Source organism: Spermophilus citellus (genome assembly GCF_964194105.1).
Source record: "Spermophilus citellus genome assembly, chromosome: 14".
Classification (NCBI taxonomy): domain Eukaryota; kingdom Metazoa; phylum Chordata; class Mammalia; order Rodentia; family Sciuridae; genus Spermophilus; species Spermophilus citellus.
In genome coordinates this window covers 29,634,573-29,706,661 of record NC_138194.1, presented here as the reverse complement: position 1 = coordinate 29,706,661, position 72,089 = coordinate 29,634,573, and the positions used below count along the sequence as shown (strand labels likewise).

Sequence of the window (72,089 nt, the reverse complement as noted above, 5' to 3'; positions counted from 1 at the left end):
CATTGGCTCATTTGGGCCTGCTAAGGGCGGGTGGGCAGGAGCTTATGACTCACTGGGGGAGGCAGTACAGCAGTATACCACCAGATGGCAGCATGGAGCCACTGCCATATTCACCCTTGGGCAGCACTGCAGCCCTATCAGGTTGAAATCAGCTCTATCAAGCTGAAATCAGCTCCCCAAGAATTGGTTCACAGCAATGGCAATAGGAATTATCCCAGCCAGAGTCACTCTATTGTACCATCTACCGAGCACTGATGTTCCTGACACTCTATTTCCAGCCACTTTCTCTCACTCCACTTTGCTGCTCGGGGAATGTAGATTGGCCAATAAATTCAACTTTCTCTTTAAAAAAATCATTTTAAATGCAAAGGAAAGAATTGCAGGGTCCACTCTGCAGCAAGGATTTGGACCACTATTTATAAACCCATAGTGGCTACTGCTAAGAATGTTATCCTGTGTCATGCTTAGAGGCAAGTCACATTTTAACAAGATTAGTCCAAAAGCAAAGATGCCTCAGAAATCCAATGGCTTTTTCTGCAAGAAAATCAAGCATTAGTCCATCAATATTTTCAAAACCAATTTCAGATACTGAACAGCCTATAAAGGGAATCATACAAATAAAGTTTATTTCAACTCCAAAACCCAAAGTCTTTGCGAAATTTCATCATTGATCTAAAGGATCATTTTCCTTTATAGCTATAGATAGGAATGACATTAAGGTGATCTACCACAGATTAAGATCCAACAGGACCTGGGCACGGTGGCGCACACCTGTAATCCCAGTGGCTTGGGAGGATGAGGCAGGAGGCTCACAAATTCAAAGCCAACCTCAACAACTCAGTGAGACCTTGTTCCTAAATAAAATACAAAAAAGAGCTAGGGATGTGGCTCAGTGGTTAAGTGCCCCTGGGTTCAATCTTCAGTACAAAAAAAAAAAAAAAAAATTCTATAGGCTCTTTCTGAATTCATTCATTTATAATTGGAGGCTAAATTATTCCAAGGAGGTTGAAAATATACATGATGTCCCCAAATGCTACAGTTTCTTTTTGGCTCATATCTTTTAGCCAATAGATAAGAAAGACACATGTATCCAAATAACTCCCTAGAAAATATGCATATGCAGAAGCTGGAAACAACAAGATATTCTGGCTTGTGTCAGCATTGACTTCTATTTGAATTTCTCCCAGATCTGCATTGTTATTGTAATATAACCTGGCCTGGTATTGCAGTAATGTATACACCCCTTTTCTTTGGCGGTATGCCTGACTTCGACATGGATTGAATGTGAGGTCATGTTAATGTAAATAAGCATTTTGAAAAAAAAAATTTAACAGTGATACTACTTTGAGCTGAAGAAAACAAAAGTATGTATCACTTAAAATGAGTCTCACCTTAAAATTAATAGCACTAACAATTAATTTTATCAGCAATATTAACAAACCACATCATGTGCCTCCAGATACCAATGCACCAAGAAGGTTGGAACAGCATTCAAATGGTCCATCTATCAAAAACATGTAATTCAATTCTAACGATGAAGAAGCCACAGATAAACACAAATTGAGGGAAATTCTACAAACAAATATCCCACTCCTTTCAAAAATGTCAATCACGAAAAGTTTAAAAAGGATGAGAAATTGATCTAGATGAAAGGAAACTAAAGATACACAAAACCAAGTACATGTGATCCTGGGCCAAGTTTTTGATAAAAAAAAAAGAAATGCTACATATGATATTACTGAGACAATTGTCAAAATTTACATAATGTATATATATATATATATTAGATAATAACCATGATTTAACATAAATTTTTTATTTGGATTATTGTATATCAATGTCTTTGTTCTTAGGAAGCATACATTTCAAGTATTTAGGAGTAAAGGGCAATGTACTCTCAAGTGATTTGGAAAAAATATATAATTATATGTGTAGGAGGAAAGAGAAAGAGAGAGAATGTGTAAATGTAGCAAAATGTTTACAACTGGTAGATCAGAATAAAGGGTATGTGAAAGTCCTTTTCACTATTCGTACAGCGCAAATTTACTTTTCTATGTGTTTACAAATTATTTCAAAGTGTAAATTAATTTGGTAGAAATAATAATAGCCATATGGACATTCCAAGCTAAGATCAAGCAAAGCAATTTTTACTTTATTATTTGATTAATAAAGCACATGCCAAATAAAAGGAAAAAATATTTTTCATCTTGTAGATGGACACAATACCTTTATTTTAATTAATTAATTGTTTTTATGTGGTGCTAAAGATCAAACCCAGTGCCTTATCCATGCTGAGCAAGCGCCCTACCACTGACCCATAACCCAAGTCCCCAAAAGGAAAATTTTAATAGAAAACAAAATCACCCACAATCCACCTCCTTATTCTGCCAATGTCCCTTGTCTACAGTTTTTCCTCCTCTGTCTTTGTGTCATTTGTCCTTTATAGCCACTTCATGGTTGCCATCCTCTGTTGCAAGACTCTGTCACGTCTTGACTGAAGATGAGGCTCCCCCTTTGACCTGTCCTCTCCTCATCTGGTCTCACCAAAGCAGCTAATGTGCACCTTTTATATCTGTCACTTATTGAGGGCTCAACAAACTTGGTTGAATGATTGAGTGAATGAAGAACTGAATTATACTGAAAATACCATTCAGTCATTAGCTTTTTTAGGTAAGGTAAATTTTAACAACGTCACACATATTCATCTTTTTAAAAAATCACAGTAGATATTTTGGCCAAAAAAATACATTATGAAGTATCTGGTTGAATATTTTAGCATTTGAAAACATTCAAACAAACTCCAGTGAAGTCCCTTCTAATCTAGCTCATATCTAGAATTCACCTTCTGCCAAATTGAAAAGGAGACCAAGTGTCCCCAACTCTTCCATCCATTTCCCCTTTGCAGTCTCCCCTGTCTTCCCAAATTCTTACACAATGGTTCTCTACCAGAGCAATTCTGAGTCCCAGTGGCTGTATCCAAATCTCTCAAATCAGAACAGATTTTTTTTTTGCTTCAATTTCTGGTTAATCCAGAGCCTCCTGGGTCTCCATGGAATGGTGAGTCCATGAAAATCTGCAGGTCAAAGGGTGGGCAGCTGATGGTGGGCATGACTGTGCCCACTAACTAGCTACAGGTCTTTAGCAAATTGCACAATCTTTTCTGTTCTCAATTTTAAATTAAGTGAAACGGTGGTGGGATTAAATAATTTCTGAAAGAACTTTTACTTCTGAAGTGGTATGATTCTGATCCCGTGATTCCATATCTAGGACAAGTGTAATAATCAGAAAATTAAAAATCAGGAGCAGAAACATTTTGAAATGTAGTAGAATGTTAAATATGATGATTATGAAAGGCATAGGGTTATTTTAAAACTGCCATGCAGAGGACAGAAGACGACTTCCCTCACACAAACTGGTAGAGTAGAATCAGGTAATTACAGACTGGAGGTTTGGAAAGATGATAAATGACTTAATAAAACAGCTGAACACGACTTAAACCAGCTACGGTTGAGTGACACATCACCGAATGCTGTAATTAAATACCTCAGAAATACTTCTTGCAATGAGTAAGCTTTTCTTCCTTTATACTTTCAGTAGCTTGGGAAGTACAGTCAGTTTTTTAGGTTAGTAGATCAATGGTTCTGAAAACATGGTCTACAAGTCAAGACCAGAGATCAAAGCAGCTCAGAGGAAGTACAGAAGGATGATGAACAAGTCCAGCCTCAGGAAAGCACGAGGCTGGCTGAGTGGCTTTCAAAGTTCACATAGATTGCATAGTAGGCTCACTCCCAGGACACGGAGCTGGGTATCTGTGGACCATGCTGTTCATCCATAAAACACTCCTAACCAGACACGGATGAGCTAGTCTCTGATGCTCTTCTTGGAGTCATGACTGTATTTCACCTTTACCATTGGTTCACACACTCCATCTCTGGGACTGCCTGTCAGCTTGGGTAGGTTATAAGCAATGAGACCTTTTGCAGTACTGGAGTTCTTTCATCACTCTGGGATCCAGGATGAACACCTCCTGTCTTGCTGATGGAAGTAAAGTCCCTCTCTAATGTGAGTCCACAATCACAGGAGACTCTTCAGACATGGCATTCAAGTGTTCTCTTTTGATTTTTATTTCTTTGCAGTGATGGTGGGAAAAGAGCTGCACATCTCTCTGAAGGCTTATATCTTTATCAGTGTGCAATTTGGAAAGTCAGCTTTACAACACCTAGTACATAGTCTGGATTTAAACTAATATGCCAAAGGAAAAAAGTCAATTCTCACTTAAACATCCAGCAACATATCTCTCCTCTGAGTTTTACCAGATAGAGTATATAGAGTTCAGGTATACTCTTATGATGGAAGATAACTCTCTTCAGTATGGCTATTGGCAATAATAAAGACAGACTTGTTACCTGTTATGGAGATTGTGGTTTCCATTTTACTGTGAGATAGAGCAGAATGAACCTACCCACGCATCTGTACTGGCAAAGCAAGAAGCCATATTTAGCACCTCTTGGGTTAATCCTCACACCCTGCCAAAGTTAGATGAAAGTCAAGTTTTCTCAGTTCACCTTCTCTGGACAAAAACCACTTTCTCAAAAGCCTTAGTATGCAGAAAGATAACAACAGAACCTGCTGCTATAAATCCGCTTGCAAGATTTTCTACAGAAACGATACAAGCCAGGCAGAGTAGTGCATGTCTGTATTCCCAGTGACTCAGGAGGCTGAGGCAGGAGGATTGAAAATTGAAGACCAGCCTCAGCAACTTAGTGAGACCCTGCCTGAAATTTTTAAAAAACGACTGGGGGGGTGTGTCTCAGTGGTACAGCATCTCTGGGTTCAATACCCAGTACCAAAAAAAAATTTTTTTTCTATAAAAATACAAAGCATCTTCAGGAAAAACAAGAATATAATTTCCTGAGTCTCAAGGTCCCCCTTTACACAGTCCATAAATTCTTCCTAACCCTAACGGGACTCTAGACTTTTTCAGATCTTTCAATTTTTTTGTCATTCATAATCTTTCAATGAAATGCAAGTGTTCAAAAGTTTGAGAATTCCTGACCTGGCGATTTGGATTTAGAAGAATGTAAGGTCTGAGACCCTTGTTCTAAACAATCAAGGCCTATAATTTAATTTGTGAGATCATTCAAAGGAAGGGAAAGTTATAGCATCATGAGGTTCAGATCATCTGAATCTGGATCCCTTCTTAACTTACTGTGTAAAGGTGTGCCAGTCACTTCACCTCTTTAAGTTTCTATTAGTTCCTCTGTGAAAATGTCTGATAACAAGCTTGACAATATGCAATAAATACATCTCAGCAATTATTATCATTCTAAGTTCTGTTGTGAAGGTGCTGTGGTTTGACTGTGTTCCTCAGAGATCATGTGTGGGGATCTTTATCCTCAGTGCCACTGAGGACCATTATGAGGTCATAAGGTCTACAGGGCTCTGTTCTTATGAATGGATTCATATCAACACCAAAGTGGGTTTTGTTTGGTTGGTTTTGTTACTGGGGATTAAACCCAGGGTGCTTTACCATGGAGCCTCATCCTTACCCCTTCTTATTTTTTATTTCAAAACAGTCTCACTATGTTGCTAAGGGTCTTGCTAAATTGCTGAAGCTGCCTCAGCCTCCTGAGTCACTGGGTGTGCACCTCCACACCATGCACAAAAGTGAATTTCTGATAAAAGAATGAATTTGCGCGCGCTCTCTCTCTCTCTCTCTCCCTCCCTCCCACCCTCCCTCCCTCCCTCTCCCCATATGATGACTTCTGACATGGGATGATGCACCAAGAAAGCCCTCAGCATTGACCTTCCCAGTCCCCTCAACCTTGACCTTTCCAGCCTCCAGAACTGTGAGCCAAATCAATTACCCCATCTGTGATATTCTGTTAAAGCAGCACCAAACACGCTAAGGCAGGAGGCACTGTCACATATTATTGAGGCTTGTGTGTTCTGAAATTATAATCCTGACTCCATTCCATACTAATTATGTGACTAAGGAAAAATTAGTTAGCCTTGAGTTTCAGGTTTTCTCCTGCAATCAAGGATGAGGGTTGTCATGAGGAATACATAAGAAGGAAAACCAGTGTACCCATGGAAATCATGTGGCACAGTGCTTGGTGTATACTAAGTGTTTAAAAATATTAGTTATCATTGTTACAGTAATGTAGTAGCAGCAACAGCAGCAGTAGTGGTTGTAATATTGCTCTGTTTGGGAGACAACTTGTAATTATTAACTGTAGAACACCTCTGAAAAAGTTTCTTGGCAGAAATAATGTTCTCATTTCTGATTGAAGCTCATTACAAATACCCATCTTCTCTGAATAGCACAAGGAAATTTGAAAAAAAAAATTCTGGATGAACTGGAAATGCACAACCAGGAATATTCTAGATGGGAAAACATATTTTCCCTCCTGAGCTGTTTCGTTTGATTCATTAAAAATCGTCATTCATCATTCATGCTGATAGTTGGGATAGTAATAAAAATCATGATAATTCCTATCCACACTTCTAATATAAAAATTTTCACTGGCTTACTATCTGGAATTTTAAAGTACTTACCTAAAGTCCATTTATTCTCAGGAGACACTATTACCTAATAGTAGTTCAAACAAACCACTGGAAATTAAAGCAAAAACAAAACATAGTGTATGTAAAATTCTCTTCCATCTAAAGTCTTGAGCAGAACATCATATCCCTGGGCCATTACTGAATATGTTTTAATCTCATTTTTACTCATTTGTGAAAATAGGGAACTTAGTATCTGCCCTGTCTTCCAAAGTCGTTTATTGAAGTTCAGAAGAGAAAAACTTGGGTTGAATTTTGATTGAAGGTGTTGCACCAATTTATTTTATTTCCAAGAGTGAGTTCACCACCCCACACCAACACTAGTCCAGAGATTTTGTTTTTACTCATTGAAAAATATCTTATTTGGAAAGTTGGTCCATTTATCCCATCAGGCATGACTCTGGCTCCCCTTTGGGAGGAATAGTTTCAGAATATGCCATAAGGTGTTCGGGATGCACATCCATATTCTCTGAGCATGGGGAACTCCACAGCTGGAGTCTCTCACCATCTGACTGAGAATTTTAACAGGTCTTTTCAGAACTGTGCACACGCCAAAATATATGTTGATATCATAAACCACAATGGATTTAAGCATTTGAAGTCAAAAACACACACTTTTAAAAATAAGTACTTAAGTTGGCTGGTTAAGCAAAACTACCTGAATTGAATTATTTAGAATGAACCAGAGTAAACTCTTTCATTTTAACATTTTGCATTGAAGCAAGGAGAGCCAAAGGGGGGAACAACAATGCCATGAAACATTTCCTCATTTCTACCCTCATGGAACAATTGCAACTTGTAACAGAGTTGGAGAACTAAGCCAACAAACCCTGACAGTCTCTGTAAAAATGTTTAGATTCAAATTAAAACTAAATGTGCTTCCTATGCCCCTGGCTCTGTCTGCTTCTTCCTGTCTTACCGCTTGTTTTTTTACATCTCCTGTAATTCCCTTTCTGGTGCCCAGAAAACCTGCTGCAGAAGAACCTCCCAAGCTTAAAAACAAATGGCAAAGCCAGGTCAGGTACCTATTTTTCATTTATTGATGCAGTATTTATGTGTATGTGTTAAGAGACATGTAGACTCTCTGTTCCTTTAATTACATGTAGCTACTATTACACTTTCCAGTCACCTGAATTGTTTTAATTTGGGTGGAATATTGTGAAATATTTTGATTTGAGCAACTTCTTGTAGGAGTGGGCCACGAAGAGTTGAACTCCAGTGTTCTGAAATGTGGAGGTGATTTTTGTCTCATTCATTTCATTCATTCAGGTATCACTGCACCCAGCATGTCCTGAGAGGTGATATACAGTCAACCCTCCATATCTGTGGGTTCCACGTTGTGGATTCCACCAACCACAGGAAAAAAAATTCGCACCTGTATTGAACATGTACATACATTTTTCTTGTCGTTATTCTTAAATAATACAGTGTAATAACTATCTACATAGTGATTGCATTTATGTTAGATATTATAAATAATCAAGAGATGATTTAAAGTAGAAAAGAGGATTGTGTAAGTTACATGCAAATATTACACTATTTTATAAAAAAAAAAAAAAACTTGAGCATCCACTGATTCTGATATCTATAGGGGTGTCCTGGTACCAATCCTCCATGGATACTTTGGGAAAACTGTACTGTTTTTATTATGTTTAAGTTTTCAAGCACCAACTTGGAGTATTGCAAAGGAGAAACCTGGTTTAATTAGATAGGGAATTAAGAGTACTCCTGTCCCTTGTCACACCTTTCAATGGGACACGGTGTTAATGAAACTCAGATCACACTAGAGGTGGCCCTGGGAAGGTCTTTGAATTTGCCAAAGCCTCCTCCATTTCCCCTAAATTTGCTCTCTAGTCCAGGGATGGAAACTGGAGAGGAGTACCCAACGGTGGCATAAATTTATAGCAGTAGCTCAGAGGTTACCAAATTCTCCCTGTTGCATAGATGAGCCCTCCACATTTTGAAACACAGAGTTATGTTTGCCTCTGTTACCGAGGATGTTCCCCCAGAAGACCTGGTTATTATAGCATGTCCTCCAGCAGATGGGACATGCTTCCTAAAAGGGGAAAAGTGTTTTCTGTGCCTGAGATTGTCCTAGTCTACTCTCCAACTAGTATCTAGATACCTGATGCCAGTACTGTGATCACAATTCAGAGCTTGATCAAGCATCCTAGAGAAAAGTGGTATACTGAAGCACGAAGGTAGGAAATTGGCATTGTATTCAGCAGATAATTGAGTTTTTCAGTTAGAATCCCTGTGGGTGGGGGTTTTACTTCAAAGAGGCTTAGCATTCTAGAGATTCAAAATTGGAAATGTTTTTGGACTTGATGCACAGTCACTGCTTATTTTATGGATGACAGTATACCTACTCATCCCCTGCTGTGCGTGGTTTTACACTCACTCATTGTCCTGGCATCTCTGGTGTCTTCTGCTGCCTGAACCCTGGAAAGCTTGGATGCTGCTATGAACTAGTGCATTTTCTTTACTTCAATAAATATGATTTCCAGATTCTTTTAAGACCTATCCCTGTTCTCACAGGGACACTCACATAACCACTTTAATTCCCACATTCTACATCCCTGGAGATGTTCATTAGAAAGGTGAAATCACTAGCAAGAAGTAAATCATAAATAACCAATCTATTGGTTTGAGACCCTGTTATGGTTTGGATGTGAGGTGTCCCCCAAAAGTTCACATGTGAGACAACACAAGAAGGTTTAGAGGCAAAATGATTTGGTTGTGAGAGTCTTAACCCAATCTGTGAATTAATCCCCTGATAGGGATTAACTGAACAGTAACTGAAGTGGTAGGGTGTGGCTGGAGGAGGTGGGAATTAGGGCGTGGCTTTGATATATATACATATAAATGTATGTATATATTATTTATTTATTTATTTATTCTAATTAGGTATACATGACAGCAGAATGCATTTTGATTCATTGTACACAATTGCAGCACAACCTTTCATTTCTCTGGTTGTATGTGATGTAGTGTCACATCATATGTGCAGTCGTACATGTACATAGGGTAATGATGTCCATCTCACTCCACCATCTTTCCTGCCCCCATCCCTCCTCTATGTATCTATATCTGAAGAGTGGACTCTCTCTCTCTCTCTCTCTCTCTATCTGAAGAGTGGTGTCTCTCTCTCTCTCTCTCTCTCTCTCTCTCTCTCTCTCTCTCTCTCTCTCTCTCTCTCTCTCTTCTTCCTGATCACCATGATGTGTGCTGCTTCCCTCCTCTCACCTTGAGCCCCGAGGAATGGAGCCAGCATTCTGTGGACTAAGACCTCTGAAACTGTGAGCTTCCAAATAAATCCTTCCTCCTTTACAGTTGTTCTGGTTGGGTACTTTAGTCATCGCAGTGAAAAAGCTGACTAAAACAGACAATAATCTAAAGATTTTACATCCTTTGGGGAACAGCCCCAACTACTACTGCCAGGGAAGAACAGGCTGTACTCCTCTGACCCTTGCCATGCTGAATATTTCCATACCTCAATTCCCCAGTCTGCCAATATTCCTTCATAATCACCCCTGATCCTTGAGGCACCCACACCCAGCTCTTCCTAAATTACCTTGTGGGTTCTTCTGTCAACAGCACTTGCAAACTTTTAATATGTTATCTATCTCATTTATGGTGTTTTGTGTAAATTGTCTGTCTCTCTACATTATCGTATATGTTCTATGTGGGCAGAGATCTTTGCCTATTTTACTCAGGCATGAATCGCAAGTTCTAAGGACTGTGTAACACACAGCAGGTATTCAACAAATATTTACTATACAAATAAATGAATGCTGAAAGATAGAGACTTCTCTAATGCTCAGGTAATTATGAGTATCCTGCTGACCTCAAAATCTTTTCCCCTTGGTTTCTTTCCTTATAGTGTGAAACTATGGCAAAATTTTACATTAAACTTTGTCCATGTCATTCTTGTTTATCTCTTTGCTTTCCTCTCACATTCCCCATTCCCCAGAACTTTTACTTAATCTAAACACACTCCTTTCTTTGGCCCACCCTAACTCATATTCTTTAAAGTGAATTCTTTCTTTTTGTTACTCACTTTTAAGTTAATTCATCCATCATTTATTTTATCGTTTAGAGAAGCATTCAGCATCTCAGAGCCATAAGTGTCTCTATTCAAACTAATTACCATAATGCTCTGTCTTTGTAAAATATGCAGTTACTATGTCTTCTTGCAGATTATTGAGTTGCCAAACCATACAGTCTCATTCAGTTAGCCCTCTCCCTTAGAGATACTCAGATACTGAAATAACTATCGTTAGTCTTGCAATCACTCAACACTAAAGAATTCTTACTTAAGACTGGCTTGGATAATATTTTGGAGCCCAACAGCATGAATTAGGTAGTCTTGATCTATTATTCCAGCAAACAGAAAACAAAATATAAAATCCCGAATTTTCCAGATTTACACCCTGTTACTTAAATGGTGATTTCATGAGCTCTTTTTTGCTTTTCCCACTCCTCAAAAGGCAGAAATAGAGGCCAAGAACAGCCAATGTTTATCAGTGCTTCCTAGAGTCCCTAGGCTTTTTGCAACATCATCTTACTGGATGAACAACCACTTTCTGAGGCTGGCACTTTACAGTTGCAGAACTTGAGACTTTTAAGCTTAAGGAATTTTCCCAAAGCCCACAGGTAGAAAGAAGTAAAGTGAGATTATAAATCTAGCCTCTAGCAGAGGCCACACTTCCAACCACCAACCATGCACTTCCCTCCCCTACCATGACTTCTCTCCTCAGTTCTTTTCACCTTCTCTCTCATCCCCTGACATCAAAATTGAAAGTGGATAAGAAAGTAATGGAATTAACCAAGGAGATAGTAACAGACCACAAACCTAGTCTAAATGCTCTTGCCCCAAGTATGGAGGATCATAAGGCTGTTGAGAGGGTGGAGACGAAGAGCCTATAGTTAGCAGGACTATAGGAGAATTAGCCAGTTTTTTTTTTGTGTGTGTGTGTGTGTGTGCAATGGTAGTGGTTTGATTTGGGTTTCCTAAGAAGTAAAGATATGTAGTTTCTTAGGGTTGTGAAAGACATTCTTCAAAAGTGGGAATTATATATAGATGTTGTCAAGGTATTGGAATGCTGTTCTACAAGGTGACATAGACATTTGAAGTGAGAGAAACAGCGAGATGAGATGACATTCTGGTTGCTAAGTGTGTGCACTATAAACTGAAAACACCCTCATCCTGATCCATAGCTCCTCATTTCTTTAAGGAACCCATATATGTGTTGTGAAACTTGTTAGTACAAGAAAGTAACAAAACCAACCTACTTATCCAGGAAAAATTAAAATTCCATTTTGCAGTCATCAAGACCATTTGCCAAAATAATTATTTTCTCTTGCTATTTCACAACACAAAGCATTTTGCCATCTCTTTCTAATGTCCCCAATCACTATTAATTCAATAGCAGAGGATGAGATAATGGGGATAGGACACATAGAATTGATCATTTTGAAAGATTTTTTAGAACCAATGAAAAGACTTTTTGGACAGTTATCTAGTAAATGATACTGGTTGATTTATAACTTCTTTCTAAAATATAATGATTCTCATTCACTTTAATGTCCCTACTGATATATTTTATTTATACGCAAGTTCAGTAAGTATGGGTGAAATGAATGATAATGGTGTTGCAAAAAGCTTAACATGGTGAATGGATTCTAGGAAGCAACTGCAACTCACAGTCAGAGTTGCAAAGGAAATAAAAGACAAGGGGGAGGCAAGTTCCCCGGGGACAGAACAGGGGAGCAATATGGAAACTGTGCTCCACAGGGCAGGTTATCTGAACGGCATGGGTCTCAGTCCTGTGCCTGAGTATGGACTTCACAGGGTCATAATGAGTTTTAGATATGTACATGTTTCTGATGGTGTCTTATAAACTGCAAAGTGCTGTTCCATGGTGAAGATCCATTATGGTTTTTTCTTTTGCAGTTTAGAGCAAGATATGGCATAGAATTTCTGTATATAATGCAGGGAGAAAATGATAAGCACCAACATGTGATCCAGTGTAGAGTTAAGGAGACCTGTACTCAGTGCTAAGGGACAGGGAATGGGAAGGGTGGGGAAGCTGCGTGTGAGGTTGAAGAGTAACTTCAGGAACAGGACTCGGTGAGGTACAGTCAGCTAACAGACTTCAGTGGAAGTGAAAAAGAGGCTAGAGCTCATTTCTGAAGGGAAAAAAAGACAACTTTTAAAGAAGAGGGCTCTGGATCGTGGGTAGTGGAACAATCTAGTCAATAGTCAGTTGCATTATGTGTGTCATGCCCTGAACATTGATGAACAATATTAAGTTTCTTCTCAGTGACTTGGTAAATATTTCTAGTTCCTTTTACAACCTCCCCATTGCTTGCCAGGGAATTTTGTTGTTGTTGTTGTTCTTGCTTACTGGAGACTTTTAGGTGTGTACAAGAGAACTGGGATAGTGGCAGAGTGTGATTGAGAAGGAAATGAGAAGGAGAGAATGTTCTGGACCAAGTTATAGAATGAAGTCATAAACCAAAAGGAGTAATGTAAAGGAACCCTCAATTTGACTTTTTGTATCCTTTCCTAGCAGAAATGGAAAGATTTATGTTTTTTTATGGTGGTGGGGAATTTTTGGCAGGAAGGTCTAAGGGGATAGCAAATAAGACAACTGTTGTAGCCAATATTACTGCTTTACCAGAGTTGACAAAGAATTTGCTAAGGCTTTCACTTATTACAAATAAATCGATATCTATATATACACCTTTTGAATATTAATGATGTCTATTTGCACAACACATGGGAGACCTTCTTTGGGTTTCACAATAACCTATAAGTTGTTATTTTCTTAAGTACATGTTTCACAGAAGGAAAAGTGCTCAGTAATGAAGTAATTGACTCAAGACTATCCAGGTAATAAGAGGCAGGGCCAGATCTCACACCCAAATGCTATGCACTTTCCACATCCTGCCATGTTTTATTTGTGTCCTAATCTAAACTTGTTAGTTTAGATTCTGGCATCAGGACCTTTATTTCCATTGTGAATGATTGTTTCTCTTTCAGGGATCATTGTGATCCACAGTTGGTGTCCTGCCCTCAATAGGATCACTCTCTTCTTTCTCAGTATCTCATTGGTCTCTATCATTTCCTCTTTCCCTGCTTGAACTTCCTTGTACACAGCCTGCTCCCTTCCCCTTAGCTCATCAATAATGAAATGCAATGCTTTGAAATGATTCTTACTTTCTTTTCTAGGAAGACCACCAGGACTTGGGGAAGAAACCCAAGCTGGTCCCAAGCCTACTTGCTTGTGATCATCAAACACAGAGATAAAAGTAGCAGAAAAACTGATTTTGCACAAACCTGGGTCACTATTGTAGACCGGAAAAACTTTTTGTAGGTGAATAGATCTTCAAATGTAATCGAAGAACAGACTTGGCATTTCATTGCATAATAGCACCATCCAGTTGTCAAAAGAAAAACCCAGCTTCTCTGAGGGAAATCCAAGAGACTTCAGGGGACTGAATGCAAAGGCAGAACTGGATCCAGGTCTCACAAAACCACTCTGTACAGTCACAGGACTTTCAAGCACTGTCTTACACAAGCAACCACTCCTAAGATTGAAATTTGTCAATGGAAATTGTTCTTGTGTTTATAACTGAAAAGCAAAACAATTCTACCTCTGTTAGCTTCCCTTTTGGGAAAAAAAAAAAAAGCATTTGATGCTTAAGCTACATTTTATTGCCTTATTCTTCCTCTGCAAAATAAAAACACAAGAAGGAAAATTAGAGGACACTTAAGAGACTTCATTTGTCTAATGTTACCAAATCTATGTACCCAGCTACCAAGGGCACCTGGTATGAATGCGATAATAGAGATGGGGTGGAATGAAGAAATACTATAAATTCCGGGTGGGGGGTGCCATAAAGGCTTTAAGAAAGATGACATGTGAACTGAGCCTCAACAGAGACAGAGCTTCCAGCAGTTTGGGTAGAGTGATTCAAGTTCAGAAAACAGGGTACACTTAAGGATGGTAAGGGTGGCAGGAAGATACTGTGTATAGCAGGGATTTAGTTATTTTCATGTCTCTCTTTTGAAATCTAAGATCACAGAGGACAGGGGCTAGGTTTTGCAGGTCCAAAAACAAATCCTTTCATAACTTCCTACAAGCTGCCTGCTTCACACATCAGGTCTCAGGAAATTTAAAATCAGGACAAGGAATTTGGGAATTAGCCTGAGATGGTGGTCAGGTCTTTGGAATTTTAGGAAAGGAATTATTGCATTCCCATTTTAGGAAAATTCACCTGGTACAGTAGAGAGAAGGAATTGGAGTAGTACAAGAGTTGATGGGAGTTAACATTTAAGTTGGTTTCAGGGATCCAAGATCATTGTAATAACTTCTGTCTCCAGAACTTTTTAAGCACAAAATGGATTAGATGCTCTCCATCTCAAAATCCTTTATGGCTTTTATAAATGAAGTCCAAAGTACCAAAACCAGCATTGAAGGTTCTTTATAATCTGAATCCATTCTACCTTTCTTGCTACCTTCCTTTGCATTCTCTGGCTTTAATCAATAAGGACTTCTCAAATATGTCACCTGTGTCATTTTGTGCTTTTTAAGACTCCACACTCACATGGGTGTTTTCTACGATTCCTACTATGGTGCTATTTCATTCTTCCCTGAAGCACAGTGAAGTTCTTTGAAGGCTAGGGTGTTGCCTTATTATGCACACCCCTCTACACGGATAGCCCCAAATGATAGGCACTTGGCAAATATTCACTGAGCAGAATTGAACTGTAATAGCAATATTTGTACTGGGACTATTTCATACTTTTGAGATCCAGAAACCATAAAAGACTATCGATTAAACTACATGAAAACATAGAACACTGCCTCAAAATTTTTAAAAAGCCACAAACAAAAAGAGGAACTGGGGAAACTATACAGAATACATATGACAAAGAGGAATTTCCTTAATACACAAAAAATTTCCCAAATCATTTATACCAACAATCTAAAAACAAATGGGCAAAGGAAATGAATACACCAGTTCCATTTTTCACTCATCAGACTGACAAGAGGAAAGAGTTTTAAAATACCAGTGGAACTGAGGGTGTCAGGAAAGAAACTCACAGGCTTTATTTGTGAGAGTACTTCTCTTTGGAGGTAAATGTCAATATCTACAGAATTCAAAATGCAGAAAACTTTAACCTAGGAATTCCACTCTTAAGAGAATTATTTTACAGATAAAAATATACAGGGCAGAGACCCTGATAAAAAGCTGATTGTTGCAACCTTGTTCATAATAGCATACCCATTAGTAGGAGATTGGTTCAATAATGGTATTCTGTATAATGGAAACTTCAATCATTGACAGTAATGAAATAAATCTATAATCACTAATAGAAAAAATATCCCAAACTGCATCATCAAGAGAAAAAAAGTAATTTATATATATCAAGTACTATGATGTTCCTTGTTGCAAAGCAAATGCATACAGATATGCTCGTATATGCACGGAAAGTCTTGAAAACTCTTGATATTGACTGCTGCTGGGGCAGATTCATTATGCATTACCTACCCTTTTGCATTGTTTGAACTGATACATTTTTTAATTTTCAACTCCCCCATTTCCCAAACACAGACACATTTGTTGGCCATTCATTACACATTAGATGCAGACCAAGGTATAACCATGAATGATGCTGTTTATTTCTCCCAAGAAGGCACAGATGAGTGATTCTCAAAAGGGTTGCTTTTACATAGTACAGATGCAGATCCCCAGATATTGAGAATTTGTAATGAAATGCTTTCTAAAACAATGAACATGAACGCAGTAAATAACTTCTACTTTTTTGACATATAAAAATTTCTCACAGCATTCTGACACTAATTAATCAAGCTTCACTTTCCTAAAAGCAAAATTTGAAGAAAAACAAGAGTGACAAATTTAACAGTGGTGGTAAAAGAAACCATTTAGATATTGCCTCTCAAAGGTGATACAATGAGATCTTGCACAATCAGGTTATAAGAAGAGCACACTGAAGTTACCAGCGTTGTGTAGAGAAGCAAGCTAAGAACCAGGGAATTACTGAAGAGAGATTTGAATTACACAATTTTTCCTGGGTGGAGCCATTACATATTAAATATATGTTAAGAATTTGCCAATCAAAAATTCCAAAATTAGTTTGTCATCAAGATACTTCATAGAAAATATTCACAGAAACCAACCATCAAAGAGCTATGCCATTATCACAAAGCTACAAGAGTAGGGTGCTGGCATAAAGGTAGAAATACATAGATCAATAGAATAGAAAGTTCAGGAAAAAAATCTCTCAAATGTATAATAAATTGATTCGCACCAGGCATGGTGGCACACACCTTTTAAACCCAGCAGCTCAGGAGGTTAAGGCAGGAGGATCATGAGTTCAAAGCCAGCTTCAGCAACTTAGTGAGGCTCTAAGCAACTCAGTGAAACCCTGTCTCAAAATATAAAAAAAAGAGCTGGGGAAGTGGCTCAGGGGTTGAAGCACCCCTGGGTTCAATCCCAGTATAAGAGAAAAAAATCAATTGATTTGCTACAAAGGTGCTAAGACAATTTAATTTAACAGTCTTTTTAATGGATAGTATTGGAACAACTGCATAGACACAGAGAATAAATAAAGCTGAACTCCAACTTCAGACCATATGCAAAAATCAACTCAAAATAGATCAAAGACCTAAACGTGAAAGCTAAAACCATAAAACTGTGTGAAGAAAACAGGTATAAATCTTTGTGACCTTGGATTAGCCAATGCTTTCTTAGCTATGACACCAAAAGCAACAAAAGAAAAAATTGGAATTTTATCGTGAAGAGGGCAATAAATACTCTGCTGACTTAAAAGGTTAATGTTGTACAGCTTCACATTCACCAAAATTAAACTTTTGTACTTCAAAGGTCACCATAAAGTGAAAATACAAACCACAAAATAGTAGAAAAATTCTGTAAACTGTATATCTGATTTTTTTTGTGTGTGTGTATCTAGTATATGTAAAGAACTCTTACCATTTAATAAATAAAATGACCCAATTAAAAATGGGCAAATGTTGAGCATGGTGGTACACGTCTATAATCAGCAGTTGGGGAAGCTGAGGTAGGAGGATGGTGAGTTCAAAGCCAGCCTTAGCAAAAGCAAGGTGCTAAGCAACTCAGTGAGACCTTGTCTCTAAATAAAATACAAAATAGGGCTGGAGATGTGGCTCCGTGGTTGAGTACCCCTAAGTTCAATCGCTAGTACCCCTCCCCAGTCCAAAATGGGCAAAGGATCTGAAGGGAAATTCTCCAAAGATACACAAATAGCCAATATGCACATTAAAAGATGCTCAACAAACATTACTAGCTATCAGAGACATGCAAAGCAAAATCACAAGGAAACAACAGTTTAGCCCTAGGAGGACTGTCATCAAAGTCAGAGTAACAAGTGTTGATGAGGCTGTTGAGAAACTGGAACTCTCACACACTGCTGGTGGACTGTAAAAAACAGTGCAACCACTTTGGAAAACTGTTTATCAGGTCCTAGAAAAAATAAAAAGGTTTAATGGTTACCACATGACCCAACAGAACTTATAGGTATATATTCAGGAAGAAATGAATGTTCACACAAGAAGACACTGGTGGTTAAGGTGGGCACTCATGTCTATATTTGAAATGCTTATTAATAAGGCAAAAGTGGTTAAAACAAATAAATGGAAATTTTAAAAGCTATATCAGGACAAACAGCTACATAATGAATATTTATAACTAGTATGTACATTTAAAGAGATGACATTAAAATTCCAAACTCTGAAACAAGCCTGTACTGAAATGCTTCTCGCACAAATAGGACATAATTCCCTTCAGGTCCTATTTTAACCAATTATTTCTACAACATTACAAAAATTGAAAGAATTTTTGAAACAATCCATTTTTTATTCAAATAGAATCACATTTAACAATCAAGGTCATATAATTTAAAAACTTCTCAACTGTTTTGGACTCAGATGGATAGTTGATTGTCGGCAGTCATTAAAACAATGCTCTTGATCCAGGATCAGATGAGGAGAAGGGACACGGTAATTTATTTTCACTGGTTGTCTACATTAAATTTTATTAAATAATGTCTCTTTACAAAACTACTCTGTAAATGAAACAAACTAGATTTTTAAAGGCAGCAAGTATATATGCTATACAATGCACCAAACTGAAAACTCACTCTTTTTATATCACAAAATGAAGTTGAGCTCACTAGATAAGCCCCCACATCCTTCCTTGTCTACCTCACTCTGTAAACAGAAATCCTTCCAGGGGAACCCATTTCTTTTTGTCTTTCTGTAGTTCAAAAACTGATAATATAGTTTCATAAGGTTACCCAGAATTTATGAACTGTTGCCTAGGATCCTAAGCCTTTCCTTAAAGAAAGAAAAGAAAGAACACCAGTTCTTTTTCATGCCATTTATTTAGAACAGTTTTCCTACACCCATTTCCCCCCTAGTGAATGTACTAACCTTATTTAAACAAAGAGGAGTGAAGGAAGAAAAGAGATTTTAGGGGTAAGCCTGAGGTTTAAGAACCACCACACACCTACCCCAACCCACCTTTCCACTCATCCCCTTCACCTTTACACATTTCAAACTCTAGGTGAAACAGAAGCTTTCCTTCTATTATGTTGTTCTTCCTATCATTTCTTTTCTTTGGAAATACTACCTAACTCCCAGCCCCATTAAGTCTTTGCTTGTTCACATCTAAACTTTCATGTGAAACCCAGCAGAGAAGCTCAACTCCAATAATCTTCCCTAACCTTCCTTATTTCCTGGAAGTGCAGTGCGGCAGTGACATATTATCATGGCACTGAGAACAAACACAGAGGACACAAAACTAACTGAATTCTGTCTCTCCTTGTAAATCTTCAGATCTGTCTGGGTAAGGCCAGTCAAGTTTTAAAAGATTATAGTAATTGTACATTTTTAAAAAATTATCTGCTTCTAGTTCACATAAATAATTTTAGGGTAAACATTCAATAAGGCATTTTCCCCATTGCTCCCAAGATTTCATCTCTTTCTGCTGCTGTGGGCATAGATGGTGTCACTCCATTCTGTCTTCTTTGGATCATGATGGAATTCTGTGTATAGGCAAAAAAGAAGAAACCAAAATCAATCGTGTATGAAATGCTAATCATTTGCCAGTAATTTTCTACTGCTTTCTCAAAAACTCTGAAAGTCAAGCTAAATAAATCCAAACTGTAGTTGTAGGACCCCTGATGTTTCAAACAAAATAAATAAATAAATAAAATTGCTTATTCTCATAGAAATATGCTAATAGTAACTGAAATGGGAACACACTGTGTGAGTACAAGAGCATAAGAGTGTATACAGTTCACCAAGAAGACTACTGTATAACTGCTAGACAAAACCAACAGTTCATTTAGCAAATAAAAGGAGGTAGATGGATCCAGTGCTCAGGGAAACAAATTACATATTAATGCATTGGGAAAATGGAACCTTAACTACCAAGAATGGTAGTGGCAAAGGAGGCATAAATGGAAGCCTAATATGACATGAGAGTAAAGTAAGTTATATGTTCTGCTCATCTTCAGAAAAACTAAATTTACAACAAGGTTATTATTTTAGGGCTGCAGATTTACATACCTACGAAGATTCACATATTAAATCTGCATTCAGATACCTCAGAATAGGATGAAATAATTAATAAGAGTTCTCTAGGATCCTTCAGGACTGAAATACATACAGAGGATAGAAGAAAAGTTGTTTCCCTATGGCCATCACCGGGAAAAGACTATGGGCCTCAGTTTCATGCTGAAATGATGGGTTTTAAAACAAAGCTCACCAAGCTAGGCTTACCCAAAATCTCCGGCAGTTTTTGTACTTCAAGAAGTAACTGGAACATCTTTCCTTATCATAGTTATTTTCATCCATGCATCTGCTAGAAGCATCAGATTCCTTAAATATGCAAGAAACACATTATTTAAAAGGTAGAATGAGATATTAAAAAGGCCTGAAAACAAAAACTTTAAAGCTATTTTGTCCCAAGACAGATAAAGTAAAATGGATCATTTTATTCAATGGGTACACGAAAACAGAATAATCTTGCCAACTATCCAAGAATTTATTCTGCTGGAGCAGATATCTTCCTTTTCATAGTCTGGGCCAGTTTTCTGAATATCTGATCACAGGAGTCTGAGCCAAAGTACTAACTGGGATCATATGATCCAGAAACTGTAGCAAGGAACAATATCCACCAAACCACTGCTGCACAGTTAGAATGAGAAACAAGTCTCTTGACTCAGTACAGCTCTCCTGGATTTTCCAAATTCTTACTCTGATTTGACATTTGACTTTAATGCTGATTTTGAGATTTCAAATAAATTGCTAATAAGTGGTCTACATCAAGGCAACCTAAATTAACACCATTCATCTCAGTACATTTTGGCTATCATTTACTCTATTACACAAGTAAAATATGTAAGAAATTTTAATAGTTATTATTAATATCACTTCAAAACCAAAGTGAACACAGGGATATGAATTTAAAAGAGGGTAGGTGCCTTTTGGGAATTAAATTTAAGCTGTCTTAACTGGAAGGAGGTTGGATGACAAACTTCAAAGTGAAAGAGATGATTATGAGAAGTTACCTAAAAGTACGATTTAATTAAACAGGTATGCTATTTGCTTCACAGACCTAAGAAATGTGTTCTATTTAAATAGATTTACTTAATAAAGCTGTTGAAATCTAATATACAGAAGAAAGCTATATTTCTATGCCAAATATTTAATGCATATTTTTGAAAAACACATATAGGGTCAGGCAATGTAATTCCTCATAGCATCAATATAATCACAACATTGTACAAGGATGACAAAATTACAAGAGAGTACAAATCATACCAAATTAATGCAAATACAAGCTTATTATTACAATAAAACATCCTCTCTATAAGACAACTTTGTGAAAACCTTTAGGCTTAAATAGGTTATCTACTATTAGCCAATTACTCTCAGCCAGGTTGTCTCAAGGACATGATAAAACCAGTGCTATTAAAACCACAAATTTCAGTGGCAACTTAAAAATGTGATGCCTTCCAGTTTTCCATGTTTGGACTAAAGATTTTTTTAGTCTTACAAACGCCTCTCTAGTTTTATAGTGCCAACTAAAGGCTTGCATATTTTACAAAGAAGCAAAATTAAAGAAGAATCTTTATTAGCTAAATCATGAACATCTAAAAACATTCTAGAGAAATAAAAAACACTAGTCAGAAGTATGTTATGTACAAAAATATCTTTATTCAACAACTGCAGGAAAGAAAAGCCCACAATTAGAAGAAGCCTGTTTTGTTTTTTCTTCAACTTAACACTCAGGTAAATGAAAAGCAAACCACCCTACCAACAAACAAGGATTTATGTCAGGATCTCTCAGTCGGTGCGTCACCACGGGCATCCTAGGTCTTCTTACTGAAGGTTGATAGACAAAAAATTGTTAGGCAGTGGATAACAGAAAATAAGTCAATAAGTCTTACTGACCCCACAAATACTGAAAATTTAATTCTGGCATAATGATCATTTAGAATTTCATGGATCCTCTGCATTTGGGATATGTTTCTCCTTTGTACCGCCATGTGCCTTAATATAAAAGCCATACTGAAATACATATACTGAAATTTGATTCTAATGCCCAGTGAGAAAGACAGTTCAACTATATTCAATTGTGGTTTACTCTTATTCCTTAAGTGTAAGCAACTAAATATACTAATAAAATCTAATAATACTTCCTTATTATACACTAATTAGCATATAAATTAAGGAAAGGATAATCTAGTACAGCCCACCTTAGCAAAAACTTTAGTCAACTAATAACCAGAATGACTACTCTGTGACCAACACTAGGACAGCAATATAGCAAAAAAGCCAAGTTATGGTTTAGTTGACATTTTGCAAAGCCATAGGGTTTTTAAAAAACATTTCTTTCAGTTAACTCCATTTGGGAGGGTTCAACTGAAATTGGTATGGCAACTACCTTCAAAGAAATGTCATAGAAAAAAAACTTAAAAAACAGTTAAGTAAATTATTTCAAAGTGATTTTTTGGTTTCAATGTATTGCTATACTATTGACAAACCACCCTCAATATTTTAAGATGCTGTGAACTAAGCCTAAGGAGCTGATTTGCCTTGTACTCCCAAATCTAGTTCTAGCTTAATCATCCTTCTTCCTAAGGGTCAAAGGGCAAGCCAGCAAATAATGTCTTGTGACCCACAAAACTCCACTGAGTAAAAAAATGAATTTGTCAGTAAAAACACAGAGGTCAGAATTTTTATATGAAATGGTCTCAGGCCAGGGTTGAGGCTCAGTGGTAGAGCACTTGCAGAGCATGCATGAGGCACTGGGTTCAGTCCTGTATCACATAAAAGTAAACAAAATAAAGGTATTGTGTCCATCTACAACTAAAAATAAATAAAATTTTTAAAAAAGAAATGGTCTCAACTTTCTGTGCCAAAGACGGGATCACAAAAAAATATCAATAGTGTTAAAATAAATATATTCAGAAAAAAACAATCATATCAGACAAGCTCCTAAAATGTGCAGGTATTCTCCATAAAGTGTTACCCAGTACACCTGGGAGCAAATGCACCACCAGTAGATAAGGCCTACCTATCCCTGCCTCAGCCTGGACCCTGGGGCTCAGATAAAGACCCTGAATCCCCAAGTCAAAGTTATTGAATGTTTTTGTTTTGTTCTACTGTAGTTCTTTTTTTTTTTCCCCTTTTCTGATGGCTGATTTACAAAATAAAGTAAGCTTCTGAGAAGTCTCTGAACGTGGAAAGGAGAAGCAAAACCAATAGTTAGGGAGGTTGGAGGGGGGTCTTTGGCCAAAAACCTGGGTAGCTTGGTCTAGACAGTTTGGCATCTCCTGAATGAGAGTCTCAAGGTACCTCTTGTGTGGAAAGATCCCTGGACTCTACCCAGCCCCCACCTTCTCCTTCAGCCATGTTAAAAGCAGAGGCAGAGAATGTAAGAACCTGTAGCCTATGTCTCACCGGAAAAGAAAACTTGTCATCTGGCTTGATGGAGAAGGTTCCACCTCACACTCCTAGTACAATATCTCTACATTGTGGCAGGATATCACATTTAGAAGGACCAAAAAAAAAAAAAAGTAAAATACTTGAATGGGTTTGTATAATGTTAGTATTATTGAGAGTATCTGCTTTCCCAGCTGAAGCGATTCATTCATTATTCTAGTCCTGCTGTAGTCCTTTGTAACTTAGGATAATTATGCTTTTCAATACAAAAAAAAATGTATAAAAATATAAACTTGAAAAGGGAAAAATCAGATGTCCAGGTTGAAAGAGACCCAGTCATTGAAAAGAAGGGCAGGAAAGGGTCTGGTTATTCTGATTACTTTTTAGTAATCACTAAATAATTTTATTTTGTGATTTTCATTGACTAGTACATGAAAATAGCCAGTGAACTAAAACATCTTGGCAAAAAGGAAATTCAAGATGCCATTCAATTATATCTGAAGACTTTTGCTCTCTGGGACACAATTCTTTTGCAGGCTTGACTTCTCCTAAGAAAAATAATGGTGCTAAATAAATTCACAACTTTCCTTTTCACATCTATCCTGTTATGTGAGAACACAGAACCCTAAGCTGTTCATAAATAACCCTTGTATATAATAATCTCAGCAATGATCAGACACAGAATTAAAGTTGATTACTTTACATGAAAATATCTACTCTGTATTTCATCATCAGAAATTCTTTAAAAATAACAACTAGGTAATATCCACACCCGGATCACGTTTGCTGCATGAGTTTATTCGCATTTTTATTTGCGTTTCATTTTCTTTTCCTTCCGGATTATAAGCACAAGTCACTTTAAATTTCGAAATATCACCTCCTTTGCCTGATCTCCTATGTGTTAAACTGGAAATGAAGAGGAATGTCAATTTACAACCAGAAGTAAAGCTGAAGGGCCAGATCGAGTGCTCAGCTAAAGAGGCCTTCCTTATCTACTTACTTTTTGAAGGTACAGCACTAAACAAATATTACAAGACTCTAATACTAGCATGATAGCCAGAAAGAAACCCAAAGATTTGAAGGAGGGGTCACATCGGAGGCAGAACTCTAAAATCCACTCCAAGGAGCAAACTGTTCAACAAAGTAGTTCTTGATTTCTTACACAGTCCTTCACACCCCCCTCTTCAAGCAGCTTTTAAAGGGAAAGAGGAAGGGAAGGTTACTGAACACGTGCATGCCCACTGGCTGGTCAGAGTCTAGGCAGGATCTGTGACTGCTAAATCGAGATGCAGAAACACCATAACCTTAACTACTGCTGGGTGCAGAGGGCCAGGGGCAGTAAGTCAAAGGTGCATACCGGAATGGGGCAAGCAAGCCGAAGGAAAAATTGAAAGGATGTGAATCCGAGGCCGCGCTGCCTTCCAAGGTGCAGCCTGTCAGCGTCTAATCGTGGAAACGGATATAGGTGAGCACACCTTTCTTGGTGCTGCGACGAAGAGGGGGTCCGGGACTGCGAAAACGCTGAGAAGTGGGAAGTGGGTGAGTGAGGGGGGCGTTCTAGTTTCGAAAGCTGGAGAGGAGGATGAAGAAGACCTGGAGGTGCAGTAACAAGGTACGGGGTCACTTTCTTCGCCCCCGGTTATACAGACCCGGGTAGCGAGAAGACCAACAGGAAGCGGCCCGCGCTGCGTCAAGGCCTGGAGGGAGCAGCTGTGCGCTGCAAAAGTGGATTCGGACCCCGTGGCGGCCCAGATGCGCCCCTTTCTTTCCGCTTCCCAGTAGCGGCAGCAGAGGGAGGGGCGGGGGACCACTCACCTCGGGCTGCCGCTTCGCCAGCGCCCAGGCCGTCTCCAGCTCCAAACACGTCAATGGCTCACGCAGCAGGACCTTAAGTAGCGCGCACCCCAACGTGCTGCCCCCGCTCCCCGGCGGTCGCCAGCCCAATCGGCGCGCGGCCCCGTCAGACTGACAGGCTGGCTAAGCTTTGCGCGGCGGGGGCGGGCGGGCCTCGCCCCGCCCTCGGCTGGCGGGAGGAGGGCCGAGGAGGGAGGAGTGGGCGGGGCGGGGCGCGCAGTCCCGCCTCCTCCCCCGCCCCGCCGCGCCCCCCGCGCCGAGGCTAGCTTCTTAACACTTCGGCTTGACGGACGGGTGCCACGGACCAATCGTCAGGCCAGCAGCCGGCGGCGGCGGCGCCTAGTGGTCGGCCTCAGGGCGGAGCGCGCGAGGTGGGCGGGCGCAGCGGCGGGTGGGGGCCGGGGGCGGGGCGGCGGGAGGCGGGGGCGGTGGCCGAGCAGGCCGGGGGAGGCGGCGGTGGGCGCGACGTCGGCGGCGGCGGCGGCGGCGGCAGCGGCAGCTGCAAGTTGGGCTGCAGGGGCAGCGCATACACTACAATGGCTGCTGGAAAGAGGCGTAAGGAAACAATTTCCAGGCCCGCCGCGTCCAGCCCGAAATATGAGAAAAAAATTATTAGAAATTCCGCGGGCGGTGTAAAGGCGGCGGACGGGCCGGAGGGAGGATGTTAAAGCCCCGCGGTGAGTTCTCCCGGGGTCCGGGGCGGCGGAGAGGCGTTTAGCGGGAGAAATATCAGGGTTATTTAAATTATGGGACTAGCTGAGGGGGCAGAGGAGCAGCGGCGGCGGCAGGAGGAGGAAAAGTTTGTGCTTCTCTCAGCCCCTGCTCAGGACCCCAGAGGGAAAAATAATAATAAAAAATAAAATAAAATAATTAAGCGGGGCTGCGAGGACTTCCGAAGTCGCATCTGACAGGGCAGGGGGCGATGCGACTGGGGACCCGAAGGTGAGGTCGGTGGGAAAAAAAAAAAACCTTTATTCAGGGTCTGGAAAGTTTGAAAAGTTTTCCTCCTCCTCCTCCTCCTCCTCTCTGGTGCTGTGAATATTGTGACAGCGGCAGCGGCAGCAGCGAGAGCGGAAGACATTAGAGACCCGAAAAATAAGGGAAAAATTAATATAAATTCAGTTTTGAGAGTAAAGTCTCCGCATTTTCCACCAAAACATCCCGGGGGAAGGTCGCTTCCCAAAGGGCCTGGCGGAAACCCGCAGTCGGCAATATTTGGGGGGCACTTTGAGTGACTTGGGGTAACTTTGCCCCTTTTTCAAAAGAGGTTTTTCTTTTCTGGAGAAATGAATTTGTTTTTGCCCTTTCCTCAGGTGGGCGAGTCGGGGTCGGGGTGCGGGGTCTGCGGGGAGGTGTGAGCCCGGGGTGTGTGGCTGCGAAGGGGGGGGGAGGGGGAGGGGGTGTTAAATGAAAGCAGGAGATCGGCACAGAGCAGGGACAGCTTGTTGTCAGTATCATAAACAACCAAAATGGAGGGAGAACTCAGGCATATAACCAAATAAAAATTTTTAAAAAATCGCAAAAAATCCCTAAAAATCCGGGATGCTCCCCCTTTTCTCGCTAAAGGTAAAAGTATGAACCGCCTTTCTCCTGAAGTCCATTTTGACTTTGCAGGGACCAAGGAGTTAATATTTATTTATTTTTTAAAACTTTCGAAGGGCAAAAGCCTTTTATAACTCAACCGACAATGAGAAAACGTGAAAATCCGATGCAAGAGAAGCAGGGGGAAGGAGGGGGAGGTAGTAGTGCAGAAACTGCTAAACTTATTGGTAATGTGGACTGATCTGAGATAAGATAAACACTATATTTGGTATTTTATAACTCCTTTTTAATGATCTTTGTGAGGTTTGGTTTTTTTTTTTTTTTTTTTTGGTGGAAAAAAAGTGATGCCATTTTCTTAATAGAGTTAATATGTGTGATTGGAAGGATAAACCTTTCCGGCTTTAGACTGCATTTTCGTCGCATTTATGCTTCAGGTTTTGTTAGTGGCTCCCTCCTTTATTTAAACTGGGCTTTCCAGAGGAGGGGTAGAGAGGTGATGTTGCACAGAGAGGCTGGAGTGCAGGACTGGAGTACCTTTTGGGGAGGGGTAAGGAATTGCTTAGTTTCTCCCTTCCTGACACGTTTGCTTCACCTGTTCATCCTCACTAAGGAATGTTAAGCAGAAGTTTTCTGACTTTATCTATATAAAAGGATGGTGCCTCTTGCATCACATTGATGTTAATGGCAAAGTGCTGCTGATGTTGGTTCCACGTGGGATGTGGGACAGAGCTGGGCATTTTAAAGGGACAGCTTCTCTTTTCTTATGGTTTTCATCACCTACCCAGACTCTCTGAGGACCAAAAGCAGAGGTGCTGGAAGGGTGTGGTGATGGAAGAGCCTTCTCTTTCCATTACTCAAATGCACCCACCTTTAGGAGGGATGGAGGGAGAGGAGGGATAAACAAGCTCAACAGTAGATGAATATGCATATAGCTTAGTTTGCATCCAAGCTGTTCTTTTGTGTAACAAGCCCTCCCAGGAACTTTTCATGTTACATTGCTTTGCTTTGGAAGCTGATTTTGGAAGGAATTGTGGAAAAATGGAAATAATTTAAGGTGTGTGGTATAATGGTATAGCATTATTGAACAGTTATGAATTCTGTGCAGTGAGATCAAAGAGCTATGTATGCCCATAATGTGATTTACAGCCATTTTGTAAGAGCTGTAAAATACCTAATATTCAATTTGGCTTCAGGTACATGGAGGACTTCTGGTTAAAATTTACAGACAGAGTGGTGAAGATTCTTTAACATCATAAGCAGTAGGCATTTCTTTGGGGAAGGAAAACATATACACCAAGATCATGGAAAAGTTTACTTATATAGTCAGTTTTAAAGCCCATCCTATATGTATGCTCTAACTTTGAAGCTTTGAAATGAAAATATTCTAAAATTCTGAGAACCATCAGTTTGCATATTTTATATTGAATATATTTGTGGTACTTAACAGGAAATGTTTATCAATCATAAAATACTATCAGCCCGTATGTTTCAGATGTCCACAGTGTTTTCAAAATTTAAAATGTGTGAGTTGTTAGCTGTACTCTATTTGGGATTAAGATTAATCTTGAACAGAAGTTACTGGTGTTCGTTTTGCACAGGTATATGGAGTTTCTGAGATAAATTCCTATTTTCCTTTGTTTTTATGATTTATAGAAATGGACTAAAGTTAAAGCTGAATTTTTAGACTTTTTACACAGAATGTTTTTCCTTGCCATACTATATAAACAAATTATTGTTTTATAGTCTATTGTATGTTAACTTGTGTTCCTAGCTGAGCTCTGGGCATCTTTCTGTAAATACCTCCATAGCAACATTACATTGGTGTGGTAGTGTTTGAGTCCATCATCTTGAGACTTCTCATTTTGGAAATGATTAAAACTTTCTAAGAACTTGTCTTAAAAATTAATGCCATGAACCACTGCTAATAAAAATTGATTGGAAAGGGATTGATCTACTAATGGAGAAACCCCCTCCCAACAATCTTTTGTGTAGAGGTTTTAGAATGCCACCAATAATTATAAAACCTTTGAGGTTTATCTTGAATTTTCATTGTTTTGGCTCAAGACAGTTACATTTACTGTAAGTGGTCAGAATTTTTCTTCCTATTAAAAATAAATGATACTTTTAAATTTGAATAGTTGCCACTTTGACAAGCCAGATACTAATATCAATAAATTCAATCTCTATAAAAGTGAAGGGAAAGCATTTCTTCCAGTTATATTAAATCATTGAGCTATTTAGATTGTTCACACTTCAAGTTATGGTTAGGTTATTGTCAATCTAAATAAAAGTGCTGGTGTTGTGGGACTTTTTTTTTTTTACTTTTTTTTCCCATTACTATGACATTCTTGTTTGGGTTTTACACAACTAGTTACTTGCCTGTATTAGAAAGTGCACTCAGCGTGCACAAATATGAAATCTATAATTCCTTAGAGAGTTATTTAGATAGGTCACAGCATAATACCTAATTTGAATTGGTTGTGTTAAGGTTTTTTGATGCCTTTAGAAATATTACCTGTTGAACATCCTTTGTCTGAAGCTACTATAAAATTATACTAGTTTAAAGAAATAATCTAAGGATATTATATACCCCAAATGCTCTTTTATTTGGAGAAACCTCACAGATTATTACTTTTATTTGAAATTTATATGCCTAATGTTGTTATTCTAAATTCTAAAGAATTTAGCTGCTCTGGAAGATGATTTTCTAAGTATGGACTAATACTGACAAAATATTATACATTTATTATAACCAAAGTATTTTAATAAACAGGCATTTTAAAGCTAAATAAATTAGTGAATTTTCTTTTATCGATATAGTTTTAAAATTTTAAGGATATTCTTTGTGTTTTAATATCAATCAAATATGAGGAATTTCCCTTCATTTTTAAAATAATCCTTGTTGTCACTGAATATATTTTGGTTTGGTATTCTGGAAATGTACCTTTCTTAGGATTAAGTTATTGTTTTCTAAATTAAATGTAATGTTCTTATCTTAACTGAGATTTGAAAAGCCAGACAACTAAAACATATCTATAGCAATCTTTGAAGTTTTGTTTTAGTAATCATTTGAATCTTGAGCTATATAATGAAAAATAGTCATACTTCTAGGAATGTTTTTAATATTTTTTGTTTAGAATCTTATTCTTTGAAAAATCAAGATATGTAAAAAACTACCTGTTACACACGCACACAAACACACATACATACACACAAATATCAAGATAAGTTTTACCTGAATAATTTTACTTACATTGCTTGGAATACATGTTCTTTTTTATATGTTTGCAAATGTATAAGAAATAAGTGTAATTTTTTAATTTTGATAACATCTTAGATTCTTTAGTTGGGTGAAGGAAGAGTTTCAGAAAAGGGAGAAAACTGAATCTGTACAACAAAATCTAAGATAGTGAATATGTTCAAAGTGAAATGGCTATAAATTGTCCCTTGAACCAGATCTTAAATGTTTTAAGAAACTAATAAACACCTTTTCTGGAACATTGAATACTTTGAAAAAAAATCAGCCATTGCTAAAAAACAAAGGTGAACCTTTAATTTCTTTAATTTTAACAGGAATTAATGTAGGCAGCATATTTAACCAATTAGTAAGTGTTTAGGTAGCCTTGGAAAAGTATTTACAAATAAGTTAAATGTAAGGGCAGGGTACATCAGATTGATGAACTGTAAAGTTAACTATGATTTTATAATTCATGCATGAGAATTCTTTTATATTTTACCATAAGAACACTTCAGAGGTAACTAATTCTTGCTTTTTATATCTATTTCATTACCTAAATTTTTTGAAATTTCCAAACCCAAATTCAGTATGTTAATGCTTTTCCTTTATGTTAGGGAAACTTTTATATCTCATTTGCAAATTTAATTATAAAATTTAATTTGAGAAATTAAATGAAAATTTTCAGATTAAAATGGTTTATAAGAATACTGGTGTAGGGTGTATACTTAATTAACATTTGAAGTTATGAGAAATATACTGGTACAAAAGCCTAGTAGAAATTATTACAGAGGTACAATTTGATTTTTACTTTTAATTGGCCTACTAGCTTATGGTTTACATTCTACTTAGTGTTGTACACCTGTCCCTGCCTCCTCTTTGCAGGGTGGTATTGACCAGGATATAGTGATGTGAGACTATCAAGGACACTGGAACATTTTTGTTTTTTTTTTTTAATTTTGTATATGTATTGGTATTTGTTCTAAGAATTTTGCTTTTAAAAAAAGAATTGAAAAAATATTATACAACAGAAATAATATCTCATTTTTAAAAAGTGAAGTAGTGTGATATTGCATTAAAATTGTTAGTATTTTAAAATCCCTGGATGTCTTGTAAACAGAGTTACTACAGGATCATGGTATTAAAACTAACCACAGTGTGTGTTGGGAATTTGAGATGACTACCTAAGAAGTGTGTGTGTGTGTGTGTGTGTGTGTGTGTGTGTAATGAATGAACTTATGCAATTATGTTCTAGGTTAATAGGAAAAGCAGTTTGCTTAAAACATTTCCTTGTTTTGTTTCTAAGTGGAATCTTTCCCTAATTTTAAAACATAGAAAACTTAGAAATGTGAAAGTGTTAGAAAGTAAAAATGTCTTTTTGATGCCTTTTTAAAATAAGAGTTTTAAACAATGAAAGTGTATAACAGCAGCATAAGTGTAAACTAAAATGCTCAAAATTGATGGTAAAGAACTAGGTAAGTAAGAATTTCAGAATAAAATAACAATTGTGGTAAACTTAAAATTCAACATATGTGAGTAAAGAATAGCCAACTATAAAGCAAAAATAATAATTTTACTAAAAAATAAGCATGACAATTGGGAGAACCTATCAGAGAATATTTTTAATCAAATTGCTAGATTTACAGTGTCCTTTAAAAAATAAATCCCAAGCCTTTCCTTCTTCATAGATTTGAATTAAACTAAAGTGTAAGAATAATTTGTAGTAATTATTTGAAGTTATTTTTAAAAAAATAAGAAAAATCATTTTCTGCTATTTAAAAAACATTTTGAAGATTATTTTAAAAGTGTACCTGAGTGAAATGTTCTGAGAACTTTATGAACTATTGAAAACTGTTTTCTTCACTGTTTATCAGAAAGCTTAAAACTTTAAGTTAGTGAAATAAATTCTAAAACTTGAGTCTAAAAATAGTTTGCTCTGTGGACTTCCTTGGGGCAATTTAAATTTCTGACAGACTTAATAACACTTCAAAAGCTTTTCATAAGATAAAGACAACATTTCACAAACAAAGTTCTTAATTTTTGAATGTTTTTAGGTGTATGGTGGCTGAATAAAGGAACTTTTCTTTCTCATTTAATAACAATTGATTTTTCTGAAAGAGAAATGAAACCTGTTGGTGTTATATTCTGGAATAGAAGTTGTCTTTAGTATTAGAAAATATTTTGAGCCTGCAGGAGGCATCTTTTCCTTAAGGCATCAGAATCTTCTACCTTGTAGGTGGTAGAATGTGAATCTTGAACTCTACCTTTTTTGAGAATGAGAGTCTCATTTTAGATTTCAGTTATTAAGTATCTGAATTATTGTCTCAAACCAATAGTGGAGTTGCACATATCTATTATTTATGACTTCATATCTTTTAGTTTCTGAATATAAGAATATTAATCCTCAGGAAAATCATACAGCTAAAGGGCTGCCATCTGATTTTTTTTTAATTATATCCCTTTAATCAATAATTTAGACATTAGACCTTTTAAGTTACATCTTTGGAGAACATTAGACTAGAAATCAATTAGAGAATGAGGAATTTAGCCCTTTGGCTAAAAAGCAAAATTAGAAAATCCTGTCAGTTTTGTTTCCTTGAAGATACATTAGTAAACGTTGATTGAATTGTTTTTGATCAGGAAATTTTAAAAAAATCAAATTTGGAAACAAGGTAGTTCAAGAGTGCAGGTTCAGCATAGCACCAGTTGAACTTTAGTCTGCTTGATTTTTCTCAATAACTTGATTTTATTTTCTTGTATTAATGCTAGAATTACATAGAATCAACATTGCTTTTTAGCATGCCCTAAATGATTTATATAATAAGTAGATTTTATTTTTTATCATCTTTAGGCAATGAAGTGAAAATACCATTTTATATAGGAGTGTGTTTCCTTTCTTAGGTTGCTTTTTGCATTTCCTAAATATAATTTCTTTTAAAGTCTTCCATTTCAAAGAAATTAGCTTCATTACTTTAAAACTAAATTTGTTATAAATTTGCATATTATAGGAAAATTGTCAATTTCTATATTTGGAAAAGACCCATTATAACCTTAAAAATAAATATTAAATATTACTAGCCTATCTGAATATATGCTGCATCCCAGACATGAATTTGCTTTCCTTGTACCTTTACAACTGTTTTCTAAATAAATCTAAGAAAATCTTTTTCATATGTTTAGGAAATTGGTTATTGTCTGAAGTAGCAATTGAGTAAAATTTCAATCTAGATAGTTTGTTTCTCTTCTAATATTGGTAGTATTTTATTTGAAAAAAAAATCACTATTCAAATGCATAGGATTTCAGAATTAAAACAGAATTAGACATAAAATAAAACTGGTTAATTATACCAACAGTATAGAAGCAGCCCTACTAGTTCTTATTTGGAAGAGTTTGAAATGTTTCAAAGAAGGAAAGGGCACACCAAACACAGGGTTAGAGACATTTTGTGCTTTTCTTTTTCTTGCTTCATAAAAATTGTGCATCCTCAGAGCTACTGTCATGCAAATAATTGATTTAACTCTGCCTCTGTAAAGTACATATACTAGGTTTAGCTTTTAATGTGATTTGCTTCAGTTTACTTCTAAGAAAACGATTTAAGAAAAGGCAGATATTCATCAGGAATAATTTGGCATACATCACATTTAAAAATATATTACCATAATTGTTAACCCAAGCCGAAATGAAAATAAAACTATCAAGTAGTACATATAATTACACATAAAATAAAGTTTAAAATATTTAACCAAGTATCTTGATTTACTACTAAAGTATATGAATTTTAATCAAAAGAGTTATTTTTGTATCTGAATCTATTTTTAAGCCTAGAAGTTTGTAAACAAAGTGAATACATATAAAAGTCTGACATTCTACAGAAGTTCCTTAACATCTTCTTTGACAATTAATAAAAATATTTTTTTTCAAATAGCCAAAATTACTTACAAGATTTTGGTATAATCAACTATTCTAGGTATTTTTCAAAGAAAAATGGTGATGAATGGGGTAGTAATTAGGTAAATGTATATTGTATTTGAATTTTTCAATCATTAAGTATTTAATGCTTACATTGATATTTTAGGTTTTTTTTAAGTACCATTGTAGTTGTTTTTCTTTAGAGCCCTTCTTTTGGACATTATAATATAATGCAGACATTTATTTTAAAACTCTTTAACTTTCTAACTACTTTTTATTTTTTTAAAAGTACTCCTGTTCCCAAGATCAGGCTATTCTTAAATTCCTGTCTTAGAAGCACTTTTAATCATAGTTTGGGTTATATTTTTAAATATATACTAGAGATGCAATTGCTCAACTTAAACATTGGGTCTGATGTGATGCTTAAATTTAATCATACTCAGTTCATCTTTTATTGGTGAGTGCAGGAAGAGGAAGAGAAAGCAGTTTGTTATGAGAGAAGTGCAATTGATCCCATTCAGAGGCTGACTCATAATAGCTTTTCTACAATGCATGATACCTCTGCCAGAATTAAAAGGAATTTCTTAATTAAAACCAAAACACCCGTGTGTCTAAGAACTTTTTTTCTAATCAGATTTCAGGCACACACACTTGTGTGCTTCCATTGGCCATCCCAAGTGTTGTTGCTATTTGGCTCTGTTTTGTTCTCAGTGCTGCCACCCTGTGTTTGGCAGCGCCTCTACTACATGCACTTCTTTTCTGTGCTTTATTATCAAGCGATAACATCCCAAAACCACTCCTGGAAAGTGAGCATGTGTATTGAGATTAACATAAAAGGCTTTGTGGTGTATTCTGTTTCTGTGTTTAATGCTATGCTAAACCTAGATTTTTTAAAGTTACATAGTTCAGAAGTATGGTATTCAACTGCCAGAAGTGAAATTTGGACATGTTTAAAGGTAAATACCTTTCTGTTTCATCTGTCATTTCACTAAAATAAAGTAGAATTGGACAAGTTTTTTTTTAATCTATCTTGAAATTGGTCAAATAAGGAAGCAGAGGTTCTGGTCCTTTATTAAAGACGAGAGGTATAGTACATCATTTTTTTAATATAGCCAAGTTTTAGTTAAAAGTTCTCTGTAGTGAAAACAAAACCAAAAATGAGCACAAAAAAAGAGACTGTTTCTGCTTAAAAGAAAAAGAAACTTAACTTGATTGGTTAAATTATTCCCGAATCACTAGCCAACATGACTTTTAAATTATATCACCCAAAATATTTTGAGTATTAATACTGTGTTCCAGCCATGAAATACTTTGCCTGGATCACAGTCTTTGTTTTTACCTATATTGTCTCATTTCTCTTTCACAGCAAACAGTAAGATAGGAAGTTCGGGCATAATGCATATGCAAGAAACATGAATGATTTCAGAAATTGGAATTTTTACTTTTTACAATCTTTAGAGTGGATGGTCCATAGAAGCTAATTATTATAAATTGATTTGTTAGTATAAAGCTAAATTATGTGCATATTTAGGTTATTATATTTTTAAAGTTACAGAAATAAAATTTTCCAGGCATAAATTTTACATTGAATAAGTAGCTCAAGTTAGGAAGTACTGTGTGTCTACTTATTTTTAAGCTACACATAAGGAGTTAGGGGGAAATTTACAAACTTTCTAAGTTAAAGGAGGTTTTTAGAGATATAAATCCAAACTTTTTTTTATAGTAAGGATCTCAGTTTTATTGATTTTAACTCTGCCTGTGTAAAGTACATATACTAGGTTTAGCTTTTAATGTGATTTGCACAGTTTTATTAATTTTTGCTTTAAAACAAACTATTAGGAAAGTCATTTTTTGACTCTGATTTTAGAATGAGTCCACATTTCTAAATTTGTGAATGGTTTTAGTTCAATAAACAATGTAATTCTATATGGTGACAATTGAAAGTATTGCTTAGTTTGGTTTAATTTTAGGTGTTAGGCTTCTAAGATAAAAATGCCACTGTTGATCTTCCCGCCCAGCAGAGTTGAAAAGAATTCAATACAGAACACAGTATTGTCCCTATGACTATAAAATTCCAAGTTCAAGATCTCTTTTGTTATTCATATAATTCTCTCCATAGGTTTGAGGGATTAGGGATTTCTCTCTTTCTTCCCCACAACACACAGAAATACCAGTTTCAAAAAAAAAAAAAAAAACTCAATCAACATGGGAAATGTGATTAAATATTGAATCAGGATAGGAGTATTATTGCCTGGAGAAATAAAAAAACTTTAAAAATCGTCTGCTTCATTTTATTTTATATTTTGTTCTTTTTAGTACCTTAAGGTAAGACTAGATGTGAGATAGATGTGTGTGTGTGTGTGTGTGTGTGTGTGTGTGTGTGTGTGTTTCCTTCCCCAGAGACACAGAGATTTATTTAGGAAAGCAAGTACACATTCAAGGGATAATATGGTCCATCTCCAGAGGGAGAGAGAGCCTGCTAAACTTATTTTGATAAATAAAACAATATAAAAGATTTGTCTAAAATCACAAGATTTTACACTGTGATTTAAAATATAAATACGGGGCTGGGGTTGTGGCTCAGTGGTATAGTGCTTGCCTGGTATGTGTGAACCCTGGGTTAAATCCTCAGCACCACATAAAAATAAATAAAATAAAAGTATTGTGTCCATCTACAACTAAAAAAATAAATATTTTTAAAAAATAAAATATAAATACAGATGCTTAGTTTCTTGCCTTTGCCCAACTCTTAGACTCAACCATTATCAACCATTAATACCTTCTATAATGAGAGAATGTGATTTATGTTTGTTTTGCCTCCCATTGATTAAAACTTCATTCTTGTGCTGAGTAGGAACCAGAAGTGGTAAGAGTGCCCTGTGCCATTCTTAAGATACTTACATTTGCCTTCTCCTTTTTCCTTTTTAAAATGCCTAATTAATATACAAAAGATCACAAAGCAGTGTATTTAAAAATGCCTAATGAATGATAGAGTGAAAACAATAGGTATTGGAGGGAGGGAGAAGTAGAACTTGAGATGGGCTTTAAAGAAGGCTTAAGTGAGAAATAGGAAGAAAGAAGAGAGGATGACATTCAGGTGAAAGAAATGGCTTCAGCAGAGATTTAAGAGGACACAATATGCCTTTTTTACGTGCCCACCAAGACCAGTCAGACTGGAGAGGATGGCTTGTGAGGCAGCCGGGCAAGGGAAGTTGATAGAAAGGTGTGCTGAGGCCTGACCACCACCTGGAGGAGTTTGCACTATGTACTGTAAAAGGCATTGAGCAGGGAGAATGTTTTAGGAAAATTAAGTTGACTTAAAATTCAGAATAAATTGAGGCCTAGGATGGCCTGGTTTAAATGAAACACCCATCAGATACCCATCAGTAGCCCCCAGGCATCAAATCTGGTGGCGTGTTTTACTTTTTACCTCCACGTGGCTGTTCTGTAATATTCCACAGCTCTACAAACTCCTGCTGTTCTGTGGTACTTTCTTTGCAGTTTTCTTCTTCCACCTCTTCTGAATCACCAATTTGTTGGCATTTCTCAAGATTTGTAAGGTCTTCTCCACTTCCTGAGCCTTGACTCCCTGTCTCATGACTTGCAACTTCCTGCTAATAAAGCCTCCATCTCTTTTCTCAATTCTCCATTATTCTTTTCCTCTTTACATCACAATTCTCTACATGCAGGACACCTTTCCTCCCTTCTCTTAGGCTTTAAGCAGAATCTTCAAAGTGCTTGCCACAAGTCAGGCACTAAGTAAGCCTTATGCCCTCACTGAGGAAAGGAGGCGGTCAGCAGGGTCCTCTCTGATTGTGGCAGATGGTAGAAAGACAGTAAGAAGAAATACAGGGGTAAAGAGTGTTGGGGGCCTGGGGAAAAGGGACCTTTGAGACAGTGTACAGGAAGATCTCCTGATAAAGGAACTTTTGTGTAAAAACTTGAGTGATGAAAAGGAGCATAATCTCAGGAAAAATCTGGGGGAATGCTTCTAGACAGTGGCCCTGGCATGGTATAGGTGGACTCGGCACCCTGGAGACAGACGGAGCAGGTGAGGGTGGGGACCAGCCAGAGAACTTCCCTGCAGGATGTCCTGTGTTCTCTGTGATGACTGTCAGCACATAGTTCATTGGTGCTCCAAAGCAGCGCATGGGTTGCCTTCTGCAGACTGGCTGTCTCCTCTATCCTTATCCTCATCCTGTTATCTTCTGCCTGGGTCTACAGGATCCTAGCACCTGGAAGGCATCATAGCACCTTTGAAAGCAGCTCCCTGAGACTAATGATCTCTCACACAACCTTCCCTCACCCTCTTCCCCTTTTCACCTTCAGGAGGCCTGGCCTGCTCCCTCAGTCCAGGAGAGAAAGACTCGTAGAGAGGACTGGATGCACACTGAGCTCATACCCATAGAGGGGAAAGAGATGCACAAATGACTCTGGATCTTTCTCCTACCCATAGGGTTTCCAAAGGAGAAAACACACCTGGTCAAAGGGAAGAGTGTGACACAGGTTTAGAAGGTAGAAGGTGGGCAAGACAGGCATGTTCCAGTTTGGGCAGGTCAGAGAATTACTCTCACACCAGGGTATGAGGGGAGACACACTCCTGCTGATGAGGGGAAGAGAAACACTGTGCTGACTAAACACTGACTGGGGAGAGATTCATCCCAGAAGGGCCTGTACACATGAAAAATCCAGATGTGGGAAAGAGACACCCCCAGAGTGGGAGGAAAGAAACAGACATGCCCTCAGTAGGAGAGAGACTCCCAGAGAGGAAGAGGGACCCAAACACATCAGTGTGATGGGGCCCAGAAGATGGACATACACAGACCCAGAGGGGAAGAGGGAGGTGTGCACACACATGCAAGGAAGCTGGGGGTGCTGCACATACCCCAAGGTGGGAAGCAAGTCGACAGATAAGAGCAATTCAGAAGGGAGTTGGCATGTGCGCACGCACACACAGACACACACACACATAGATGCATTTAGATGAGGGAATGGAAATTCATAGAAGAAAATGCACATGCATGTACACATGCCAGGAGGGGAAAGAGAGGCAAACACAAAAGGCAGGTCCCCTTCCCCCACAGAGGAGGAGAGAAGTGGACCAAGCAAAGAATAGTAAACAACAGGCATTAAGAGGAGATGCCCAGAGAGGCACACGCAGCTCATCTGTGACTTTGGTACTTTCATCACTGCCCCAATGACTGGGCTGGGAGAAGCTGACAGTGTACTGTTCAGTTCCTGGAAATGATGTGTTCTCACACCTTACTGGATTTTCCTAGAGAGGGACAGCCATAAATGGAAGTCAGCATTAGGGTGCTGAAGACACCCTGAGCTCTAGCCTGTCCTTGTCCAGTGTCAGATCTCCAGACAGAAGTTCATACTACATTCCTGTTACCCTAAGTGTAGTAGTAGTGTAGGTGTCATACACTCGTCTGGAAGATTCTTTTCCTCAGAATTTAAAGTGCTTTGTGAACCACATCCATGTTGTAAGTAGACAGTAAAAATAGATTTAAGAAACCTTTGGTTTAGCCAGCACAGTAGGTATTACTGGAAACAGTAACCCACCATGCTTTTGACTCCCCAGAGCCTTTTTTTTCCCCCCACATCTCTCCAGGAAACATCTTTTCAGGCCAATTCATGGTGCTTCTATGCTCCCAGAGCCCTCCTGGGGTACCTTTGTGATGGCAGTGAGCCTGCCTTACCTTACAACAAAGGTGTATTGGGAGTTGATCTTATTTATCTTTGTGTCACCCTCACCTGCACACCATCAGCATTCAGAAAGTTTTACAAGACGAAAGCAGAGACTGCTGAAAGAAGAGACTCACATTGATGATTTGGGGTCTTGTCTTATCACCCAGAGCCTTTGGGATTGAACTGGCTCCCTCTGGCTTTCTCTTACCTCCCATTTTCCAAGGTAACTAGGCCTTGCAGGCTTCCTACCTACTCGGAGCTGAACTAAATTGGTTCAGCAGGGCAACCTGCTCAGCACTGGCTGCAGGTGCTGAGTGCATACTTCTCGAGTGTCTCTGCCCACCTACATCCTCCATCAGGCTCTGATACTGGCTCCATCATCTGGCCCCAGCCTCCTTGGCCACCTCCCCTGCTTATTCTCCCTGACTGGACAAGGAAGCTGGTTGACTTCTGTGAAGACAGCAGGTTACTGATCTGAAGAGCTAGGCAGTAACCTCCCTTCTCTGGAACAGTAGTGTTACCTGACTGATGAAGTGCTTGTTCCATGCTTACTGTTCAGGGCACCTCCACATAGTGATGCCATTAAATCCTTCTATCAGCTCCCTAAAATCCTAAGACATGTACTGTGGTTGAACTTCATTTGTACTCTAGCCACTCTCCGTCTTGGCTGTAGAGAAGCTCTTCTCACCTTTCCAAGGATCATCATCTCTTTCCCTATCCCATTGAATATGGGATTGTATTTGGCCCCATGGGCCTCCTCTCTTCAGCCAGTGACAGTGTTCAGGATTCTCAGACCATGATGGTTCACAGCCTTTGCTTAGCCATCTCTATCTGGCATTTCTCCTATAGGCCATCACATCCTGGCCTCCTTTGCCAAACCACACGAATTCAGATTTCCACATCACCACTCCACTGCAGCAGTTTTGGCCAGGATCCCATTTGGTAGAGGCCTCTTGATAACACATGCACACACACGTGTCGGTGCACACATGCATGTACCCAATACCACTGCCAAGTTCAGCAGATGCTTTCTCTGGTTTTTAATCTTCCTGCTACAAGATTCAGGTCCCTCCTCTATAGTGTACCCATTGCCTACTCAAGTCATCCTGCAGTCTAGGACAGCTCCTTTATATATTGAAAGGCCATGACTACTAATTACTTGTTATTGTGATTCTTGGACATCAGTCTGGAACTCAAAGAAATCAATGTTTCATTTCAGTAGAGTGGAATATTGCTTACTTGCCTGTGACCTTTATGTCAAGGTTAAAGTTTAAAAAATAATCGTGTATATTTCTTAGTTTCCAGAAGTTGTGCCATATCCTATATGTAAATCATTTCTGTCTATGTCACTGTCAGCCAGCTTTTATCAAGATCCTTCTGAGTTTGTAACACATTTCTACTTACTAGGTTTATCTTACAATGGCGTGCTGCCATTAGAGATAATTTTAACTTTTTTATATAATATTTTAAAGATATACAAAAGTAGGGACAGCAGGAGAGTGAGTCCTCATACCAGACCCAATTTTGATATTCATCACCTTAGAAACTTGTTTTGACCATGCCCTACCCATGTGTATGCCCTCTCCTATGAACTTTTAAATTTATTACTATTTTTATTTATTTATTTATTTATTTTTACTTTTTTTATTTTTTGTGGTACTGGAGTTTCATCCCAGGAACACTCTACCACTGAGCTAGCTCTCCAGACCTTTTTATTTTTTAATTTGAAACAGACGCTTGCTAAATTGCCAAGGCTGGCCTTGACTTTGTGATCCTCCTGCCTCAATCTTCAGAGTTGATGGGATTATAGGAATTGGCCACTGTGCTTGGCCTGTGGACTATTTTGATGTAAAGTTGTTCTATCATCTGTATATAGGTTTTGGTATTTCCAAAATGTGAAAACACTTTTTAAAGGTAAAATCACAACACAGGTTTTACATCCCAAAAAAATAGTCCTTAATATCATCAGGTATCTACTTAGTGTTCACATCTCCATGGTGTCTTTCAAAAAGTTTTTTGTGTTTTTGTTGTTGTTGTTGTTGTTGTTGTTGTTGTTGTTTTTACCAATTTTCATGTATTTTAGTCTGCTTTTTTGCTGCTGTCACTAAAACATCTGACCAGAACAATTTTAAAGGAGGAAAATTTTATTTGAGGGCTCATTGTTTCAGAGGTCTTAGTCCATAGAAGGCAGGCTCTATTCCTCAGGGTTTGAGGTGAGGCAGGACATCATGGTGGAGGAGTGTGGCAGAGGGAAGTAGTTCACATGGTGATCAGGAGGCAGAGAGAGAATCCATTCTCCAGATACAAAAATATATACCCCATAGCCATGCCCTCAAAGAACCACTTCCTCTAGTCACACCCCATCCTGTCTCCATTTACTACTCTGTAAATCCCATCAGGGATCAATTCACTGGTTAGGTTAAGGCTATGACCCAATCATTTCTCCTCTAAACCTTCTTGTATTGTCTCACACGTGAGCTTTTGGGGGACAGCACATAGGAACCATAACAGTATGGTTCAGATCCCTTAAGGTCCATAGATAGATTTAGTTGATTTTTAGCCCACAGATTTTGCTTTTCTTTGTTGAAGGGCTGGCCATTTGGATGAGTGGTAGAGTACTTACTTAGCATTTGTGAGGCCCCTGGGTTCTATCCCTAATACTGCTGAGAAAAAAAGAAAAAGTCAAAGAAATGCTTGTTTTGTTTTGTTCTTATTTTTATCCTATAGCAGTTGCTATAAGTTTGGATTCTGCTTATTATATCTCTGTTGTACTTTTGACGTGTTCCAATAACCCCTGTTTGTTCTATAAGTTTGCTCTACTTTTTTGCTTCCAAATATATTCTTCCAGAATGCAGAGTTAAAAAAATTGAATGTCAAAGAAGTAAATACCAATCAGGATAGCATAGCATATAATAGCAAAAATACCTAAATGGAATCTTATTCCTGAGGTAGTATTTGGGTTCCCCTCAGAAAACACACATTGATTACTAACAGATATTTCCTTTTTTTTTTCTTTAAAACTGAATGGGAGGGGCTGGGGTGTTGGCTCAGTAGTAGAGGGCTTGCCTACCATGTATGAGGCACTGGGTTTGATTGTCAGCACAGCATATAAAAAAATAAAGGTCCATTAACAACTAAAAAATATTTTTTTAAAAACTGGGGTTTTCTTTCTTTTGTATTCTATTTGTTAAAACCTAGCATCATATAAAGGTTATTTCCCCATGTACTTATGTGTTATTTGTGTGGATTTCTCACAAGCTAGATTGTTTTGTGAATAAGCATCAGATTATATAGTTTTCTCCCAGTCATTAGCCATGTCATTAGTTTCCAATCTTTAAACAATGCAGTGATAAGCACCTTGTGTATAAATCTTTATGTGCATCTCAGATTGTTTTCTTATGTTAAATTCTTAGGTATAAAATGGAGTGGACATAAAGATAAATGCCCAGTTCTTCTTTGGCATGCCAATTGTATGGCTAATATGACTCTAGAAAAGACTTCTGGTCACTGGTAGTACGTAGGAGTGTGCCCATTTCTTAACCTTCCCCAATGTGGGCCACAATCGCTTAAATATTGCCAGTGTCTATACTTTTTTATTTCTTTTACATATTTTTATCTTTTTAGTTTTGCCTTCTTAGTAGTCATCTCTTGCTTCCATCATTACAATTGCCTTTGTTCTGGAGTTGCTAGTCTTCCCTGTACAAAAAATTTCAATAATAGAACTTAACTATTTTGCTGGAAGGACTGGTGCTAATAGCTCATGGTTTGTGCCTCAGTAATAAACACACAATGTATGTGGATTTGTAAGATCTACTTTGGCTGTTCAGAGCCTATGTTTCTTCTATTTGTTAGCCCCACTATGTTTTAGATCACTGATATTGCTATTGTGTATTAATACTACAAGTTTATGTTGGGGGTGGGGACACCTGCCAACTGAATTATGCAGAATATGCAAAGTGGATAAATTAAGGGAGGAATTATTCACATTGCCCAACAATTTACTTTAAAAAAATGATAATCTGAGTTGGGGTTGTAGCTCAGTGGTAGAGCACTTGCCAAACGTGTGAGGCACTGGGTTCGATCCTCAGCACCACACAAAAATAAAGATATTTTTTTAAAAAAAATAAGGATTCAGTTAGCACCTAAACTATTGGAAAGATGTTAGTTGAGACATCCAAAGTATTAGGACCATTCAGAAGTCAATCAAGATGCTCTGAAATAAAGTACATACTAAAAATTCCTTGCATTCACATAATACTTCACAGTGTACCATCATTGCTTAGCCCTGCTTCACCCCTCTGAATTTGAATCCTCAAATGGTCCTTGCTGACCACAGCTTCATATTATTTACCTTTGCTCCTGCCGATTCCTGCATCTCTCTCACCAGAATTTATTCCTCCTTTTCTCTTGCTCTGTGGGTTCCCTCTGGTCTCACTTGCTCCCTGCCATCAAGCTGGCTCCGGCTGGTGCTCTAGGACAGTCTGCTCCATCAACCACTCTGTATTCCTGCCTTTCTATTCCCCATCCCAGAAGAATTCTTTCCCCTGACCTTTTCTTTGCTGGGACCACCAGATGACTGGAAACCATTGTTCAAGCATTACTGGGTGAAGTACCATGTATCAGCATTAGTTCTGGCACACTCCTAGAAAGTAACGTGCATCCAGGGCCTGTCAAGGTTTGACCCTTTATGCTCTACAATTCTGTCTCTTAAGCTTGCCTTCCCTTCCCCCGACAGTACTACATTCCTGAGGTCCTCCAGCTCCTTAGTAGGCTATACATGCCTGCCCTTGCCTCTATTGGAATGCTACCTGTTTGTCCACTGGATCACCACCTGTTTATCCTTGAACTGTACTTAGGTGTCTTTTCCTCTTTGAAGTGAATTGATTACTGAGTCTTCCTCTGTGCTAGGCCCAGTTTTTGCTTCAGCATCTTCACACAACTCCTCTCTCCTTGTGTTCTGATTGGTTTCTGAATGGTCCTAATACTTTGGATGTCTCAGTGGCATCCCTCAGAGAGTTGAGGTGCTAATTTGAATCCTTTTTTTTTTTAAAGTAAATTGTTAGGTAATGTGAATCCTTTTCTTTGCCTTTCTATCTCCACCTGATCCTTCCTGTTAACATTTAAACATGTCAAAGTTCCGCCATCTTTTAAAGAACAAAAAATAGCGACAGCTCTGTTCTTTCTACATCTTGCTCTCCCAAGAGTGAGGAATGCTTAGTGCATCAGATTTCACTGGTGGTATGCCTTCAACGTCAGGGCTCCAATCTGGTTCCCCTGAAACAGTTCTTTCCAAGATTATCGAAAGCTTATGTGTAACTAAATCAAAAGGAAGCAGGGTCTGTCTATCTTGACTGCTGCTCCCTTGAAACATTCTCTTCTCTTTGCTTCTGTGGGAGGACACCTTCTCTGGTTTTCCTCCTGCTCAATGGACTTTCCACCTTTCTGTTAGGCTCCGTCTTCCATCCATTCTGAGTGGTAGAGTTTCTCCTTTCCTCCTCTCCTGGCTCCTTCCCCATTCTCCTGTGGTGTTCTGCATCTCTACCACAGACTCCCTTCACCTCCAGTGTTTAACTGATCTTTAAAACCTTCACTGGAGAGTTAAGTAAGATTCTATTCAAGATCTATATCATAAGGCTGTTACTTATCATTAGTAAAATTCTTACTGAATGCAGCTCACTGTAATACATGCTTTATACATGATTTAATAATTGCATACAGCTCAATAGGGTTTGATTACCCCACTTTTCAACTAAGGAAACTGAAGTGTTAAAAAAGAGTAAGTTATTTTCCCAAGACCACAGAGCTAGTCCATGTGACCCTATAATCCCGAGACCAGATTGATTTCATAAACACAGCAGAGCTTAACCTATCCCTTCTACTGTTGAAGCCAGTGGCCCTATCATAGCTGTTGCTCCCAGCTAGGCTTTTCTTACAGCCTCATGCCCGCTCCTTTTATAAGATACCATGGCTCCAATCAAGGGAGGCCTAACCATTTCTACCCTAGTCTACATATTCCCCAGGCCCTGTCCTGCTCTGCTTCTCCCCCTCTCTGGGATGCACTGCCTACCTCTCAACCTCACGAGCACAGGTCCACATCCTACCTCCTACTCAGTTCATTTGGTTCTTCCTTTTCAAACTCCCTCCTCCAAAGCTTGGAAGAATCTTTTGTTTCTGTATATTTTCATTGTACATAATCTATATTTATTCTCTGGCATTTTCTACCTTTCTATTTTATGTTATCAATAATTATCAATTATAAACACCTTTGGGGGATACTTCCCCTAAGAGACTCTAAGCTCCTTTTTGTAGAACTGCTGACCAATTAATCTTTGTGTTCTGCATTATATCTTGATAGTTAAATTAAATGATAGAGTTTTTTGTTTTTTTTGTTTTTTTTGTTTTTTTTTTTTTTTTTTTTTTTTTTTAACCGGTAAGTCTGCTCTTATAGCTCATTCCTGACACCTCTCTGTACAGGTAGAGGGACTGTGTGGTCTGTTGAGGAAGACGAACTTTCTAGATCCGACCACAAGATGGCACAGTGATTGCAGCGTGCTGGTATCTGTTGAGAATGGGCCAAACCAAGAAAGAAAACAATGTGATCTTGATAGCTGGATACTCAAGGAAAATCCAAGAGAATTTTCAAACTTAAAGCATTCTGTCAGTCAAGGAACTTTTTTCTTCCATGGATCCAATTGACCAGCAGTATGGAAATCCCCATTCTTCTTTTTTTCCTTCTATTTATGCAAAAAATATTTGAGTATCTGTGAGCTTCCACGCTCTAGGTATTAGGCATACAGAAATGGGCAATAAAAGGCAAGATCCTGCTCTGATGGACTAATATTCTGCAGCCTTCACCAGCAACCAACTGATGATACTACAGATAGAACCAAGAGTTTCTGTGCTATTGTTACTTCTGAAGTCATCTTTTCCTTCTTCCCCAGCAGAGATCAATTTATAGTTTTATATTATCCAAATGAGTTTCAGTTCAGTAAGCAAAAAAAAAAAAAAACTCAACTAGTCAGCATATATCAGTGACTAATTTTGTTTTAGTCATGTTTATCTGGTCTTCTATCCTGTTTCCCATTTATCCAGTTAATCAAGTATTGATTGTTCTCTTTTCAGGATCTTTTAAAGACAGTGAGGTTCAGAATGTCAAAAATTATGTCCAGTATTGCACAGGTAAATACATGGGAAGGTACATCTATCATTCATTCCTTTATAATTAATGCCAGTAAAATTGATTAAAGCAGATAAAGCAAGTCCAACATTGTGACAGGTACCTCTGGATAAATTTGACATTCACTGTGTTGGTGCTAAATATTTGACAAGGTGAATCTAATGTAAATTTACTCAGTTAAAATTACATCTGCCTTCAAAACATTTCTTCTGCAAGGAATAAACAAGAGTATAAAAATAAAAGAAGCATAACAATATAGAAACATCAAGTATCCTACCTTGTATTAAAACTATGAGAACTTACTGCCTAGCAGAACAGCCTTCTTTGTGATAGGAGTCTTAGCTGAATATTCATTTTAATATTTTTTCAAGTTTTGAACCTGGTCTCTTCCCTGTGCCTTCCATCCATGCCTAATCCCTCCACCATCTTGTCTGTACATGATGGGATTCTCTTCCATATCCTCTTGCCAACCCTTGCTTCAGTTTCAGAAGGCTGAAGCTGGGAATTAATTTGAGAGGTTATGCAAAAGAGAAATTCTCATGTTGCAGAATTCAAAGTGTGGAATTTTGGTTACTAGATATATATATATATATATATATATATATATATATATATATAGTTTTTTCTTGATTTTTTTTGTAATTATATTTTCACAGTTATAAGTGTGTTATAATCTTTTACCAACCACAGTTAAGCTCAAAAATAAAGGGTTTGTCCATCTTTTGATGGACTTATCACATATTACCTCAATTACCATTCAGTTTAACTCAAAAAATGACTGCCAGCTGCGCGTGTGAATTGGTTTTATTTAAGCTGTGATTTTGGTCTATGACCATGACTATCATAGAACTTGAGATATTCCATGCCTATGTTACAGAGAAGATCAAAAGTATGCACTTCACCACATAATCACTTTTAATGTGGGGTGTTCTGGTTTGTCTTTCCCTTGACTAAGATTCCATGTAAGAGCCCATGCCAGGGGTGGGGGGAACTGCTTCTTATTTTTTCAAGTCCACATTAGGGCATTTTGGAGCAGCACTTATTTCTGAGTAACAGTGAACATAAAAGTTTTGCATTTTTAGAGCCTTCAAAACCATACTAGAGATTTTATAATACATCACTTTGTTTACCTACCTCACTTGGTTCTCATGGTACTACAAGGTAAGTATTCCCCTCCTTCAGAGGAAAATGCTGGAGAGAGTTTTGGTAAATTGTCCAGAGTTAAACTGATTGTGAGGGTCAGACAGGAGTCAGATCCAGTTCTGAGTCTCAAAGGCCAGCCTGCCTCTCCACTACTGTTCCTTTTCACTCACTGCTTTTGCTCTGCATCTGGGCAAAGATGTTTTGAGACCTTCTTCCAGTAAGTTTTAAAGGAGTCGTTTAAAGATGACTTCTAAAACTGTACTGCCTGAGATTATGAAAAGATCTCTCTGTAACATGTCCGTGGTCACAGCAGGGAAAGGGCCCAGAGTTGGAGGCAAACCGAGAAATTATCAGGCAGTGGAGAAGGGTGGGCTGATGCTTCAAGAGAGAGGAACCCAACAATTCATACTGATGGTTTGAACCCCTTTTTGTTAATTATCTATCAGCAAATTCTGCATAGGTCTAAGTGAGTGTATAATTTAGAAGCTCACAATTTCTTTTTAAAAAGTAATAACCTAAATAGAATTTGAAAGATCACCACTAATTCTGTTTCAGAAAACAGCAGAGGCACACAAAGATTGGATATGTTATAAATAATCTGAAAAAAGGGACAGTAGTATGGGAGTAGGAAGAGCAAGTTGTACATGCACCTACCTTCAGGACAATTTATAAATTATTAGAATAATTTTAGAAGTTTCAGCCCCTAGTAACATGATTCCTTCACCCATCTCCAGTCTGTGTCTCTTAAAATTTGCTCCCCAAATAGTGAATCTCCTAAAGCTACCCAGGCCCATCATATAGTTAGACTCCCCTACCTGGAATACCTGCTCATGCTTAACCAGCACTTATTCTTTTATCTAGGTTCTAGAGTTAACTTTCTTATTTTATTAATCAGATGCAAGCCTCCTAATTAGCATGGTGCTTCTTGTTTTCTAAGCTACTGCTAATGAATATGGAGATGCTTCTCAACTTACATTGGAGTTACATTCCAATAAACCCATCGTAAGTTAAAGATAGTGTAAGTTGAAAATTTAATACACCTAACCTTTGGAACACCTTAGCTTAACCTGTCCTACTTTAAATGTGCTCAGAGTACTTGCATTAGCCTGCAGTTAGAAATCTCTTAACACAAAATCAATTTTATATTAAAACACTGAATATTTCATATAATTTGTTGAATACTGCACAGAAAGTAAAATTAGAAGAGCCGAGTGGGTTGTTTTCACAATGTTGCAAAGTCAAGAAATCATAAATTGAACCATTGTTAAGTAAAAGACCTTCTATATTTAAAGGTGCTCTATGAAGGTTGAATGCAGACATTTCAGTTGGTAGTTCCTTTGGTATTTGATAAATGAAACTTATCCCAGAACTATTTATCTGTAGATCTCAGTTCCAGTTAGAGTGTATTCCTGGAGCCTTTAAATCATGTAGTGTGATATGCCAGTTCGTAAGCAACAGGTGAACTGCACTGGCTTCCTCCAAGTTCAACAGCTGAGAATGTGGCCCTAAAAACTGCCTAGATATATATCCTTCCTAGTAAGGATTGAAGGTTACTCATATTTAAGCCTCTATTCCTCACATCCTAACCCCCAACCACCTTTGAATGGGGAGGAGAGATTTTGGTCTTTTCCAGTCATTGTCCTTATAAAGGATTTTAGTTTAATAGTTTACAGAAAGTTTTCTTTTCATATTTCAGTAAATTCCTGTGAAAGTTTTTCTTATCCTTGTTAATTTTGTTTTTCCAATATGAAAGCCTTGCCATTTTTTGTTTTCCATAGCTTTACTGAGATATAATTGATATTTTATAAATTGTACTTGTGTGATATGGACACTGAATCTACTTGGACCATACATATACATCCCTGAAACCATCACCACAGTCAACATAGTGAGCATATCCATCATTCCCAAGAGTTTACTCATGCCTGTTTTTAAATGGTCCTTCCCTGTCCTAGCTCTTATCTTACCTCCTGTCTCCAGATAACCACAGATTTACTTCCTGTCACTATCATATGTTTTGCACTTCCTACACATTCATATAAATGGAATTACACATTATATATTCTTTTCTCACCTGGATTATTTCATTAAGCATAATTATTTTGAGGTTTATCCATGTTAGTGCATGTATCAATTGTTCCTTCCTTTTTATTGCCCATTTAGTAGCCCATTACTTGAATTTACTACAACTTGTTTATCCATTCACAAATTTATGAACATTTGGGTCATATCTAGTTTTGACTTTTGTAAACAAAACTGTGACTATGCATATACAAGTCTTTGTGAAGATGTGTGTTTTTATGTCTCTTGAGTAAATACACAGATATGAAATGACTGTTATATGATAGGCCCATGTTTAACTTTTGTAAAAACCACCAAACTGTTTTCCAATGGAATAATACCGTTGTTACCCTATCATCAGTGATGGATAAGAATTCTACTTGCTTCACATCTTCAACAGGACTTGATATGGTCAGATGTTCAGTCTTTTAAATTTTGGTCATTTGAGTGAGTGGATAGCATTGTCTCATTGTGAGTTTTATAAGTTTTTGTTTGTTTAAATCTGATGTATAATGTGCCAGCCAGCAGTGTAACAAGATTTGAGGTAGGCACATGATGGCTTAAAAACTAAATCATGCTGAACCACAAAAAGATTTTATTGTGATATTAATTTGCATTTCCCAAATGACCAATGATGATACACATCTTTTCATATGCTTTTTGTCATCCATATGTATTCATGGGTAAAATGTCTATTCAAATCATTGACTCATTTTTAAGTGGAGTTGTTTTCTTACTGTTAAGTTTTGAATGTTCTTTATATATTCTAGATGCAGGTTATTCATCAGATATACACTTTGTAAAGGTTTTGTTGTAGTCTTAGTGGTTTGTCTTTTTATTCTCTTAACAGGGTCTTTTGAAGAGTAGTTTTAAATTTTGGTGAAATCCAGTTTATTAATTTTTAACTTAAGGGTTGTGCTTTTGGTGTTGTAACCAAAGAATTTTTGACTGACTATCCCAGAGATTTTTCCAGTGTTTTCTTCTAGAAAGTTTATAGTTTGGGTTTTTTACTTAAGTCTGTGCTGATGTAGACTTAAGCTTTGTATGTGGTGTGAGATGTGGCTCCAGGTCCATTTCTTGGTATGTATACATCAAACTTTTCCAGCAACATTTGTTAAAAACATTTTTTGGTAAAATAATTTTTTAGTTATAAAAGTAAGGCATTTATATAATACAGAAAAGTATAAAGCTTATCTCTTGCCTATGTTATATTTATAACTTGCCTGTGTACATTTAAAGGTAATTACAATGGGAAGAGGGCTAGCATATGTCACAAAATTAGGATTGCAGTGTATGTGCTTAATGCTGTGTCCTACTTTTTTTTTTAATTTTAACATTATATGTTTTCCCATATTAAATACTATTCAATATTCATTAACTGCTCTTTTCTGTGTAATTAAATAATCTTAAACTGCATGATATTTAATAGCTACATAGTTCTTCTATCATATAGATATATTTTACCCCTTTTATTAGTTATTACCAATTTTATTCTTAAAATTTGAACATCTTTGTTTTAAATTTATTCTCATTTTTTGCTTTAATTTTTAGAAATGAATTATCAAGGTAATGTTTTATAACTGCCTACTTCTTACCCTGAGTACACAAGTGGAAGATGCCCAAACCATTGGGGTTTCAGGGCTTCACTCATTTGAATCCTTATAAAAATCTATAAACTACACTGAACTGCACTGCAGCCAGACAGTCATCTTAGGGTCTACCATAATCTGCAGTTCTAACCCTTGAGTTCTTCTGGCTATTAGCCACCCCCCGCCCCAGACACACACACAATTTTTCTTTCCCTGTTTTTTCTTCTTTTGGGGGTAGGAGTTGTGCTGGGGATTTCACCTAGGGGTGATTTACCACTGAACTGTATGCTTAGTCCTTTTTTTATTTTTTATTTTGAGACAGGGTCTCACTAAATTGCTTAGGGCATCTCAAAATTGCTGAGGCTGGCCTGGAACTTTTGATCCTCCTGCCTCAGCTTCCTGAGTCTCTGGGATTACAGGTATGCACCACTGCGCCCAACTGGGGAAGTGTTTTCTTTTTTTATTATTATTTTTTATTTCTTACATATATGACAATAGTGGAATGCATTACATTCATAATTATCCATTCACAGCACAATTTTTCGTAACTCTGTATATAAAGTATGTTCACGCCAAATTATGCCATTATACATGAGCTCCCTTACTTTTTTGCATTACAATTCTTAATACAGCTTTATAGCACAATTTATCATATCTCTGTTTATATATAAGGTATGTTGACACCAAATTCACATCTTCATACATGTATTTTCTATAATGATGACTGCGTCCTTCCACCATCCTTGCTATTCCCCTTCTCCCTCCTTTTCCCTCCCATCCCTACTCCCTATCTAGAGGTAATCTTCCTCCTATGCTCTTCCTCCCTACCCCACTTTGAGTCACCCCCCTTATATCAGAGAAAACATTCGGCATTTGTTTTTTTGGGATTGGCTAACTTCACTTAGCATAATCTTCTCTAATGCCATCCATTTCCCTGCAAATGTCATAATCTTATTCATTTTTAGTGCTGAGTAATATTCCATTGTGTATAAATGCCACATTTTTTTTTTATCCATTCATCCACTGAAGGACATCTAGGTTGGTCCAAAGTTTAGCTATTGTGAATTGAGCTGCTATAAACACTGATGTGGCTGTGTCCCTCTAGTATGCTGTTTTTAGGTCCTTTGGGTGTAGTCCAAGAAGAGGAATAGCTGGGTCAAATGGTGGTTCCATTCCCAGTTTCCCAAGGAATCTCCATACTGCTTTCCAAATTGGCGGAAGCATCTTCTTAATTGTACGTTCTTCAATGCAAAAATCATCCAAAACTCATAAAATTCTTTTCTTTTTCTAACTTTCTATGGTACTTGATCAGGCCATATAATATTGTTTTTATCTGTTGATATACCACACTAGTCATCACCAATACCATTTGTTTTAATAGATGTATTTCTTAACTTGACCAAAAATGCATACTTTGCAGCTACAGCTAGATTTCCCACTCTGAGAGAATTGGAATTGTGTCTGTCAGTAGCCATAGTGATAAGATCTGTAATGTAAGTGCTAGGTGTTGGTAATACTTATTACATCAGTGTCCCTTATTAATCTTTTTTAAACATTTTTTTATTTGTTGATAGACCTTTATTTTTATTTATATGGGGTGCTGAGATTCAAACCCAGTGCCTCACACATGCCAGGCAAGTGTGCTACCACTGAGTCACAGCCCCAGCACCCCCTTATTAATTTTAATAGTGGTACTGTGTATAATTGAGCATCAGCTCTAGCTTAGGGACATGACTCAGTTCTGCAGAGAACATCTGGCATCCTTTTTTGCCTTGGTTTTCTGCCTTTTCAGCTCCTAAAGGTTGGTCTTCATAATATGCACCAATAGAAGGACATAGAAGGTAACCCAAAATACAGGTTACTTGAGAAAACATTTTTTTCTTTGTATTATTGTAGATGGACTTGCCCCTGGGAATTCACTTGGAAATGTAATATTCACATCATAAAGACAAACTCAGGATCTTAGAAATTTTCCCCAGTTCTTTATTCTGCTTCTACTTTTGGATACTCAGTTGTTTGTATCTTTCTGCGTGAACAGAGAAATCAAGGAAAGCACTGGTGGAGCAGGATTTTTCCGTGGCCCTTGCTCAGATAGACACCACAGATTTTTCTAAAAATTGTTCTGAAAACTCTCCCAGAGAAGATACTGGATATATTTAGAATAAAAAGAAAATAAGCAACTGACTTGAGAAATGATAGTTAACTTGGAATAATATTGCACTGAATAAAAATATGAGTAATGTAAAATAATTGTGATTCCGAGATATAGATATAAATATATAACAGAGAGATAGTAATTGTCTGCTTTTCATTTTTCAGTGTACTATAAATGTTTTGCTTGTTTCACATTTATTTCTAACAGAATTTAAGAAAGGTTTTTGTTTTGTTTTTGTGGGTTTTTTTTTTTTCTTATAAAGGACAAAGAATAAGTGATAATGTATACAAACAAGTTTGTTCATATGCCATTAACCAGATTGGGCCTGAATTTTGGAATTTCAAACTAACTCTTCTTTTCTTTTTAGGTTGCCTCTTGGTGCTGCCTTGGCGGTATTTGGCACCCAGAATGCTTCATTCTGTGACGGTCTATTAGTAAGATTGCCTTGCTAGAATTTGGAGCAGGGCCTCAGGTAGGTGGCTTTTATCATTATATGGCATGACTTTCAAAGTGATCAGTTATTTCAGTTTCTAAATAATGTAAGATATAATATTAAAAACTTTGAAAAGCATGCCACATAATAAGCATGCCACTTACAATTTTAGGATCCACCAGTGTATATTGTGATCAGCACAACTTCAGTAGTAGTTGCAGTCTAATGGAAGGCAGTGAGCAGTCTTCTTCACTCTGCACAAAATATGTAGCTGCTGTAAAAGCTTGTTTGTTCATCTTCCCCAGAAAGTCCCCAGATGAACTCTTAATTGAGTCTTCCTTCTCTGAATCTTGCTTAGAGTGGCAGAGTATCCCGTGCTGTCACTAGATGTCTGTCTGCTGGGGAGGATATGATTAACTGTTGTCTAGTGGAGAAGGGGATTAGATCTGCTTCCTGCAATGGGGCAGATGCTTGAGTAAGGCTAGGGTTGTTGGGAAGAGGACACACATGAGCATCTAGATTTCCCAACCTGTAAAGATGTGGCTCAATAGCACAGAATGAAAGTGTAGAAATATTTGGGAATCCAGGTATATGTGGATTTGGCACCAGGTAAGTCTGTCAGCAGTACCTCAAACACAGGGTGGGGGTTTAGAAGCCAGGACCCCGAGGATGGAGAGACTAGGTAAAAACAAAAGTGGTGTGCCAACTACCAGGGAATGAGCGCAAACTCTTAAACTCTCTGCTGATGGCAAACGGGGACCCCACCATGGGGAGGAAAGGAAGACTTGGGCTGAGAGCCAGGCAGGCCCTCACAGTACATATAAACAGAGATTCACAATCAAATTAAATGTGCATAAATTAATTTGGCTAAAATTTTTTAATAAGCACAACATTCTATGGAGATTAAGCATTAAAATCAAGTTAGCATAAATTTTTAGCCATCAATTTACTGTAAATATTTTAAATAAAAAAGTTAATGGTTTTTTAGTGTTATGAATTACAGATTTTCTTTACTTTTGTACTTCATTATAGCTATTAAACTTTTTCATGAAGCTATTTTTTAGTAGCTAGAAAAAGGAGAAAAAAGTTACTTTTACAGAGATTAAACTCCATTTATGCGGGTTTTCTGTTTAGATTCTTCTGTATCTAATCAGTCAAACTTTATCTCTGATATTTTTAATATCACCCTTTCATACATTTTAATTCCACAAGAAGAACATCCTCTCTAAAGATTTACAATTTTACTTTTGTTCCTTTTTCCCTCCCATAGAACTTCATTATCTATTTCCAAACAGTAAATCATGGTCAATCATGCTTAAGGAATTATTGGAACAGAATATTTGAAGGCAGAAATGTTCTGAAAATGCAAGTCCACTAAGTGCTGGCCAGGTTTGTCTCCTTGCCCATTTAGCCTCTGAGTAGCATGTGCCTGAGTCCCCCTAGCTTTCAAGGCCTGCTGAAGCAGAGAATGCTTGTCACCAACACAGAAGCAGTACAGCCTGCCAGGTGGTTCTCTTGTGCCACTAAGTTCTTACCCCTATTTCCAGAGCACACTAACCATTTAATTCTATTGGGTTTGTCTTCTGAGCTTGCTTTATAACTTATTTGAGATTTCAGGAGCCCTGAAACACATTTTATCTGCTTGCTTTGATTCCTGAAATTCCCTGAAATGGACTATAATTCTGTTCAACAAATATTTATCAAATGTCTTTTACATGCCAGGGCATTGGATAGGTGCTGGGGTTATAAAGATGAATAGTAGCCTTTTGGTAGATGAGTTTATGGTCATCAGAGGAGAGATGGGTCATTTCAAAAGAGCCTTCCAATCCATACTGGGATTAAAAAATTCTGAAAGGGAAGATTTTCAAGTTCATTCTCATACAAGTGGAATTGATCAAGGAATATAAATACCAAATCTCTCTTTAATTGTGCATGCCAGGGGAAGCCCCAGGGTCCTCTGGAGTCTGAGGGAAGTAGTGGCCATCCATCCTTAACTTGACAGTTTTGCCTGTTTACCTTCAGCTATGTGGAGGTAAATAAAAGTGGTTGTTTCCAAAAGTGATTTTAACAGGACAGCCACATGGTGCAATTTAGGAGAGGTTGATGGCAAGTGCAGAGTCTTACCTGGGTATGGATTCTGTTTTCATTACATTTTTAGTGCTACTTGAACATGAGCATATAACATCACACAACATATGTGTCTCCTTAAGTAGCCCATATTTAAAATGTGCATTGTTTTGAGATGGCTTAAAACTAATTTCTCCGCATGAGCTTTTGTAACTAAGTAATACTTTCTTTCCTTAGCACTTTTCTTATATTGCATCTGATTTCTACCTTTTCGTTTGAATTTGTAGACAGATTCAGTGTTTGTGCTTGAGAAACATTAAATCTGCATTATCCTGTATGTATGATTTTAACAGCATTAGGCAATTAAACATATAAGAATGGTTTTTTAGGGTACTTCAATGTGAACATTTTTATAATTGGTGTCAAATATTTTTGTTGTACCTCCAGAAACTTTAGGGAAGTTAGTGGTAATAAGTGTATCACAACTTACAGTACACAACCTTTGGGCTGCCTATATCATAGAAATAGCTGAATTATGAATATTCTGGAAATGTTTTATATAAATTTTATTACAAGCTCAGAAAATTCTTTAAAGTATTGATTAAACAATTTTTATTATAATTTCACTTCTTTGCTCTTAGGCATCATTGCTTCCCTTTTGCACAATTCCTTCCATTTGCAAATACTAACTAATTTCCCTATGAGAAGAAAATGAAAATACCCCAATTTACCCTCTGTTTTTAATTTTTTTTTATTTTGATAAGAACATAGAATCATAGGGACCACACACACAATAGTTAAAATGAAATGCTAGCTTCTGACTTACAGATCAGAGAGAGCTTTTAAGAAAGAAGAAAACCTTTTTAATTCAACATGGCATTTTTATTCCATAAAATTTTTTAAAAAGGAAGAAATATATTTCTGAATTGGAACATAATATTTGTTTCATTATTAAACCTTCATCAAGTTGTCTATTCATTCTGTGGGTATCCAGAGAACACATGGCCTTAACAGAAACTCCTGTTTGGTAAATAAGAGAAGTTACGTTGGGATTTCTTGGAACTTGGGAATGTCAGCTTTGAAATTCATTGATAATTTTCTATTAGTTCTTAAAAACAAATTGATTGGCAATTTTCCTCCACTTTTTAGTTGTTATTACTTTTATATTAAATGTAAGATATTTCTAAATATCAGTAACGTTAATTTCTTTTGTAAATTCCAAAGATTGTCTAGAATTACATTTTAATGAGTTGCTCACAATAAGTTGAAAAATATCAAATATACTAATTTGTAAAAGATATCCTTATTTTTTATTTATTTTGGCTAACTATGATATCTAATATAGAAAAATAAATACTTTAGTTTTCCATATTCTGGTTATAAAATGAGGTCTTTGAGGACCTACTGTAGCTCAGGTGAGTTAGATGCACATTTTTGCTGTGTTTCCTGCTTCACAAGTACTCTGGCTCTTTTCTATTCTCTGTAGGGATCAGCAGCCCCATCCAAGTGTCACATCATCTTCCCTGCTCTATTCCAGGCACCAGTACAGCCACCAAGTCTTTATTAGGAAATTTGTACTAGGAATGGGGGCTCAATTAATGTTATCTACTCATCTAGTTGATTCCTTAGTAATAAAATCATCCAGAGCATGCTTGTTTTCTGAAGCAAAATAAGTATTTCAAACAGCTTTTTGTTATTATAATTGCTATTATTTTAATCTAAGACTTTTTAAATAATTGCTGTTTTGACAATACCTTTCTGTTGGTTTATTTGGTTGGTTAGACCAAAGCATATCCATGCTACCCAACTTTGACTTGAACGCACATGTTCTACCTTATGTCTTCTGTGGCAGTTGAGCAAATCTAAAGGTCATTGTTTTTGCTGGTTTTAATTTTTCTCATTCATTCAACAGTTATTTCACTGCATTTTTGTGGAAAACAACAGTGAATAAAACTGACATAGCCCTGCCCCATGCTGCCTGTGGTCAATTGTGCATTCTCTCCTGGGCTTTTCTAATAGTATAATTTTTTTATTCTTCAGTAATAAGTGATTTTACAAACCTATGGAAATTGAATGCTACAAATTATTGTACAGGATCATTGAGGTTGTTTTTATTTTTTTTTAAAGTTCTAAGTATGCTTTTGTCTTTACTTCAGAATTGACTGTCTTCAATTGTCCTTCTAACAGTTTCTTTCATATTGTTTCAAAACTCTATTAGTGTTTCACACATGTAAATTAAAATATTATCAACTGGTAAGTTTCCTTTTGTAATCTACCTGATTTATTCTATGAAAAACATGCTTCAAACAAATGTTGACATATTTTGCATTGTTTACTAATGATATTTGATTGTTAGCATAAAGTAGAATAAAACTTAGACAGTTGATAGCATTTGTCCCTACTTGACATTTAAATGTGAAAGAATTATTGATGCTGGTAAGTATTATAAAAATTCACAACTATTAATAAAGTAACTATCAGAACTATGAACTTTTTTAAAATACAGAAACAGTTTAAAAATAGCCCTGTTCTTTGTCACAGAATTGGTTTTAATAGACCATCTGATGTGTGATTTATTTATTTTTTGCTTAGTTTTTTGAGTCACTACTTTAGAATAATGTAAAAGCCTGGAAGATAAACCTCTGTATGTGTGCACAGTCATACAGTATTCCCTCTAACTACTATTTCTGTGCATTCAGTCATTCTGATTATGTGGTATCAACAAAAACTAGAAATGCTGTTGAGTCTTAGAGCAATTTAAAATAGGTCTGTGTATTTTCTACTTCTTTCACAAATCTTCACACCAAGGTAAAGAAGAATGTTCATGACTTGAAAAGCATCTTTGATGCATAACCAATCTTTGATGTGTTTTCAAAAAAAGTAGAAAAGAAAAACACAAGTAAATATATTTCAAACTTTTTTTTATTGTTGGTTGTTCAAAACATTACATAGTTCTTGACATATCATATTTCACATTTTGATTCAAGTGGGTTATGAACTCCCATTTTTACCCCGTATACAGATTGCAGAATCACATCAGTTTCAAACTTTTTAAAACAGTAATCCCAATACTTTTAAAAGTTTTTTCGTGTTACTATAAAAGACAACACATCGATAATTTTAGTTAACATTTTAGTTAGGATTACATAAATATACAAGGTGAATAATAATTAATTCTAATCAGTTCTTGATTTTCTTTGGAGAAATAATTAGCAGTTGTTTGAAATTATTTGGCAGTTCAAGAATTTTAAATAGATTGAACATAGGGAAATTAACCATAACTGGAATAACTAAATTAAAATGATAGCTTTATTATTTTGTTTCAAAATAAGATACATGAGTTTTTATTGAAATGCTTAGACATTAAGATTTTTAATAAAATACAGTTGAAGAGTATACATAAATAAGAAATTTACATGGATTCGAGATGCAACAAAATTTATATTTTTCGGGAAAAGAAGAAAAAAAGTATGAATTTACTGTTTACTAAGAAACTTTGGTTTTAGATTTTTTTTCTCTCTAGATCATTTTCCACTCAGTTATACCAGCTATTTTAATAGATAAATTTACTTTCTAAAATCTTTTACACTTTTTAAATGTTATGTTTGTTTCCTTTTGGAGATATTTAGCAGCTCTGAGAAAACTGGTATTACCCTCTCTCTTGATCTTTTTAAATATGGGGACAAGATTTATCTACTTGTAAATTGTTTTGCTAACCTACCCTCGTTATAGAATGCAGTAAAATATATATGAAATAGAAGTTTGAGGATATAAGCACCTTCTTAACCACTCATTATGCCATCAAATTGTTCAACTCCTATGGGTCTTTCTTAAAATGGCAGTGGTGATGAATAAATGCATCCACCTCTTGGACTCACTGAATTCCAGGGAGGTAATAGAGGTGAAAACACACTATACTTGTAAGGTATTTATATTATTAAAATAACATAATATACAAAATGGTCTTTCATTTCTTACTTACCCCACCCAAAACTCACTATGTTCCCTGGGCAAGTAAGTATTTACAAAGTTACTTTTATCATTTTGCAGTTTTGATGTGCATAATTCAGTTCTTCCATTTATGCATGTCCTGTGCTTTACAAAAGAATGGAGCTTTTGCTTTAACTTTTAAAGTATATTTATTGGTCTAAATTTTTATTTTTCTTGTCTTTTAAACTGTGAAAATAATGCTGCTTTCATATATTCCCTTAGTATTTTTGTAATGATGCTTGAATGTCCTCTATTAATATTTTTAAAATATCATCGAATTCTAAAAGTATGTAAACATTACATTTCAAGAAAAATTATTAGGTTGTTGTTTAGAACTTTAAAGTTATTTTTACTTAATCTTTGGCTATTGTATTTTAACTACTTGATTTATATTTCAAGTTCTTGTAAATAATGATTTCTAAATGTTTATCTTTAAAATATGCAGAGTTTACTAATCTCTGTCTCTCTATAATAGATAATACTAGGTATTTCTGCCTTTTGACGATTATTATTTTCATATATACTTGTACAATCAAGAATTAACACTTTTTTTTCCTAAGCATGCTCTCAGTCTACTGAAGATCATGCTACTGATGGGAATTTGTATGCTATTTTAAGATTTTTCAACAATAATCTTGTAAAGCAAATGATGCTTCTTCCTAATCCTCCTCCTCCTGTATCAAATCTGTATTTAATTTTCCTTGCATGTTTTTGAAATCTAACAGTGCAGAATTGTTGCTACATGTTAGCAATCCTTATAGTATTCTTAAAAATAAATTGACAGGTATTAAAAGTAACAAGTGTGGCTCTGAGAAGCCCCATTTGCACAAGTGTACACAGTGTGAACAGGAGTGCTTTGGAGTGCTTTCACCAGAAGGCGGTGGTTCTTTGGTGTGGTTCCAGATGTGCTTTCTAAGAAGGACCTGAGTGTGTCTCTTCCATAATATTAAACTTAATGAAATTTTGATTAGTTTAGTTTACAAACAGTAACTCTAATCCCCATTTCTCTATGTAGACAAGTTAGTTTTATTTTTTTAATTTTTAAATTGAATTTAGGAAACAAGTAGGGAGTCATTCAGCATCACAAATTACATTTATCTAGATAATACTATTTTAATTTTTATTTCTGCATTTATTTGTTCATGTAAATGTGCTTAGAACTAATAAAAATATGCAATTGGTGACAATGCATGACTCATCAGCAGAGTATGGAATGAAAGCATGTGCCATGAAATTGCAATTCTTTCATCCTTTATTTTCTGTCGTTTACATACTAGTTCCATTTAGAGTGTAGTCCATTCCTTTTTTTTTTCCTCTCCCCATAGATTAGCCAAAATGGGAAGAATTGGATTCCACTCTCTTCCACGAAGAGTTAATGGGACTGGCTAAGATCAAAATCTGAGGCTTTTTCCATCTGTAATCAGGTATGCATTGAACAAAAATCACTATAATACTGTGCATGCACCTTTAAAATAATTGGCTAATATGCATTATTGTGAATATGGTCTTTTATTAGATGTTGAGCTCACAACATTATATTTATTCTGTAGTTTTAATGCACCTATGATAACTAATTTGAGTTCTGTAATATATTAAGATTAAAAGCTATTATCAGCCATGAAAAAATTTCAGCTGGTCTTAGAAAAGTGTAATATTTGATATTAGTGCCTGTCTTCATTGCTCAGTATGTACATCAAAGATTACCATTCATTTGTTGTTCCATATTGAGTATCACCAATTTAATATAATCAAATTGTTTATATACTATTTCATAGTACACTTTTCATACTTCTTTCCCAATAACATAGAAGATATTTTTCCCAACTGAAATTCTCTTCATTAGAGTTGGATTCTATAACACAGTGACAGTTATGACCAATTTCTGATGTATTTTCAGATACCAGTTAGAAACTCCATTTTATTTTGATTCTGCAATTGGAAAATGATAAAATTGTTCTAATAAGAATCATGAAAGCATTGTGTTAGGGAATCAAAGAATGAAAATTAGTTTTTACTTCTTGCCATGACAGAACTTTATTTTTTAGAGTTTATAATACCATTATTGATAACAGCAAAATAGTTGTGTAGGTCTAATTTCTGAGAGAGGCAGAGAAGCTGTCTTCTGAATGACGATATAACAGGAAATGAACAACCCCTTGAAGATTCAGAAAATCCCAAAACAGAGGGAACATATTATGTTAGCATTGGTAGTGTCAGTTGCATTATGTTAGTGTCACTTTTAAACTGCAAGGAGAACTTTCAGACAATTTGAACAGCATGAAGTCTACCTAATCAAAAAGAAAGGACACTTGATTAGCTTACCATACATATGCTTTATCACTTTAATCAAATTAGTGGATCATTACTGTGTTTTGTCTGCTTAGGGATAGCCTCTGTTAAATACAAAAAGACCTATTGGAACATACACTTAGGTTTACCATAATGTACTTATTTTAGAGCTTCTGCAAAAGTGTAACTGGAATCTGAAAGTGAGGATAATAGACCTAGTTTATGAAGGCAAGAGTCAGTCTAATACCAAAATGCAAGTAATACAAGGAAGTTGGTTTTCATTTTTTTAATATATAATATGATGAAAATCCAATTAGTTCGTAGTTGGTAATCATCATTTAGCTACCTTTGAGTTTTCAATTTAAAGATCAGGTCTTTTTAAGAGAGGTTGCAGGTATTATCATTTATGTGGCCTCTTAAAAATACCTCACTAAACTACTTTGAAGAAACATTAAGGAATTATTTAATTTATACATTAGTTGGATCTTTGGAGATTTCGTTTTTTTTAATCTGAGTAATAGTTGATAATATTTGCTTGTCTATGTAGGTTTCAATTCAGTTTTAATTTTTTTGTTTAAATTTTAAAAGTCATACTCTGCTATACAATACATACTTTTGATTCTTTCTCATAGCATCAATAATGAATTGAAACTCTGACATCTGACATACATTTTTGCCAACCTAAGTCTGTAGTGATGTACTCATGCACAGGTATTGTGTGCTATTGGAAGTCCCAGCAGGTGTGGTGCACTTAGGTTAGGGGTGTGTCAAAGGCTGACCCCTTTAGCTTTTGGGGATGCCTAATGTAACTCCAGCTGATCTACTAAGCTCACTGTGTCCAGTGAACTTAATCATTCTCTAATGTAAAAAATATTGAAGGGCATTAAGCATCTCCCTCCCACTATAATGACAAGGAACTATGTTCTTCACCTAATAACACATTGAAAGGTTTTATCATTTCAAGAATGTGTATTTGTTAAAAAATAAATCATTTCTATTATTGACTTGGGATCCCTTAGAGTACAATGACACTGGTTTAAAGAGTACATTTTCACTTTGGGTGGTGCATTCTACTGTTCCAGGCCTTTAATGTCTGGGCTTTAAGTATTTCCACAGACTCAATGGTTTTCAGTTGCCTATTTGTACCTAAATACAGGTGTGACTAGAGCTGACAGGCATAAATTAAAATGACTTTTCCACATTAAAACATTTTGCTGAAACATTTTTATATTTTTAGTCAGATTTATGTTTTCTAACCCCTTGTGAAAATTGAAGCTAAATAATGCCACTTTTAGAATCATGTTTTGTTGCTTCCTGAGAGTTCCTGAAATCACAACTGCTATGCCTAAGTACATCATTTGTCAGGTGGAATGTCAGGGTATGTATGAACTGTTCATTCTGAGCAATGCATTTATATGTGTTTTGACAATATAAAGAAACCTACAGATATTACATTGGACCAGCTGAATCCATTTTATGGTTTCTTTTTTAATTCAAAAGCATCACATAGCAAATAAATTTTTTTAAATTGAGTTTAGTTACAAACTAGTTGTTTCTTATTTTTTTTTTCCAGTCCCTTTTTGCTTTCTTTTACGACCACATGAAACTTGAGAAGCCACCTAAAGCTATATCATTTAGTGGAGTTGGGCAGTTCCCAAGTGTCCAACAAGAAGGCCTGGTTTAGGCTGCGATGGCCACTGTCATTCCTGGTGATTTGTCAGAAGTAAGAGATACCCAGAAAGTCCCTTCAGGGAAACGTAAGCGTGGTGAAACCAAACCAAGAAAAAACTTTCCTTGCCAACTGTGTGACAAGGCCTTTAACAGTGTTGAGAAATTAAAGGTTCACTCCTACTCTCACACAGGAGAGAGGCCCTACAAGTGCATACAACAAGACTGCACCAAGGCCTTTGTCTCTAAGTACAAATTACAAAGGTATTAAACTCTATTTGTCTTTCAGATTATATTTTCTCTTATGTTGGCCATTTGAAGCCATTGTAAACGTATGTATTTGTATACACATTTTTCAGCTGATTTGCAGAAAGGAAATGTTAAGTAGATTAGACAATGGCTAGTTTTTACTATTCTAAATCACATACTTTTGTGTTAGTGTCTTTGGATTTTTTTAAATAAAATGCTTAATGAGAGTAGAATTTCTGTTTGTAGAAAAAAATTACGACAAGAAAAGGGTATGGACATTTACGTGAGTATATTCAGTCTTGCTCATTTGCTTCTGTAATGATAGCTAAAAACCAGCAAAAACTAAAGTGGCAACTTAAATGGCTCAAGTTTTGCAGTGTTTAGGTATATTAACTATCCTTTTGGTACATAGTAAGTTGAGCAGATTCCATTATTAAGGGAAGTTCTGTGTTAGCATAGTAGTTTTAGCTGCCCATTTGAAAAGTGAATACATGCCATTTTCATTGTGACAATTACTTACAAAATATATCTGTGTTTAAAGGCACATGGCTACTCACTCTCCTGAGAAAACCCACAAGTGTAATTATTGTGAGAAAATGTTTCACCGGAAAGATCATCTGAAGAATCACCTCCATACACATGACCCCAACAAAGAGACGTTTAAGTGTGAAGAGTGTGGCAAGAATTACAATACCAAGCTTGGGTTTAAACGACACTTGGCCTTGCATGCAGCAACCAGCGGCGACCTCACCTGCAAGGTATGTTTGCAGACTTTCGAAAGCACAGGAGTGCTTCTGGAGCACCTTAAGTCTCATGCAGGCAAGTCATCTGGGGGGGTGAAAGAGAAAAAGCACCAGTGCGAGCATTGTGATCGCCGGTTCTACACCCGAAAGGATGTCCGGAGACACATGGTGGTGCACACTGGAAGAAAGGACTTCCTCTGTCAGTACTGTGCACAGAGATTTGGACGAAAGGATCACCTGACTCGACATATGAAGAAGAGCCACAATCAAGAGCTTCTAAAGGTCAAAACTGAACCAGTGGACTTCCTGGATCCATTTACCTGCAATGTGTCTGTGCCTATAAAAGATGAGCTCCTTCCGGTGATGTCCTTACCTTCCAGTGAACTGTTATCAAAGCCATTCACAAACACTTTGCAGTTAAACCTCTATAACACTCCATTTCAGTCCATGCAGAGCTCGGGATCTGCCCATCAAATGATCACAACTTTACCTTTAGGAATGACATGCCCAATAGATATGGATGCTGTTCATCCTTCTCACCACCTGTCTTTCAAATATCCATTCAGTTCTACCTCATATGCAATTTCTATTCCTGAAAAAGAACAGCCATTAAAGGGGGAAATTGAGAGTTATCTGATGGAGTTACAAGGTGGCATGCCCTCTTCATCCCAGGATTCTCAAGCATCATCATCTAAGCTAGGGTTGGATCCTCAGAATGGGTCCCTAGATGATGGTGCAGGGGACCTCTCCTTATCAAAAAGTTCAATCTCTATCAGTGACCCCCTCAACACACCAGCATTGGATTTTTCTCAGTTGTTTAATTTCATACCTTTAAATGGTCCTCCCTATAATCCTATCTCAGTGGGGAGCCTCGGAATGAGCTATTCCCAAGACGAAGCACATTCTTCAGTTTCCCAGCTACCCCCACAGACACAGGATCTTCAGGATCCTGCAAACACTATAGGTCTTGGGTCTCTGCACTCACTGTCAGCAGCTTTCACAAGTAGCTTAAGCACAAGCACCACCCTGCCACGTTTCCATCAGGCTTTTCAGTAAGATTCTGGGACATGAATTCATTACAGAAATGTATGTGTAGCCCTGCCTTAGGTGATCTTTTTTATTTTAGTGCCTACTTTAAGACAGTATAGAAATTTCTGCTTTTGTATAATACCAGTTTTCATTAAGCCAGTATAAAATAGAAACTAGCTTTTTTAATGAGCTTTGGAACCATTTGTGTTCAGTTATGTTTACCTGGGTATTTTGTCCTGATTCACTGCCAATTGTCATAGTCTTAAAGAGTTTTATTTCATATAGGAAAGCCATTATTATTAATAAAGTTCTACAAGTCCCATGTTCAGATTACTTTTAGATCTTAAATTGTTGTTTTTATCCAGTAACAATGGCTCTTTTTGACATTTGGCTCATTATTAAAAAAAATTGAAATAGAATGTAAATTTTATAGAATGTATGTGAATAACTTGAGAGTTTTAAAATTTTTACTAGCCATGAAATGGATTCGTAATCAAGTGTTTTACATGACTTAAGAATCCAGTTTGGGGAGATAACAGATGTTTCCTAGACATACTACAATTTCAGATCAGTATATTTTGAAAACTTGTTATTGTCTGGCTAAAATATTTGCTAATAATTTATGAGCATATAAAGAAGATAAAACCAAAACACAAAGTACCAGTATTTAAAACAAAACGACTCCTAGTAAGGTAACACAGCATTCTGTGTTACATAGAGCTAACCCTTAATTAGTGGCCATGGTTCAGCCTTCGTAACTATCTTTCCATTTAATAATATTAATAGTGTATGGCATTGGAGCCTTCAAGGGTCAGCATATAGATAATTCTCTTTAATCTATACCACCCTTCACAACCAGAGGGTGGCTCAGGTGCACCAACAGTTTTATTTGGATTGTTGGTCCACAGTTAGTCTAGAATCTAGAGCCATTGGGAACTATAGACAGTAGGTGTGTTAATCCCAGAGTAGACTCAGCCTGTAAGGTGTGATAGACTCATAATCAGGAAGGAAGGTATAAAGTACACAGTTGAACTTGGGAACTTACCTAGGGATTCTGTCTGCTGTTGCCAGGGTTGAAAACTGGACTCTTTAAAAAAGTAAAGTAAAAACATTACCACTTACATCCCTTCTTGCTGAATTTGATACATCTTTCTTTCTCTAAGAGCCAAAGCAGAAAACAAAAATAACAGTTTTGCCCCATGGTATCTTTACTATTCACTAGAAATCCATCTTTCCCTGCTATTTCGGGATGGAGAATTTAAAGTTAAATGTATTAGAAAACTATTTAAGGAATTACCATAAAATTTTGAGTAACTAAAAATATATACAGTAAAGCCCCACTTTAACATATCTCTGGGAAATGGGAGAAGCATTGCAAATAAGTTGAATTTGTAGGGAAATGAAGTAAAGTAAAACAAGCACTGTCTTAGTGAATGTGAAAACAAGAATATTGTTTTCACTGAATAAAATAGTTATGGGTTTTTTTCACATTAGATAATTACCATAATCTTTTCAAAGGTATAATCATTATATTTTTTCAAAGGGTCATTTGGGACGTCAACCTAAGAAACATATCTATTAAGCACTTCTTAACACCTTATTGTGGGACCCCGTCTGTGGGGGCAGGGGAAAGGGGGAAGGTTTATAGAAGAGTATATATCTCTTTAAAAAAGAAAAGAAAGATATTTTTGAGCACTCATTAGCCCTGTATGGGATCTTGTTTCCCTTTTGTAGGGCCAATTATCACTGCAAATTGCAATGTTTACCAAGAATTTTTTAAAATGAGTGCAGATTACTGAATATAATACATTATTTAAAATATTTGGGAGTAGTATAATTTGTGGAGAACTGTAAATTGTAATAATGTAAATGGGGGTTTCACATATTTTATATATATATATATACACACGTATATCGCACTTCATAGAATCAAAGTTGCTCTCTGAAGGAGCTTTGGCTCTTCATATTTTATCATTGCTCCTATTTTATTTTTAATCCTAGGAGCAGTAGTTTTTATACTTATGTATTTAAATTTTATTATGAAAAATTACATTTTATTAAAAAAGTGTGTTCCAAAGGCATTAAAATTATATATGTTAATAAGGAAATACGTTTTTAAAATTTTCAAACTGCTCCTAAGCTTTTGGTTAGGAGAATATTTGCTCTGAAAGTAGGCTTTCGCTCTGCTTCATTACTGCTTCCTTTAGTTTCTATGAAACAGATTGCTTACCTAAATCTTTAGTTGAATGATTAGTGTTCAATATTGCTTTTAATCACCATAAAAAAAGGAAAAAAGAAATTTGGTGACAGAGCACAAATAAGTAGAAAACCAATTTTTAAATAGAGATCACAAATAGCAAGTGTGGAAGCACTACTTTATTCTGAAATTTGCTTAAAAATAAATCAAATTAATGAACTGAGACAATGGCCTTCATGGGCTGTATTTCACTACTAATTAAAAAAAAAAAGGGAGTACCAGGATTTATGAAATAGAGCATTTTAGAAATGGAGAATGGCGCCATATATGTATATATACATTTTTGAACCTCTACTTGCCCTGCATGGATTCAAAGACATGGAGGCACATCTTCCAGGGCACTAGTGTTAAAATTATGGAGTCTTAATTTTCATATATGCACCTCTTTGCCTGTTATTGCCCCAGACTTGAAATAACACTTCAAAGTAAGAGGGAATTCAGCTAATCCGTTTTTTAAGTTGACTGCAGTGGTCACTAAACTGTTTTTGATAGAATTTCTATGAAAGATGAGGCAGACTTGGTTATATTAATTGCACAATGTTCTAATAAGGATGTAACACAGAATTGGCTCTTTTTCTAGATAAAAAAAATTGTCATTTGTTTTTATTTAAAGTAGATTAAGGATGATTATTGCCAATGCTGTTTTCATTCTCCAGTGGCCAGAATCATCATCCTTGAAATTTCTTGTAGTGCCTTAGCTTGGTTAAAAAGGGGGTGGGATTAACGTTAAATAAAAATATTTTAGTGTAGAATTTGGAGCTCAGACAAGATATTGAACCTCATTCAGTTTGACTTCCACATGTGTGTACAAACTAGGTCACAAACACAGAAGTGTAAATGTGGAAGGATCTTGGCACTGTAAGCAATATTACCCATTGATGTATCCAAATATCATCTTTATATTGCTATTGGTCACTGTTAAAACTTTCATTTTAAGATCCTATTATCAAGTTCAGTTTTTAAAAACTTTGTCCTGGCTGGTCATACATCACTCTTTGTGCATCCTTTTAATTTTATCTAGTGTTTCTTTTAAGCTGTGTATTTTTGCCTCTTTGTTGCTTGTGCTTTATTTTTCTTAGTCATTTGTGGAATATAGTGATATATTTTGTTAATTTGGACAGTAGCGGTTTTTAAAAACCATATACTGACTGAAACATGAGCCAGAGCTGATTGCTTTATTAAGCTAATAATGAATGTTATAGAGTACATACTTTCAGGATCGTTCATCTAGTGAGCAATACACATATTATAGGCCAATATTTTTTTTAAAAAAATAGAGCTTGGTCAACCTCTATACTACACATATTACAAGATATAGCACTTTCAAAATGAATCTAAACTTTTACAGAAACTTTCTTATAGGTTATGCCTTTTATTTTAAGACTTATTATAATTTGTTTCAAGTGCCATTAGATGATATATATGTAGGCCTTTGATATATAATGCTTTGTGTACAAAACATGGTAGATGGTATTTTAAACAGGTACATTTTTACAGTGTTTTCTTATCAATTTGCTATATTGCACAGAATCAGTGTGTGTCTTTTCATAAGGTTTTACAATGGTTTATTTTTTTACAAGGTTTACGTGTCTCAAAGCACACTGTCTTCCCAGTACGTAAGTTAAATACCAGTTCACCCAGGTTGCTTCTAGCCTACTGAGATCCATGTGACGTTGGAGGAGATCTTTTAAACGTTGAGTATTCGTCATTAGCAATGGCAGACTTGTCTCTGACAAATGAGTGCTTGAGTTGAGTTTGTCTTGTTTTTCTCACTGTGTCAGCAGCCGTGTCTACAACACGGATAGGTTATTCTGATTACATAGATTTATATAAGTTGTGTTGTGTAGATTCGTGCTTAAAACACCACAGAGAAATCCTTGGAGATCATATAAAACAAGATAATTCTACCAGTCTTGGTAACGGCACACTTAAATCACCATTCAGGTACTTCAACAGCATGATCAGTCCTCTGAGGATGGAAGGCAGTGTCTTTTGATAAGTTTTCTAGCTCTAGAAATGACACAGAACTATTGCTAATGTATAAACACTTCATTGTATAAGCTTCAGTGGTACAGGTGAACCAGAATAAATGTCTCCTCAGAAACACTCCTTCAATATTATGTTGGATCATGCTGCTAATGTAACTTGGGATACAACTCTTCATGGTGCTACAAACTTCTCTGTCTCGTTCAGTTGTATTTTTTTATCCATAGAAAAAGGACTACATTTAGGTGTAAAGGTGTACAATATATTTTTATACTGTGACTTAATTTGTCATTAACAAACTTTTACACCACCACAATGTATTCATGTGCACTTGCAAAAGGAGATCTTGGACATGCAAATGTTATCAGAACAAACCCAGCTTTTGTCCACAAGGTGACTGTGACTCAGAATGAAAAGTGGGCTTCATATTAGAGTGTGGAGTGAAGAACATGCTGTAAGTTACTAACAGCCCTTTGAATTTAACAAAAACTGGGAATCCATTAGGAAATGGATTGCATCATGCCTGAACATAAGCTGGACTGCTGAAAATGTATTTTTAGCTAATGAAAAAGTGTTTGGACTAGTACTCTAAAAATGTTTTAATGGCAAAGTATTGAGTCAAAATAGAAAAGAAAAAATCTGCATTCCAGACTGAATTTTGTATATTTTTATTGCATTTAAAATGGCTATTCTATGATATTGGGAAATCAAGTGGCTTATCATGTATATCATGTACTTAAAATGTATTCACAAACTACTGTTGTATTTGTATAAAATATAGACAAAGATCATATTTGTGTGTGTGTGTATATATATAAGCTCTGTAAAATAGCGATCACATTATGGAGCTGCAGTGATACTACATTTTAAACATTCACAGAGAAGCAGGCTATTTATTGTCCAGATACCCAGATTTAAAATATTAATTTGCTGCTAATTAAATGATAATAGTACTGCAGCTTCTTGTGGCCTGCAGTGTTATGTTTGCTGTAAGAAAAAATGTAAATTCCATAAAATATATGAATAAAATTAGAGTGCCTTTAGATAATGTAGATATTCCTGAAATTTTCATAGGTGATACACTGATAGAACATTTTTTTCTTAACTTCTAATTATAAGTAGTTTCTAATTTGAAAAGTCTAAGTTTCTAAGTAAATCTAAGATTCTTGGCAGGGGAGGAGTTTTTAAATTTTCACATCTTTAGAGAAAGCTCAGAAATTATAAATAAAAAATAGTCAAAACACCAAAACTTTAATCTAGGGGAGTTTAGAATTCAGAAAAAAAAAAAAGTAACTTCTTGTTTGTGCTACAAGGCTCTCTTGTTTTCAAAGAGTAAAGATGATAACGTGATTCCAGTGTTAACAGCTCCTCATTTTGCCTAATTTCAGTGAATCTGAAAGGGATACCAGGTCACTTCTTAAAATTAA

General features: G+C 36.5%; 2 protein-coding genes across 16 annotated transcripts; one reads left to right on the top strand and one right to left on the bottom strand.

Moving 5' to 3' along the window:
• Positions 1-16,237: 16,237 nt before the first annotated feature.
• Positions 16,238-25,570, bottom strand: CHCHD7 (coiled-coil-helix-coiled-coil-helix domain containing 7). Of its 8 annotated transcripts, none has more exons than XR_014018756.1 (6): positions 24,952-25,403; positions 23,613-23,677; positions 21,964-22,031; positions 20,424-20,522; positions 19,071-19,684; positions 16,238-18,102 (listed from the first exon to the last, which is right to left on the bottom strand). XR_014018756.1 is itself a non-coding variant. In XM_081265925.1 (6 exons), exons 4-6 carry the CDS (start codon positions 22,015-22,017, stop codon positions 19,580-19,582), a joined length of 258 nt encoding a protein of 85 aa, XP_081122051.1. In that variant the 5' UTR covers positions 22,018-22,031; positions 23,613-23,677; positions 24,952-25,115; positions 25,410-25,570; the 3' UTR covers positions 18,125-19,579. The 8 variants fall into 8 exon arrangements, 7 of the variants coding, with proteins under 7 accessions (XP_081122055.1, XP_081122051.1, XP_081122050.1 ...); XM_081265925.1 differs by lacking the exon at positions 16,238-18,102 and adding an exon at positions 25,410-25,570 and having other exon boundaries at positions 18,125-19,684; positions 24,952-25,115; XM_081265924.1 differs by lacking the exon at positions 16,238-18,102 and adding an exon at positions 25,410-25,552 and having other exon boundaries at positions 18,125-19,684; positions 24,952-25,187.
• Positions 25,571-25,905: 335 nt separating this feature from the next.
• PLAG1 (PLAG1 zinc finger) lies at positions 25,906-71,422 on the top strand. Of its 8 annotated transcripts, XM_081265852.1 has the most exons (7): positions 25,906-26,125; positions 54,319-54,423; positions 55,655-55,773; positions 61,767-61,865; positions 64,304-64,487; positions 64,593-64,662; positions 65,189-71,422. In XM_081265852.1, exons 5-7 carry the CDS (start codon positions 64,421-64,423, stop codon positions 66,444-66,446), a joined length of 1,395 nt encoding a protein of 464 aa, XP_081121978.1. In that variant the 5' UTR covers positions 25,906-26,125; positions 54,319-54,423; positions 55,655-55,773; positions 61,767-61,865; positions 64,304-64,420; the 3' UTR covers positions 66,447-71,422. The 8 variants fall into 8 exon arrangements, with proteins under 8 accessions (XP_081121978.1, XP_081121975.1, XP_081121974.1 ...); XM_081265849.1 differs by having other exon boundaries at positions 55,680-55,773; positions 64,304-64,662; XM_081265848.1 differs by having other exon boundaries at positions 64,304-64,662.
• Positions 71,423-72,089: the final 667 nt, after the last annotated feature.

Excerpts from the sequence above, each read along its gene's own strand:
- CHCHD7 (XM_081265925.1), bottom strand. The coding sequence starts at position 22,017 with ATGCCCGTGGTGACGCACCGACTGAGAGATCCTGACATAAATCCTTGT. Across the intron at positions 20,523-21,963 it reads ACATAAATCCTTGTTTGTTG|GAATCTGATGCTTCTAGCAG; the intron begins GTAGGGTGGTTT and ends TGCATATTTAAG. Across the intron at positions 19,685-20,423 it reads AAAACTGCCGGAGATTTTGG|AATTCCATCATGATCCAAAG; the intron begins GTAAGCCTAGCT and ends GCCTATACACAG.
- PLAG1 (XM_081265851.1), top strand. The coding sequence starts at position 64,421 with ATGGCCACTGTCATTCCTGGTGATTTGTCAGAAGTAAGAGATACCCAG. Across the intron at positions 64,663-65,188 it reads TCTAAGTACAAATTACAAAG|GCACATGGCTACTCACTCTC; the intron begins GTATTAAACTCT and ends CTGTGTTTAAAG.